Consider the following 72,089-nt stretch of genomic DNA (forward strand, 5'->3'; position numbering starts at 1 on the left):
CTGCTTCTCTTGTAATTATGCGCCCTCTAGGATCCTGTTTTGGGTAGCCCCAGCTGGGGTCCCGTGCTCTTAAATCTAGAACTACTAGGCGGTTGGTTTTGGCGAGTTTGCACGCTTCCCTGGGGACTTCGGCGAACTGCGGTCCTTTCTGCGTCGGCGGGCTGTAGAGGTTTACGAAGAATATACTGCTTTTGCCTGCGCGACGTTTTTACCATTTCGTGACGATTTCTACTGTGACGTGTTTTAGGTCTGTATTCAGTATCTTGCCATGTTTGATGTCTGTTGTTGTTTTGTCAACCAAGAAGGCGATCCCGGCCACGGCGGCCGCATTTCGATGGGGGCGAAATGCGAAAATACCCGTGTACTTGGATTTAGGTGCACGTTAAACAACCCCAGGTGGTCAAAATTTCCGGAGTCCTGCACTACGGCGTGCCTCATAATCAGAAAGTGGCTCTGGCGCGTAAAACCCCATAATTTGATTTTAACCAAGAAGGCCACGCTGCCTTCATTATAGCCTTCAACGACCTCGTACCCTTGCAAGGAGGGCCTTCCTCTGGTCTCCTGGAGTGCGCAAATGTCTGGTGGCGTTCGGTGAATGTTTAAAAACGGTTTGAGCAAGCCTTGTTTCCTGCGATATCCTCTGCAATTCCACTGTCATATATCTAGGTGTTCGTGTTCTGTCTGGCGCGTGCTTTCCATTGCATGTGCTAGTACCTGGAGTATTCGTGCCAATGGTAGGCCCGTTCCACATTTTCCTTAACGTTTCCTATTGTCAACGTCTTCCTTAGAGAACTTTTGACCTCGTTTATCTTTGTTGCTTTTGGGCTATAACTCGTTGCGTCATTTTTGTAGCATTTGGTGGAGTGTTGTCATCGTGACGTAATTGTTCTCGGCTTCCTTCGCGGATACCGGTGTTGTTTGCTGTGCGTGAGGTGCTGCTGCTTCCTCTTTCGATTTCTTAAGTTCTCGGAGAAGGGCACGAACTTCTGCCATTTCTCGTTCCTGCTGTCTTTGATTCTGAGTAGCTCAAGTTCGCGTCTGAGTTTGATTTTCTGCCTGCAATTTGGGGTGTTCATTTGAGTGCAGAACACTCTTGGAGGCTACTCCCGCTGGCCAGCTCACCTGGCTATCACCGCCTTTCGCCTGGATAGGCCTCTTCTTCTGCTTCGTCTTCCCCTGGTTCTGTTGCTCCTGCTGGCGTTGTTACTACTGCTGTATTCCTGCAGGGGGAAGCACCAGGAAAGACTGAGAGCTAAATCTCGATCGGCTTCTTGAGGTTTCTCTGTTGGTGCGGAACCATCGCTTTCTCTGATCTTTCCGAGGTCCTCGTTGGGCGCTTTTGCTCCTCCCTTTGTTGGTGACTCCGGTTGTATGGCGGGCTGTACGCTGTCTTAGCGTTTTCAGATGATTTGGGCACTCCCGCGCGCCCGTTATATGGGCTTCTCCGCACAACCCACACTTGGGCGAGCAGGTATGGTAGTCTTCTGGGTACAGTGTTCCACATTGCCTGCAGACTTTGTATTTCGGTGCAGGGCATACGTCGGACCTGCGTCCTGGTTGCATGCACACGTGACACACTTGACGGGTTGGCCTGTATGGATAGCAGGCCACCTCGCCGCATTAGTACAAGACTAAATGTGCTTTCAGTGTGCCGTCGAACGTCATGGCCACTGCTTCGGATTTGCCCAGCATTCTGTGTGTTGGACGGTGTGACCTAGTCTCCGTACTCGCAGATGATTCATTAGCTCTTCTGTCGACTTGATTGCGTCAATTCCATGAATGACTCCCCTCAGCATGTCCTCAGGTGCTGCTACATAGGTGTTCATTTCATAGTCCTGATCTCCAAGTCTGCCATGGGCAATGTGGCGAATGAGCTCTGCCGTATGCTCACGCGGCCTGCTTACGATTACGATGTTGGATCCATTCTGCAGTCGGAATATGAAGTCTTCATCCTTGCACTGTTGGGTAAGTTCACAGGCTTCCACAATGGCCCTTGAGGCCTGGTGTGTGCTTAGCGTTTTCACCGCTAATCTTTTCTTAGGTCCCATAATAATTTTGATATCGTTCTTGTGTAGCGGCGGCAGCTTGCGCCTCAGCCCCCGCTGCGCTTTCCGTCCATTAGTGTTGTCAGTCACGCCGACTCCGGCACTGAAAGCCTGTCGGGTCGCCTGATCAGTACTGGTGCATTCCAATGCCGCATCACCGCGGGGGATCGATGGACCGTATGGTCCGGTTGCCCGGTCGTCCTCGTCAACTGCATGCGGTGCCTTCCGTTGCGTTCTGCGCTGACGCCTCGAGAGCGTCACCTTCAAATTGCCGTTCTCTTCAGAGGCCGTTGGTTGTTATCTTGTTTCCAGGAGTGGGAAGGGGCGAGTGCCATCTACACTCTGGGAAGTAGAGTCTACCACATGCCAGAAACTTTCTTTCAGCCTGGTATTCATCGGCTGAGGTGCCGGGGGGATGCTCCATGCTCTGGAAGTTATCAATACCATTCATTGGGCTGGTGTCCATAGCGGCGTTAGCGCTAAGTCCTGCCTGTAGGCTTAGCGGCCCATAGATGTCCGGTGTTAGGCTAGGCCTATATGTAGGCTTAGTGGGCAGCGCCTGCCTTGCAACTCCAAAGACTGGTTGGTAGGAGGGCGGGAAATGGGCCTACCATTTTGATTTCGGGGTCCGTGCGGTCCAGCGATTGGTGTCTTCACACTCCGAAACAAATATGGGGTCTCAGACAGTGTTATCTGGTCCAAACGATTAAGATTCATGGAGGCGAGGGGACATACGTCTGATCAGCATGGCGGCCATTTTAGAATCTCCCATAATTCCCCTGGTGGCAAAACGATTGCAGCGCCAGAGTTCTCTCTAGTAATTATTGCGGGAAACTGTTTCTCTCTTACCCTTCTCCCTTCCCCCAGCGTGGGATATCCAACCAAACTCTTGACTGGTTAACATCCTTGCCTTCCTTATATCCCTCTCTCTCTATGGTGTGGATGATTTGTAAGAGCCATTTACAATGATAACGCCTACCAATGGACTAAAGCACGCTGTTTTCGTTGTCTGCGGCAAGGGCACTTGGCAAGGATGTGCTACAGCAAGCCAGCAGACGCAGAAGCTGTGTAGCGGCCAGCGAGTATAAAGACACTGATCGACAGTCCAAACCGTGTCGATCAGCGATGATAGCTGCGGGGCCGACGGTGCACAAGTCTGGACGCTTATTTCCCGAAGGAAAAGAAATGGTTTGGAGCCACCGATACGCCGCACGTTTCGTTGAGGAGACGAGGAACTGCCCATGGAATTTGACATGGGGATCCCCGGTGTAAGTAATTTCGCGCCAAGTTCACGACTGGCACTGCGCACAGTGGCCGAGATTGAAGGCGCCAGGAATGAAGTTGTCTTAGGTGGTACAATAGTTCGTGCTGAGTGAACTCGAAGTGCCGGCTCAGTACGAAAATGGGTCCGCTGCGTGCACGCTTATTGTGCTTGGCTGTCCAGGACCGGGTTTGTGCGGACGTGATCTGATTACCGCACTCGGCAAGATGGGCGTGCCGATGGACAGCCAACAGCACCGATTGATCACATGGTGAATCGACTGCTCGCCGAATACGAGGACCTCCTTTCAGTAGACTTGGGGTTTATCAAAGGTCCTTCCTCCTGCCTGAAGCTGAAGGAGACAGCTGCACCGAAATTCGGTAAGGCTAGGTCCCTTCCTCACGCGTTCCGCGATAGGGTTTCATGCGAAATTGATCGGTTGGTGTCACTTGGTGTCTTATCACCGGTAGAACATGCATACTGGGCGACGCTCGTCATAGTTCTTTTAAGAACGGATGGTACCGTAAGGATATGCGATGATGTTAAAGTTACAGTAAACCCCGCATGTGACGTGGAGCATCATCCAGTTCCAGTCGTTGAGGGCATAGCAGTGCAGCGGTGATGGTGGAGCGCGGGTCTGATAACTACTGGGATGATTCAGAGACCATGTCGGTACACTTAGTACCGACAAGTCCAAGTTTCGACAACATTCGGTCATGCACCTTAAGCTTCGCATAGATCCAGAAGACATTGACCTCATTGAAAATGACGTAGATGCTGTCATGCAAGCCCCATGTCCATGAAATTTTGGCGAGTAGCGTTCGTCCCTAGACGTGCTTACGTACTACTGCACTCTCTGCATAGTATTCGGTAATGGAAGAAGAGCGCGCTGGCAGTGACTGCCCTTCTGGCAGAGGGCATTCAAAAAAGCTAAATATAATTTTAAAAATGTCCAACTTTTGATTCATTTTGACCCTAACAAAGAACTGAAGCTAGAATGTGACGCGTCTTCGTATGACGTGGGTGCAATTCTGTGTCACTCGAAGAAAAACGAGCATAGACAAATTGTATTCTGTTCCAGAACCTTAAAGAAAGCGGTACAACACTACTCGTAGCTGGAGTGAGAAGCGTTAGCACTCATTTTTACAGTATCGCGTCTCCGTGGCTATTCTCTAGGAATGCAATTTAACCTAGTCCCCGACCATCATTTCCCGGTTGGGACTGCTGAGGCCTGATCGCCAGACGCCGCCGGTGGTCACTGCTCATATTTAACGGTGGCACTCTTTCTGGGTGGCTATCAGTACAAGCTACAATACGTGCCAGGGAAACAGCTACTCAAAGCAGATGCCGTCAGCAGGCTTCCCCTATAGACGACGGAACCAGCCGCGGAAGGGGAACTACCCGAATAAGTTTTTTTTGTAAGCCCTAAAAGAGAGTATAGTAATTACCCTCAAATTACAGGAGTTGATCGTGTTAGAAGAACCCAGTGTTAGCTCACGTCACGTGCTACATATGGCATGGGTGGTCTCGAACGGCTAAAGAAATGGAGCGAGAGTTCCTACCGTTTTTCAATCGCAAGCTAGAACTATCGTTGGCCTACCGGCTAGTCTACTCGGCAAGCCGAGTCGTGATACCGTTCAAGATGCAAGGAAGACTATTGCAGCTGATACATGGATCGCAACATGCAGAGATCTTGGTCAATAAAATCACTGGCATAGTCATTGTTCTGATGGCCGGAACTGAACAGGAACATAGAGAAAATGTTAGGGCAATGAAGAAACAGCGTGCAGAACCTACCCATGCCGACGGCAGCCACCCCAATAAGTTGGCTTAAAACAACTGGCAGGTGGTCTCAGATCCACATTGATTTTTCAAGGCCGCCAGCAGGTCAGTTTATTCTCGTGGCGGCAGATGCGGACTAAAAGTTAATTGAAGCGGTTCCCATGAAGCGCGCGATCACAGATTACAGTATTCGCTGTTCACGATGCATGTTCTGCCGTTTCGGTGTGCCGCGCACAATCGTGTCCGATAATGGCACACAATTCGCAAGCCAGGAGTTGGCCTAGTTCGTAGCAAGAAATGATGTGCACCTATACGTAGTGTGCCGTTCTACCCACAATCGCACGGAACAGCCAGCATAAACAGCGCTTCTAACCGTGAAGGACCGGTTGCGAGAAAAAGGCAGCTGAAAGATAAGCTGGTTGGACGAGGACCCTTCAAAGGGAAGGAAAGTCACCCTGCGAGATGCTTCTCGGCAGCCAACTACGTTCCTGCTTGGGCACATGTTTGCCTCCCTGAGGAGCGGATTCATCAACGTGCCCTGAGGACTGGGGCGTCACGCCGGGTAGCAGTGTATACGCGTGGAATTGCGGCCCCGGCCTATAATGGACCCCGGAGCATATGCAGTCTACTTTGGAAGCCAGAATGGTAGCACTGAAGACGTCAGCCGGGGTAGTGTAGCGCCACGTCGACTAAGTCTACCACCGTCATGAAGTTACATCAGAAACTACCTCTCCGTGAGCCACTGCAAACGAGCAGTCAGACTTCCGACCTGACATTATGACCAGTGCTGACTCGTCGCCGCCATGTCCACGTGTAGCCACGGAAGCCGAGCAAGAAACCGCGGTTGAGCAGCCGCCAGCAAGACACCAGAGCGCTGTGCCAGCTGTACCGCCGCAGCAAGTTCCTGTCGTCGAGACGACCGACGCAACGAACAGCACTATCACGCCAAACCTAAGGCGATCTGCCCGAATTCGGAAGGCAGTACAACGGTGTTCATTTAAGAGGAGGTAAATGTTTTTGTTCGTTCTTTGCTCTCTTGCTATGCAAGCTGCGCGCGCACCACCCCTTCTTTCTGGTCGTTGCTCACCACCAACCATTGCGTTTTTTATGTTATACCGCGCTGGGCGTAGCGGTTAACGGCAGAGCCCTGCAGGGGATTAGGCGACACACAACAGCAGGGTCATGCCAGCGGCACTCGTATTTGTACGATATACGTCCTTACCGGAGCAGAAAGCAACGAGAGCATACCGTAGTGCCTCAAGTAAGTAGGTCTCTGCGACCGTTTATACACTTGGCGCGCACTTTCCTGCGCAGCTAGCTAGTGCTCTCGCTTCATTTTCTCTGTTCGTCCTTGTATCCCCTCTCCCTCAGCAGAAGCTAGCAAACCAGACGTACGTCAGCCTACCCTCCCTGCCTTTCTTCTCGTCTCTCTCTTCCACCAGCTAGTGCGCTGAGTGATAGCGCGTCCAGTTCGAATACCCCGCTCGCGCATTTGCCGCGCTGGCAACACGGCAAAACGATTGTTTCACGGTCGGTTGCGCAACGCGTTCGACGGCAATCTCGGAAGTTGTGGAGTGTATATTTACGGCTGGCTGGGTATCGCCAGAATAGCGGCGAAACGGGAGTCCATGCCAGAACTGTTTGTCGCCACCGATACGAAGACTGACGCGAAAGAACGCGAGGAAAATAATGGACGACAAAGGCTCTGAATCAATCGTGCGGAAAACGCCTTACCTTGATGGATTTGCGTAGAGTGGATGTCGTTGTGTCAGTGCATACTTGAGCGGTATAAATAAACGTGTAGACTTGAATCGCCCGGTCATTTGTCTATTAAAAGAAGGAAGGCCAGAAGTCTTGAGCGTACTTCGCGGAACAAGAACAGCTTTAGCCGAACGGCGCCGTATGAGTTGTCGTCGAGCGCTCTCCAGAACGCGAGCAACAGGCGTTGTGCGGAATAGAGGCACTTGCGCAGCAGACGTAAGCAATGCGGAGTGATAGTTGACGGGAGCAAAGCGAAAGCAAGATCCATCGCCATTTGTCGGACAGATGTAAATGCCCACATTGTTGCAACCGCGTGACCTTCCATCCCTTCCGTCACCGTCGGAGGGGTTGGATGGTGACGATTTGGGCGTTCCACACCATTCCGCATCACGGACAATTAAAACTTCTTCACCTTTATTTGTGGTAATGGAGAGTACATTTGCACTACCCCCCCAACCCCCCCCCCCCCAAAGATAAATGAGACGGTGAAATGTAATTTTGGCTAAACCCTAATGGTATTGCAATTATTTAATTATTGACTGGTTTTCAGAACTATCTATAACTGAAACTTCGCTCCACAACATCAGATATGCTGCACCGAGCTTTGTATGAAGATTACCGCGCCTAAATTAGCATTCGGAGGCATCAAACACAGCTTACAAAAATTGCACGTTAGCCTTTGTCGGAAGAAATGCTAGCGTTACTGGACATCCTGGCTCTGCAATTGTGAATCTCTAACCTGCTCGTACAGTCAAGAGTGCTTCAGCTGCGCACGCTTGTTTGTTTTTATTTTGAACTATGCGACAGCGAGCACCGGGCATTGCCTCTTCCGTGGCTTGCCTCGCCCGCTACTGTTCCCTGAAGAACTCTGATTGGGTTCTTGCAGGGCTCTTGTTATATATTTTGCATGCGACCTGGATTTCATTCACTATTCACATAGCTCGTACCTTTGCTCTGGCCGGGCATAGTCGAGTGCTTGCTTGCTCTCACGCGATCGAGGCATTTATTCTGACGACATTGGGAATGTTGGCAACTGTTGCCTCCCCGGCTTCTTCACAGACAACAGATTGTTCAATGAGCAAACGATTCGCTCTTAAGTCTGTGCTTTCTGCTCTCAACGCTATGTATCGTGCTTTCTGTTTTTGTTTTTTGCTCCTATTCGCATTTACTCAGCGCAGAGTAGAGGAATGTTAGACTGAGCACGGTATATTTGTATTTAGCTGTACATAAGAGTCCTCCACCTTTCGTGACCCGATGGAAGAATTTGCGAGATCCGCTGCAGCCCTCTTCATCGCCCGAAGCAGGAATCCCTGATATTTGTCGACGTATTGCGCGTGAAGGCACCGGTAGCAGCGGCCGTACTCCTAAACTACAATAAATCTTAGAATTAGTTGGAACGTAGAACACGCCGCCAAAGGAAATTTCGGAGACATATCCTGAGGGAAGGCTGGCTACTCAAAGGGCACGTGTGGAAGGAACGATTAATGCCAAGCGCGCTGTCGCTTCCGCATCATTAGGCGTACACAGCTTCAAATGTCATGCCAGCCGTCGCCAATTTGTTATTTCGAAGAGGCGGAATGTCTATAGCTTAACAAAAATAAAAACACGTACACTTGACGTGTCGCTGCTGGAACGCCGTGGCCATTTCGGCGCAGCTCGACGTTTGTCGGTTTCCTCGAGTTTACAACCAGAGCGTAACAGAGCGCTGCTCCGCGAACAACTGGTGGTTTACCAGTGAAAGCGGAAAAAGAGAATGGAGCTCGAAATACGCCCGGTGGGATAGCTACTTCCGGTTACGAAACGAATCGATCTACAGACAGCGACGAAAAAAATCACCAGGATTGTATCCCTCAAGTGAAGTTTAAGACCTTTTTTTTGCGTGTGCGTGTGTGTGTGTGCATGCGTGTGTGTGTGCGTGCGTGCGGGCGTGCGTGCGTGCGTGCGTGCGTGCGTGCGTGCGTGCGTGTGTGTGTGTGTGTGTGTGTGTGTGTGTGTGTGTGTGTGTGTGTGTGTGTGTGCGTGCGCGTGCGTGTGTGTGTGCGTGTGTGTGTGCGCGCGCGCTCTCGTATAGTTTTCGTCAGGTGAGCTGGTGGGCCTCGGTCGTCGTTACGATCACAATATTATAGAGAGCTCCTTTTCACTAGTTTAGTATAGGACGGCCTGGTTCCTTGGTCTCTGGAGAACTTTGCGCAACATATATTTGCACATGAAGTAATGTAAGGGAGAGGCGTGGCCAGTGTATAGCAAGATGGCTTATGCGCATTGCAGGAGGCCTTTGGTTGCTACCGCTGGTTCCGTGTTCAGTCATTGGTTCCGCAATGAAAATTACTTAATTATATAAATGTGACGGCCACATGAACTGTAAAAAAAGAACCATACATGTCGTTTTTACAGTTTGAACCTACGAGAAAGCGTCATGCTGTTGTGCATGGCCAATTTTATTTTATAAACTCCAGTGGCACTGCATATACGCGCTGTGAAAAAATGTCCTATAGCGTTTGAACGTTTCTGGTATCCCGTTTTGTGGAACCAGGTGCCGCTTGCGTTGCACCGCGGCCCGTGATTCATTATCTTGCTCTTTCGATACGATCATCCTTTGGTACTAACGCGATAACGTTAAGGACCCCGTGTCTCAGAAAATCCGACGTTGGCGTCCCGCATCGACCGTCTTCTGAGCGAAAAATCATTCCGAATAACGCATACCCAACCACTCAAGCCCTCCATGTAAATAATTGAATTTCTCCATGTAAAATGCGTCAGAAAAATCGTAAAGTGCGCTTTACACACAACCTAGACGCGACAGGATCAGGATGTAATTTGAATACGCTATAAAAATTTCTTCTGTTGTGCGGAAACTCAAACAGAAACCCCTTTTCCAGCGTTTGTACCATTCATAGAGGGGCGTGCCCGGTTGCTCGGAACACCATCTAGCTGGCGCTCGCCCCCACGTATCCGCGGACCACGTAAGAGGCTGCGTTTCTACCTGAAAGCTCGCCTTCGTGCACAGCGTTCGCCGCCAGCATTTCCCGGTAAAGTATTACGGTTACGTAAGCTGCAGTTGCCGGGAAGCGTGAGCAGCAGTCAGTGATCTTTGAGTGCTATCGAGTTCCACTCTTAAAGGCGAAGCTTAAGCATCCTCCAAATTTTCCGATCACGTGGTCGAAAGGCCAATGTAGTCGGTTTTAAGGATTAGGGACTTTTAGAGATCGTGAGCTAAGTCACTAACGAGTACGAGCAGAAGCAGCGCTCTCGAATGACGTTTCTGGAGTGCGCGGACCAGGCGGAGGGTGCAGCCACGATCGCAGCTCGACGGACACCAGTGCCTCCCGCTGCGGCGCCGACAAGCCGCCGGGCATCGGCTTCCGCCGAAGGCTTTCGAAGCCGGCGTTCGAGAGCGAGCATTCTCGGAAGCCGAGCGCCCGTGTCGTGTTCCGGGCGCCTGCCGCCATTATTCTTCCGCGTCGATCAGCTGTTCGCCGGGGCGAGACCGCGATTTCGGCGAACGCCTCCCGGCCCGGTCGCCATTCACCGCGGCGGCGGCGGGCGTTCTTTGCCGCGTAGCTCGGACGGCGCAATGAACCGCTTATTAGTGCCTGTCGGGACAAGGGCGACCCGCGCCCGCCCGCCGCCGACGCGGGTTGTCGCGCGGCGCCGAAGCGCGGGTCGCGCGAGCGCATTGTAAAGAAATAGGACAGCGTCGCCCTTGAAGAAAAAATCTCGCGGTGGACCACGTTGCGAAACGACGATGCACAAAACGAACACGGACACGCACTACGATGCAGGACAAAGTGAAAGTGAGTCGGAGCTATACTGCTGCGAAAGCAGAAGCAAACGGGGTAAAGATAAAGGAAAGTCGAGACAATGGCTCTGCACGGTGAGCAAAACGGCCTGCAGATGTCCTTCTGCGCGTTCGTTGTGCTTATTTTATTTTTGCGCTGGTAATCGCGCAGAGCTGCGGTTTGTTCCGGTGGGGCTCCTAACTTCGACCGCGGTAGCTGGTCGTTTGTTGCTAGGTAGCGACGTCGGATCGATGTGCACGCAAATTCCGAGCAGAAAATGCGTAACTTAGGAATAACAAGCAATAGAGCAGTGCTACATACATATAGTGCCTTGAATGATCGAATACACGTTTTATTTGCTTCGGAGAGGAATTTGGCCTAATACATAGAATGCGAAAAAAAAGAAAGTGCATCGGTAACATGTGTTTTTTAAGACGACGTGTTGAGGAAAGTCATCTTGTCACATGAAAGAACCGATCAATGGAGGTTATCGTTTTTAGTGCAACCTATCGCAACATTTCTGGTAATAAACCCTATTCGAAATCAGTAGGGACGCTGTAGCAGAACGAAGTCATTCAATACGTGGCGTATTTCACCCACAGAATCAGTCAGCCACATTTTACACCTTGCATATTCGTTCACTCGACCTGTCTTTGACGTAGATTTTGTGCGACGTATCTGTTTTTTTTTCGGTCGCATTCACACGAGTTCACACCTTTTGAGTAAAGTGGTAGCCGTTTTTCAAATAATAATAATAATAATAATAATAATAATAATAATAATAATAATAATAATAATAATAATAATAATAATAATAATAATAATAATAATAATAATAATAATAATAATAATAATAATAATAATAATAATAATAATAAAGGTCACGTGGTCACAACGTTTCCTTGTTCCACGGTGGCCGGAAAAAAAGCGATGGACGTGCTTTGGTTATCGTCTGAAATAATCTAAATGCGTTGAAGATAATCCTATTCAACAGAGTGCATTTAAAACGCACAGGATAATTAAATAGCCTAATGATCCACTGCTGCTAATTAATGTCAGGCGTAAACACGTCACCGTCCCGTCATCGTCATCTCACCTTCTTCCTTGGAGTCGTTGGCCAATCAATGCATCTAATTGTGTGGATTTTGGGTACTAAGACATGTTTTTCGGCCTTGTATGCTTCACGCTGTTGAAAATTTTCACAACGTTGAGATCGAGCAGATTCTGTGGCACAGTGCGAAGTCAAACTTTATGAAATATAATTGCGAACGCCTCAGTTTAGACATCTTGCACCCACGGGTTCCGAACACATTCCAATTGAAGAATCCTGGTTAAGGTACATTGCAGGCTAGTTCTTTGTTTAGTTTTTTCTTTAGTTCTTCTTTAGTTCTGTTTCATTTTACGTCCACTTTCACTCCCACTTGCACATTCTATAATGAAGAATCCTGTAGGGCTGGAGTAGACTATCTTACGAAGCTTTTGCTTTTCAAACATCATCCCTGCTTTGAGCAGGGCAGCGCCTACGTTATAGCCGGAATTGGTTATTCATGACAGCAGGATATTTGCAGCGAAAAGAATACGATCGAGGACAAGCAATGCTTACACTATACCGCCCTCGGACACGACGGTGTCACTGCTATAGCAGTAATCTAAACTCAGAAAACATGGAGAATTGCCTTTAATCTTGGCCGTGTAATGTTGTAGGAAGACTGAATGCACCTGTCTAAGTCATCTGTCCCTATTCTCACGTTCTTTTCTCCTACATTTGATTCTGGTTTGTTCATCTTCGCCACCATGCAGCGTTTCGCTTCAGCCTCAGCTGAACCGCACCAGGCGTCCGTGTTGATGCCTCAGAAATAAATAACAATACGTGAATACACACGAAAAAAGAATAAACACGAACAAAAAGAGCAAAAACAAAGCAATGAGCTCGCACGCAAAAGCCGAAGGATTTTTATGCCCTTTGCCATTAAATCCGAGGAGAACAAGCGCGAATTAACTGTAGGTCTATTAGCGTGGAAGCACCGGAATGTTGGGTATCCATATTCATGCAGGAATAGCGCTAAGGACAAATGTAATGTTTGGCCACATAGAAAACGGCGCAACGTGTCTTTTTTCTGTGGCCTCACTTTGTTCTTGCCCTTAGCGCCAAATTTCGGACTCAGTAACAACTAGAGGACCGATTTGCACGTTGCTTTATGTCACTGTTTCGAATGCGTCATTACCGTTGGGGAGACGATATGCTTGATCGATCACATTTCGTTCCCTTTACCCCTTTCCCCAGCACAGAGTAGCCAAACGGTCCTTACACTGACTAACATCCCTGTCTTTCCTTCCGTTTTGTCTCTCTCTCTTTTAGAAAGCAGGGGCGCTATAACGTCGAACTATTCCAATATGTTTTTATTCCAATCTCCTGGCGTCAAATTTGCGTAACCACCGACGCAAGCACCGGGCGGTTACCCGCAGGGTTGTCGAAACAGACCAATGAAATGCTCTCCTCGTTCATAGGAGGTCTGTTTTGTTTGCTTGAAAATCGAATAACATTGCCTCTACTGAGCGGCTTGTCGTATCTAATTGGCTGACAAGAGGCGAGGAGAACGCTCAAGTGGAGAGGGACTCGATGGGGCCGAGCCACTGCAATGAAAATCGATAACCGGACATAGAGGGTGGTGCTGGCGTCTGCGAATGGCCCACTTTCCCTTACTTAGCTTGTGGTGACTGGTCGAAAATCCTGAAAATCCTTAAGCGGAAGCTTAAGAGTGGCACTAAAACGGATCCTCAGCAAAGAACAGTTCGCAGAACGAGGTCGTAAACGTGCCGAAAGTGCTCGAAAACGTTACATGGCCAGGCAAAAACATTTATTATACGCAAATAAACCCATGCTCTCCGGCAGGTGCGAGCAGCCAGTGCCTGGGCGATCGACTGTAGCCATCTCTTATTCCATTCGGAACGGGGCAGCCTGCGGCTATTCAGAAGAACATTCACTTTTGTTCGGCATATTAATGCATCTTTAGTGCATACACGTCACTTTGACGCGGTGAGTTCTCGCGGTTTTGTGACGTCGCGTGACAGGCAGTTGAAGTGGGTGCAGCCCGAAAACTTTTGACCAATAGCCGAGGGCTAATGACAAAAAGGCGTCGAATCAGAAATAACTGTTTTTTTTTTGTCAAACCATGCATAATCAGTGTGTACACATCATATCAGACGGGGACGTATCGCGGTTTTCGTGACGTCGCGTGACAGACAGATGAAGTGGGGGTGGTCCGAAAAAGCTTTTGAGAAGCTTAAGAGTGGCACTAAAACGGATCCTCAGCAAAGAACAGTTCGCAGAACGAGGTCGTAAACGTGCCGAAAGTGCTCGAAAACGTTACATGGCCAGGCAAAAACATTTATTATACGCAAATAAACCCATGCTCTCCGGCAGGTGCGAGCAGCCAGTGCCTGGGCGATCGACTGTAGCCATCTCTTATTCCATTCGGAACGGGGCAGCCTGCGGCTATTCAGAAGAACATTCACTTTTGTTCGGCATATTAATGCATCTTTAGTGCATACACGTCACTTTGACGCGGTGAGTTCTCGCGGTTTTGTGACGTCGCGTGACAGGCAGTTGAAGTGGGTGCAGCCCGAAAACTTTTGACCAATAGCCGAGGGCTAATGACAAAAAGGCGTCGAATCAGAAATAACTGTTTTTTTTTTTCGGTCAAACCATGCATAATCAGTGTGTACACATCATATCAGACGGGGACGTATCGCGGTTTTCGTGACGTCGCGTGACAGACAGATGAAGTGGGGGTGGTCCGAAAAAGCTTTTGACCAATGGCGGGGGGCTGATAGCAGAACTGGAATAGAAAAGTTTGGAATAGTTTTACGTTATTGCGCCCCAGTTTTGCTTCGCCTGACGTATGGTTCCATGCGATGCTTTGCTGGAGCGAAATACATTCTGCAATGCAGTGCTTTGAAAGCAGCTAGGCTTTCTTGCTTTGTTCTCGCTCACCATGAAAATCACGTGGAAGCTTAGCTTAGGTGATTCCTCCCTTAATTCGCTCTGACGGCCTTGAGAAAAAGCGCACACACGAGCGTGGACATAAGAAGGCATGTCTCTCAACAGTGTTCAGTCTTTATTGTGAGGTTCGTCCTAACGTTTGTCAGGGTTCTTGTACACGCTTTTCCTCAATTCAGTCAACAATTCTATCTCGCTACAATGATTGACGCACCCCATAACGGCGAGGGCTTAATGAGAACGAAGGCCAGTACGCAGCGGCGTAGTCGGTACAGCAGGCTGTTAGACGCAGGCATCATCAAACGAGCCCTAAACCTACGTAGGCGCACTGAACACCATACGAAGTGGCTTAAAGGACTAGTGACGCATGAAACGCGTGTAATAAACACTCAAAATTTGGCTCCCAGTGGTGCAACTCTAGAGGAGAGCAATCATGTTTTTATTACTACATCTCTTGTGATCGGGCAAACTTACTTGTGCTCATCTCCCTAACTGATGTGTAGTATTATATGCAGGCTGGTCAGAGCGTACTGTTCATACATGTATATACAGCACCAAGAAAGCTGCTTCGAATGAACACTTAAACACGTGGGCACTGCCTCAGCTGGGAAAAGTTTGTAGCAGCTGTCATCGATAAAACTGACAAAAGAGATGGCCCTTCAATTTGCCAGCGTCCTTGATAACGGCGGCGCGCCCTCATTTTTTCGGACGCGGCCATGAAGCGGCGGCGTCGTTAAGCCGGGACTCAGGCCCATGTCATCGCTCTTGTCATCTGCCAACGTCCCCTGCGCGCTCTGAAGAGACAGGCGCACTCCGCCCCTTTCTTCACATGCCCCTCACCCCGTACACAGAGGGCGATACATAGTGCAAGAAGGGTGCCGTAAAGTCGAGCTGCGACACTGTAGCAAACAGAAAAAGAAAATTTGGCCTGCACAACAATATCGCCGCCTTTAATTTCTTTCGGCGATCGTATTCTCGGCCAGCGTGTGTTGCCAGACGTGGTGCGCTTGAGTGAACAAGTGCGCATACTCCATCGAGAGAACGCCTTCCCCTAATCCTCATTGCGGGCAAATGACGTGATTAAATGTTTCAAGCAGTCAACGGCGCGCGGTACTTGCTGAAACAGGGGCCTTCATCTGTAAACCGACGAGCGCACGTTGAGCAGGAAAGCAAGTGCGATCACAGGTCAGGGTGTCTGTCATTCAAGCTTCCACGACCGCACCAGCACCAGCCTGGCGTTCTTGAAGAATACATATGCGCTCCCTAGCTGCACGACAGCCGCCGTACTGGAGTGCTTTCTCTCACAGCCAAGAAGGAGGACAATATTAATTTGTGGATGCAGTATCGCTATACGGAAGCGCGTCTGTCAAAGCCAAACGAGGGCTTGAGGCAGTACTCTTCAGCTGGAGTCAAGTTGGGCAGGTTATTAGAATTGCGCGCATGGTGCCAAAACAAGAGCCGATAAGGACGCCGACCCCGACACCGCTATTAACTTCGACCCCATGTCTGCGTATTGTTGAATAAGTAAACAGACCGTCTACGCCTTACGTGTACGTGTAATTCGCCCTCTTCTTAATATTAATAAAGCTAACTTATCCGTTAAGCAGTTTCCCGACCTAATTGTGGCGTAATCACTTTTGAATTAGCGCGTATGAGTCTAGTTTGCGTTACTTAGGATAAAGAAAATGTACATGTTGTAATGAAACCATGTACAAGACAGGATCCGCAGCAATTAGCCTTCGCCTTCGTTTTTTTACTTGTTTCTTTTTTCACCTCCTATTCAATTTAAACCTTTCCCCAGCACAGGGTAGTTAGTTTGTACATACACTGGCTAACCTCCCTGTCTTACCTTTCCTTTTGTCTCTCTCTTTCGTTTGAAACACGAATGGTGCAACAATTAGTTGAACAAATGTGCGATGAGGGGAAGCACGCTTGCGAAGTACAAAAATGATTTATTGTGCCCGAAAATTCCCCTTCGACTCCGACAGGTACGCCTCTGACCTTACGAGTTTCGGCACAGGTGGATTGCTGTGAAGGGACAGTCAAATTGAGAAATTTCGCTCCTTCCCTGGCCAATAATTAAGAGTGCGACATAATTTGGGTTCCCAATCTTGCTTCGCTTTGCGTCTTCACGGCATTGCTTATCATCATGCAGCGAAGGCACGGTACAAAGCTACGTGTGCCAAAGACATGAAGCGATTACCAGATGGTCGCGACCCAGTACTTTAGAGGAGCACTCGCATGAAAGTTTTTTTTTCGCGATGAGAAAACGTCCTAGACGTAATAGAAATACTGAAATGTCTCAAGGCGCCCTCGGTAATTTACGCTAATCGCTTTCTACGCACCACTTTCGGTTTACTTTCCCTGCAAGTGCAAGTGTCATGAGGCAGAAGGTGGTCATGTGGGAGAAGAACGTCGTGACGTTTTGACACTCACTCAAGTTCGCTCAGTCGTCTGCTATACTGCTAGTCGTTGTCTAAACCGATATAGCAGCGTAGTAGGTGAGCGAGCGACCTCGCAGTCTCTGTCAATACACTACGCAGACCGCGCTAATAACAGCTTTTTGCGAGCGATGAACGGACATGCCGAGTCGATTTCTTTGCTGGTAAACTTTTGTTCGTCGTAATATGGTATGCCATTTAGTGGTTATGACCCCATGTGATGTTTGGCTTTATGTACGGCCAAGCAATGCGATAAGAGGGTGCTGACCCGAAGTTGACGAACACAAACGTCGTAGGGCTGATGCGTAGCATTAACGTCACACTGAGAAGCAACGTCGTCGCTCTCCTGAACAGTGTCGCACCGTTCCAGAATGCCACTCGTGGAACTTCAATGCTGACGTTTCTCGAGAAAGCAACGTGTCATTTGTTCATGCGATGAGCGCGCTCGAGTGTCGGCTTTCCAACGTCACCGCGAGGCAGAGTACGTGCATTTATTTCTTCCTCGCGCCGAACGTCAGCAGCTGCAAATCGTGCGATGGGGCACCCCTCGTCATAGAAATAACCAAGGAGGGCTATTGGAGGGCAGTGTCTTCGTCGGTCTAGGTGAAGGGCTGAGTTCTACTCGGTGAAGACGAAGAAGAGTTCTGAGTCAAATGCCGTTTGTGAATACAGGGACTCCTAATGGCACTCATTTGAGGTACGCTTAAGAAGCTGCGCACGACTGAAGTTCGCGCGCACATACGCTGTCTCCGGACGGATAGCCTAGTCCTTCTGAGAGCTAACGGTACCTAGCAAAAAAAGAGAAGAGTGTCAGTTTTCCTTTTTTATTTTTGCGTTTGCAGGCGCATCGCATATAAAATCTATAGCCGTCATCGCCATGCCTCATAAATACTAGCACATTGGTTCCCAATACAAAGCACGGATAACCTGCAACCTGCCGTCAAGTATGGAAGCCGAAGAAACAGACAGAGAGTGAATAAGGGCAGCAAGATAACTAGACTTTGCCCGGTTTGCTATCCTGCGTGTGGGAAGAAGGATAGGTTGGCAAAAGAAGAAAGAGGGACAGAGAGATAGAGAGAGAGAGAGTAAATAGGAGTTAGATAAGTCGCGCGCACCAGAAAATGAGCAGGATGTCTGCAGCCGGGCGCTCAAATCTGTCGCCTTCAGGTACTGTAGAATAGAGCTCGTGTGCTTTTCTAGCCCCACGAGGTGTGAGGCCAAGCTCCGGGGCCCAAGAAAGCTACGAGCATGAGTTAGGGTAACAAGCACCGTAGTAGCTTTTGTTTGATGGTGGGACACTGACAACATGACAAATGCAAAACAAAAATGTAAGTGAAACAATTGACGGTGTAGTATACACGTCGGCGGCGTCGCTTCTCCCGAGCGCATTTCCTGCTCACAATACCCGTGAGCCAAACTCTTCGTGATCAGCTGGCGACGACAGCGATTGTGTTCGCGCCGGTGCAGCGCCTGGAGCGTCAACAGAAAAGGCCGTGGTAACAGGGACCTCAAGAGCGTCGGGTGCGCTTTCCCGTTTTGTCGCTAAGCGCCGTGGGCAAGTACGAGCCTTAATTGAAACAGCGGGTACACCAATGTTCCCTTTCGCGCTGCTTTGGCGCGAATGAATTCATCCATGAATGCATGAAACTCTCTGCGGTATGGTATTGAGAATGAAAACAAATAAACACTGAAAGTTACTGGCGCGAACGCGAAATCTGTTTTCACTTCTTGTTTATAATGCGCCTGTTGACGGAAAATGCGCGTATTCGCGGCAGCAGTGTCACACTGGCGGGCTCCGAACGTTTGTTTAAGTGTAGAAACACACACTCCTGGCCACAGTTTCTGCTCACTGACTGTTTGCAAAAATTCAAAGAAACAAAACAAAAACTCAGCGCTCTTCCACTCTGTGAAGAAGGACGACCGGCGAAGCTGTATATGTGGGCTCCTTAATGGTGAAATGCACCTCCGCCGCGGGTCGGCCATCATTGTACTATCTTCGGGATCGGCCGACGTATGGGGAGTGCTTTACGCCTGCTTCACCTCCGCCGCAGCTCCCCCCTGCATCGCATTATCTGCGGGATCGGCCCACGTATGGGGAGATTTGTGTCTACACACGGACACGATCCTGGGGGAACTAGCTTTTTACAGCTTCGCTGTAAGAAAGGACAGTCCGCTTGACGGGCTTCTTGTATCAAGAGCAATATAGTCCAGTGTTCGACGAAAACCCCTCTGATCCCTTGTTCCAACTGAAGCAAGGATCTTGTATCGATGCCTAAATGCCAGAAACAGTTGTTTATTTTACTTGATTTTGTTTTATTTGTCGAGTGTATATTTCTAGGTATCTTACGTTCTTTCCCATCCAGGTGTGTTTTTGTCGAACACTGAACTAAGGCGACCGGTATTTCTAAACCATCGGGCGAGCTTTCCAGCAAGACAAGGTGCCAACGAAAAAGCCGATAGCCCCTGCATAGACCAGCGGGTGCATGCGCACTTGCTGTGCTTGAGCAGGTTGAGTATGTTGAATGCAATGTCGTGAAATTACACAGAGGTCTAAAGTGCTAGTAGCTGTAGTTGCCGTTCCGATGATGGTCCTGATAGGTTGAGCAAAGGTTTGTTGCGGCGAAGCGAAATTAAAAATTACGACATGCATCCTTTAGAGTACGCGAAGCGTCTGAGCAATGAAACGCAAGCAGCACTTTGTGAGTGGAATAGAGGAAACCCGAACCCACTGTCGCACTACCGAACCACAGGAACAGAAAAGTAAACGAAGAAGTGCCGAGCGGTAAGCATGCGAACTCTACCTTCAGAGATTACGCAAGCAAGATCAATTGTGAAAAATGAAGTTTAACGAAAGAAAGGACAAAGTTGCATTGCATAAACAACGTAACTCTAACCTCGTTCCCAAGGTGGGAGTGAAGGTGCAGGTGAGCACAAATTAACGTAGAGGAGGAAGGAGAGCGGAAGGATGAAGTATTGTGAATTATTACGATGAGCTAAACACTTTTGGGTCGACGCAGAGCTGTGTGTCTTGAGAAAGTTTACGTGTTGAGAATATATGCCACAGAAACAGTGCTCCCAGTTGCTACAGAGCGCGGAAATATGCAAGACTACTCGGAACAAATGCACGCGCATGTGATTTGCCATGACATGAAACGACATGTCTCGTGGCTGTGGGCGTCAGCCCGCATTAGGTTTAATTGCTTGCTTCGCCCTTCACTCGGCTATTTACCTTGGGTGCAGGGAGGAGATTTGTTACCATTAGCATTCATGGTCCCGCTATGTCTCTTCAACAAACAGACAGACACAAGATAATTTGGTAGACGTGGGTGTTGGGCTTCCCGCTTTCTTAAGTAATCAATGACAACCACATAATCGTAGCTGCACGCTGGTGCGTGTGATTTATTGGTAAGAATAACCGTGAAGTAATTTTATGTTTGTACTACGCGTATTGGACGGAGTATTGATGGGAAAACATATACCATAAGAGCGCAAATTTAAGCGCTCACTTTTCTTTAGATTGCCGACAATTTGAACAGAAGAAATAACATAAAATTACGAAATGCTTAAAACAATAAATTTAAGTACTGTTCAAAATTGATAGCCGTGTGTTGCGAATTTGCATTCATGCAGACTTTCATCATGCAATATTCTGAGTTTGTGCTTGCATAATGAAGTGCAAAGCTTCTGAGGCTTGCAAGCAGGGGAACCACTGATATTTGCAGCGCCGTATGTGACCCCACGCATGCTTTATCGTGTGCCTTCATCAGTATCGCCCGCCCGTCCTCGGAACACAAGATGACGCTAGCGATCGTATCCTCGAAATACCGTCACACTTACACGTTCAGGACTGTTAATGTACACGTCGTGCACGTCATCGATCCCAAACCTCAGTTGTGGGAAATCACCGCCACTGTTGTCCAGGTGGTACTTCCACTCCCTCATTATGTTGAAAGATTGTCCTCTCGTCTTCCAGAACCCGAGTGGCCATTTATGTGCCCAGCTATCGCTTTCATAGGGAGGCTTCCACGTCACCATTTTGTTCGTCTGGATCGAATACACTGGAGGGCGTGTCAACGTTCCAGCCCGTAGCCGTTGTGCATCGTAATGACGCATCCACGCCCTGTTTCTCCTCGTTGCGCCTGAAGATACGCTATAAGGGTACCACGACCCGTTCCAGAACCACCGTGTTCCATAATGGGGTCTCCAAGTCCCTGTTTTCGCTGTCGAACTCGGATCCATCGCTGCGGGAACTGATGTGCCAGTCGATGACCGCGCCGTTTGGTAGGCCGCCGTGAAGCTGCCGCCGGTGCAGAGCCCCGCCGGCCACTCGCACGCCATACCCCGCGGGCAGTGGCTGCACGTTCTACCAGGCAGGTACACGGGCTTTCCCGCGTGGTTTCCGGCGTCCGCGTAGTTGCACACGTAGAAGTTGGTAGCACCTCCACGCCCGTCGTGCTTCCTGAAACGGACTGCTCCGCAGCCCACGAACTGGGTGCTCGCCCAGATGACCTGCGCGAAGTGTCCCACGGGTCCCACCGCGTTCACGCTGAAGTGACTCAAACCCGACGGCGGGTAGCGGTGATTCTCCTCGAACCACGACCTGACGGCCCTCTCGATGTCGTTGCCGACCCAAGACGAGGAACCATTGGTAGCGCCGTTGCTCTTCCAAAAGGCGGCCAGGTTCTGTCCCGTGCGCGGGAACTTCGCCGTCGACCGGTGACGTCCGGCGTCGTGCCGAATGTTGCACTGCTTGGCGTGCGCCTCCGCGACTTCCGCCAGGCCGTCGTCCCAGCGCAGTTTCCGCATGTCCGAGGCGGGAGGAAAGCGTGGTAGTCTACCGCGGGCAACCATGCTCCGGTACTTGTTGTGGACGTCGACGAATGACTTCTGCTCAGCCGGCGTCAATCCTGAAGACACGATGTCGCATTCGTTGTTGCGTGGAAGACAAGCGGTGTGACCTTCTGTTTTGCTGTACTCTGGGAGGCACCGCTGGAGGGTCAGTCGAAACAAGCAGGCGGACAGTGCAGAGCGGAGCAGCAGACCAACGCGTGGCCAGAACAGCATCGTGACCGGTCTTCTGAAGTCTTTGGCATCGAAACGAGCTTGTGCGGGTGGACGCCTGGCCGTCTCCCTCTGGGGAAGCAAGAGCAAACGAAAAGCGGATGTACGCATCCAGGGAAAACACATGCCTGCTTCGGCAACACCTACGTCAAAATTACATCGCGTTCTTGTTGGCTAATTAAGTGCAACAACTTTCCTGGTGCCTAGCCGTCCAGATTTGTGTCTGCCAGGAAGAGCCTCTAATATGACACCCTTTAAAGTGGGCGTAAGTGCACACACAGTCATTTGTTAGCTTGACCTGGATATTAAAAGTGCTAGACGCCACTATTTACGGATTATCGAACGCATATCTGGATCCTTCGGTTAACAGCAGCATATGCTCAGCGTTCACAACTGCGAGATAATAAAGAGGAGAAAGAAGAAACATTAACGCTCAAATTGTAATAAGCAGTGCAGGACAGGCGACTGAAGGAAGCCGCAGACAAAGCGTCTATTAGTTTAGTTACGTGTGCAAACGAGCCGTATAGTCAGTAATATTGTGCATTGTAGAGCATTGTGCTTGGACAGTTTCTGGGCGCTTGACCAACTAATTATAACCTCTGCAAAATATGGGGAACATGACATTCATGTTTTATTCAACCTGTGTTGCCTTACCTTTCAGTACCTCAAGTAAGCCACTTGACAATGCCTCGGTCAGTTAGGTGCAACAGTGTCTGCTCAGCACTTAAAAAACAAAGAATGAAAGAAAGAAAGAAAGGAAGAAAGAAGGAAAGGAAGAATGAACGAGAGAAAGAAAGAAAGAAAGAAAGAAAGAAAGAGGGAAAGAAACAAACAAACGATTGTATTATCCAGAACGTACATATATACTCCCGTAAGAATCCAATATTGACAAACTCTACTTGGTAAGCTAAAAGAAACACTAAGGTGTATTATCGACAAATCATAAAGTGACTAATAACAAGGGTGTGTCTGTCTTATCGCAAAATCACTACCATATAGGCGTCATTTCTGCTGATTATATGCTTCTTAAGAGTTGAAGAAAAGGAGTCAATCACAAAATGACGAAAATGCGATCTATGCATACCGGGTATTTCTACGAAGTCTTTAAGTACTACTTAAAAATAGCCATTTTGAGAAAAAAGAGAGACGTGTCATCGCGGAGACGCGCCATCAGTGATAGCGGCCATGGGGTGACGGGTGATACGTGGTAATCAATCGCTAACTATAAAAAAAAAAATCATTAAGTCACTTTTTAACTTTTTTTTTTAGCGGGCTCATCGTAATTTGGAAGTTGGAGCGAACTCCCCGTACAAGCCAGATCAACTTTTGGATCGGGAAAAATGCGATTACTTGCGGAACTGCGGTACGACGAAATTCGACCATCATAGCGCGCGAAACCGAAATTGGGATGCGGCAACAAACTCAAAGCCGCGCCCCTCGAGGTGACGTTCTGCTTACGCTATCCATGAGAGAGCAGCCAGCGCGCAGCGGCTCCCTGCGCCTCGCAATCGGGAAGGGGAGGAAAATACCCTAAAGTGTCAATAAATTCCTCGGCTATCTCCATGAACCAGACTTGTACACGTTACATGAAAAACATTACAATTACAATTCATGCGAAAATGTTATCGAATACAGTAATGAATCAATGATCCACCATATTAACTGAGCAATTATTAAACGTTAATCAATTGCATTTATGTACACTTTCCTCCAAACCTTTAGTGACATTGCACAAATACAGTAATTTGAAGGAAACTAGCCTGGCTCCTTCAGATGTAGTAAGTTGCTGGGCTAGTTGGTTCGACATGTCTTGTAAACAGGAGCGCATCTTCAGGAGCCCTCCGCACGTTGCTTGCCTTCACAAATAACGGTTTTTCAACATTAAGTCCGCCATCTTCCCTCGTTTAAGTGGGATGAGATTAGGTCTGATACTGAAAACATGCTCGATGTGAGCGCTGGAGGGAAGGGTGGTGTTGCCACGTGCGAACACAGGACGGGGAATATAGTGAACAAATAGCGGGAACTGCCCAATGACAATGGAAAAAGCGATGTCTAAACCCACTCAACATAAGCGTTCGGGTGGGGTGGTGCCCCTGCCGCCTATAAACGCAAAACCAAAGCGAGATGAAAATCTGAAGCGGACAACAGAGACCGCGCGCCGTAAAAAAGCAAAAAAAAAGAAGAACAAAAAGAAAATGTAGTCGTCTCTCGTTAATTCGAACTCCGCTAATTCGACGTCTCGCTTAATTTTTAGGGCACTTGAAAGCCTCGCCGAGAAATTATACACTGCTATGAATGGAAAATTAATTTGTTTAAACGCGAAAGCATGTCGATTCATTTAATTCGATCCCCACTGCTTCCCAATCATACGCGCACCGGAACACCCAAGCAACTCCCCACACGGTGCTACTACTCCGCGAAGCTGTTTTATTTTCGTTTTTTTTTTGTTAACTACGCTCCTTTTACTCGTGAAGCCGTTTGTTTCTGCTTGTTTAATGGTCTAGCATCATCCGTTTACAATGGTCCCGTATGGAAGTTACACACCGTTTTCCATCGAGGTAAACAAAGGAATTCTTTAAGATGTTAAGAAAGTCGTATTCAGCAGGAAAGATAACATTGTGAAATACGGCGTGTTAGAAAAGTACACTTGCAATGTTCAGAGCAAATGAATAAATTGACTCAGTTTGCCGCTGTTCGTTAATGAGACCATTCGGACAATTCGAGTGCCTGAAGGATCAATTCGACTTCAAGGATCGAATTGACGGTATAAAGCTGCCTGTACAGACCACCGGGTTTGCCTGTCTGAGCATGATCGTTCGCGAGGCTGCTGCTTCGCCAGATTGTAGGCGTTCTACTGTACTTCCTGCGAAATTCTTGCGCTCAAAGATGCGTCACCCATTATAGATTGTCTCGCAAATAAAGTTAATGGTGCAGAGATGACAGGCACACGGCAGCGCGAAGGCTGAGAGAGACGACGAAGAAAAGGAACAAGTAAAGAAGGCTTTCGCAGGGAGGGCCTCTTGTCTCCTCCTCATCACTACAATGGCGCAGTCTAGAAAACGAATTCCCAAGACGGAAGTCACGTGCTCTCGTGGGTCCTTGGTGTTGCGGGCACCTCCGACCGCGCTTCCTCGGTCATGAATCCCACTACTCCAGCACCACCGCAACTACTCACCGCAACATCTGTAGTCGGCGACCAGACCTCCTCGGCGGCTTCAGGGCAGCACTACACCGGTGATTTCGCTCAAGCCATGCTGTCCTTCATGGTATCGCATTCCCTTCCGTTACCGTGTGCTCCGCGTTTCCACCTGACTCTGCGCTTCGGTCCTTCCTGCCTGGTATTCGCACCTTCTCCTGCCATGGATAGCGACTACTTCCAGCCACCAAGAGATGGCGGGTCCCGCTGCCGTGAGCAGGACGACTGTCGGCGGACGCCACCTCTGCGTTCTCAGTTCAGCCAGCAAGCGGAGATCCCGCACTGCGGCCTCTAGCAGCCGTCTGCCGTGGAACTACCGATGTTTCATGACTTAGAGGCTCACGGGGCTCCTTAGGTGCGGTCTTCCTAGACGCAGCCTCCGCAGAAGTCGTCATCCCCGGCAGAGGCACGGGGACGTCAACTTGCATCCGCGCCACGAACCATGCCGGCTCTCCAAAGATTTACGCAGAAATAATGAGAAAACAGCTTAGCTAAAGAAATAGCGTCCTGGCTCGCAGACACGTCATCTTCGTCCTGAAGACCGGCCTACAGAGCGTCATCGACGGCGATGACAGCAGTGTCTACTCGCTTAGCAGTGAGGACTTCTCCGATGACGCCTTCGTGCTTGTGCGGAACCACAAGGCGAAACGGAGACACACCACCGAGCACGCCAACGGTAGGACCAACTCAGAACAGCGCAGTCAGTACGATTCTGTTTGTACCAGAATTCGCTACCGACAACCCGAGGCGTATGAACAGACAGTCTGTATCGGTGCAAATTGAACCGGTGGCGCCAAGTCTGGTCGCAGACGTTAGAGTCAACACACGAAAAAAATGTGCTGGCTATTGACGTCACACATGAGACTGCACTAAGAAATTTGACTAAAGTTACTGAACTAGGTGGGGTCAAGCTCCGCTAGTACATCCCCCTGAACAGTGGTTCCACTACTGATGTCATCTACTACGTGGACGTCTCCATCTCCAGCGCAGACTTGCTGATTTTAGTGAAGCCTGCCGTTGATGGCGTCACCACAACCTATGTGTCGCGTCGGCACGTCCCGCTGTCTAACAATAATTTTCAAGAGCCACACTCTCCCTTCGCACGTAAACATGGGCCACTTTAGGCACCCTGTGCGACCATTCATCCCAAGGTCACTCCAATGCCGCAATCGTATGAAGCTGGGACACGCGAGCGCCGTATGCGAGAACACGGGAGTTTGCTCACGCTGCAGTGAGCCCCACGCTGCAGACTCTTGTGCAACCACGGTTCTCAAATGCACCAATTGCCTTGGATCCCATGATGTTTCCTCGAAGGACTGTCCCAAAATGAAGGAAAACGAAATCTTGAAATATATGGCGATAGACCATTCGTCTATCGGGAAGCTGTTGCGGCCGTTAGAAAGCGACGCTCCCGACGCCGTCGGACTTCAAAGTACGCTGATGCCTCTGTGAAGAGTACGGCCCATCCGACAACACCTCCTCCTCTGCCCCCTAGGCCTGGCGCAATTCGTTCTAAATCTTACAAGGTCATGGTGGTGAACAATACAATTTGGTCCGTACTACTAAAGCAACAGCCAAAGCCAGAACAGCAGCAAAAGTCACAACCGAAGCCGCAGCCGATGCCATGGCCGATGCCACAGCCGATGCCACAGCCAGAGGTGATGCCTCAGCCGGAGCCGGAGCCACGTCATGTGATACAGCTGCGCACCGCTGCAGAGTGCACAGCGCGGGTTCCTGACAAATTGCCCGAAGAAGACCAGCAAGTGATGATGATACTCCGGTCCCTCACGAATACTTTTCGAATGCTCTTGAATAACCTGCACATTCTGCCAGCGCGAAGTACATTGCAGGTACTGGATGCTCTCAGTTCAGTGCTTGGAAGTCTTGAGTAAGCATCATGGCTCAACCGCAGCATTCTATTCGCACTGAAAAGGTTGGGGTTTACCAAAACAATATACTGCCACGTACTGCAACGTACTGCTGACGCCAACCGACTCCTTGGTCTTCACTGGAGACTTCAACGTGCATCAGCAGCTATGGGGAAACACCAAGGTTTGCTTCAGACAGCAGAATGACGGCAGCCTAACGTATCGGCGGAGCACTTGCTTGGACTTGACTGATTTCCAATCGCTCTGCTGCGCGCGCACACAGTGTTCCCTCTATCCCGCTTTCTCTCTTTCTATTCCTCTTTCTCTTCCCCCAGTGTAGGGTAGCAAACCGGACGCTCGTCTGGTAGACCTCCCTGCCTTTCCTCTCTTTGCTATCCCTCTCTTCGGTGTGGGCACTCAATACATTATACATGGTGTAATCGCCATGTCTGGAGTGACGACAAAGGAGGGGTGATTACCTCAAAAGGACTTCCCGGAACCAACAAAGCATGGGACGACTACGAAGGTCACGCCTACCGAACCTAGGTAGAAAGGAATGGAGCTTTAATAACAATTTCAGGCTACACCGGCAACGCAATCTCTGTACCAGCCGCCATTTCAACACCTACAGGCACACGCTGAAACAACGCTATCGGCTCCACCCGACCCACAAACGCGCTGCAGACCACCACTGGTACTTTGCGAGCGGAGCAGCTACGACGACAACCCAGCTAAGCTCGGGAGCAGTACCATCGCGCCGTTGCAGCTGCACCCGACAAGGTTTCGGCAGATGGGCTCGCAGCCTGCCCTCTGTAGACCCCGGATTTGGGCTGTAGTGAGAGAAGTGGTTCTCGTGGGGAATGGAGGAAAGGCTAGCTCTATCTTCTGCAACCCATAAAGGAGCACGGCTGAGCGCCAGCAGGGGGCGAGGGGGGAGATGGGAGTAAAGGAGAAAGAGGGTAGGAGGGACAAAGGTAGAGGGTCGTCCTAACAGCATCAGAGCAGCCCGGCCAGGAGTGCCCAGTGGGTTCGACCGGGTATCGGACTGTGCGTCGGTAATCGACACTGCACCGTCTTCGCTACCAGAGCTCGAGACCCCTTCTGAACCACAGCAGTCGATGACGCGGCCATCGCGTTTATCATCGTTTGTGTACATGGATCTATTCGGGTGACGGCAACTGGTCAATAAACCTACACATGCTACCTAAAGGCATCAATATAGCCGTATTCGAGACCTTCGTAATGTAATGAACAAGAAGAAAGGAAGCCGAGGGGCCCGATTTTTATTAATCGTACAATAAGAAGCCAACAAACAAATACAAGGACAACATAAAGGAATTACTCGTACTTACTAAGTGAATTAAATAAATGATAAACTCATGGAAATGAAAGTGGATAAAAAAAAGAAACAAAGGGCCGCATTTAAGATACGAACCCATGTCTTCGAATTAGGCATGCGATGCTCTTGCCAAATGAGCTACCGCGGCGCCGTTTCCCCATCCACATTTTAGGGTTCAGAACGAGATTCATTTGGGCTAGATGGTGCATACTTGAACTTCAGCTCCTCGGAAACAAGCACAGCTCTGCGTCCACCTCGTCAGCGAGGGTTCGAGGAGCAGTTGCACGAACAAGCACGGCAAGCAGTTTGTAAAGGGCTGCACCGGTGTGGTGTATGAAATACTTTTGAACCGCAGAAAAGCCTGCCAAGCGGGTAGATGCGTGAATGAAACTGCAGCTGAACATGTGCGGTCGCTGAAAGAAGGAAGGGCGCGTCTTTCGGAACATTGCGCAACTTGCACTGCTTGTGATCGGGCGGCAGAACATTCGCCGCGGAAACAATGCCTCTACTGCAAGAAGTGTGAACCACGGTTCCGAGAGATAAAGATTCTTGGCAAAAGCAGAGGTACAAAGGCACGTAAGGTTTTGGAGGCATTCCATATAAAGAAGGGAGGAAAAAACTGTGTTACTGATACTTCTGTGACCCTCTTTAAAAAAGAAATTTCATATCTTGAACGGTTTGGCATATGATGCATTATGGTCCTTGTGCACATGTCTGTGATTTTCCTCATATTTCCTGACTTTTCGGTGAATAAAGATAGACGAAGTTTACGCTTGTCCTGTGTCATTCTCCCTCTCGTGATCGTCTTAGTTGGCCCCTTTTCCTTCCTAGTACAACTTTTTAGGGTATTTATGTTTTATTACTAGAGATAACCCTGGGAACGTTAGCCAAATAGATAACGTACTCGTGGCACTGGCGGCAGAAAGGATGTGCCACATCCGCCTCCTACATTTGGGAGTGTGGTGGCGCTGGATTAATAAAAAAGATCAAGCCCCTCGGTTTCCTTTCTTCTCGTTCATATATATATATATATATATATATATATATATATATATATATATATATATATATATATATATATATATATATATATATATATATATATGGAGTGCAAGTGTGCAATAAAAACATAAGCCCACGCTGTAACCTAAACAAGTGAGGCTCTCTACAACCCTGTCTAATAATATGACGAGTCTATTTAGGGATTTGTACTTCGAGGAAGCAAAGGTGCACATTTTACATTCAACGTGAAAACTACTCGGAACCCACGTGATTTACGGCGTCGTGATTAGAAATACTCCGCCACATAAAGCGGAAAATTACGAAGCAACATCATATAGCGAGTTTTAAAGATTTCGTTTCAAAGTTTGTGGTTTTCAAGCACTAACCTGCAGATACGCTCCGGGGTCCAACGCCGCGAAAGAGCCCGATTTCGCCTCCGTCTGGCAAAACAAACCATCGAATGCCTGCGAGCCGTCACCACGCTCTACATTACGATGGTCGGGGCGTGTTGTCAAGCCTGGAACTAGCTCGTTATCTTGCGCTTATTATTCGTTCTCTTTTTCTTGTCCTCGCGTATATACGCCACTTCGGCTCCTTTCTGAGTAGTTCCGGGGTGCGTTTAATACACGTTGACGTCGCAAGATGCGAGCGGGAAGAGAAATAATGACGGCACGCAAACAAGGGAAGCTTGATTATGCCTACCGAGCCTTCGAACGCAAAAAAAAAAAGGAAAAGGAAAACCCTTAAACAAGGAATGAAAACAGGGCTATCCTAACACCTGCCTTGAGAGCCCGTGCACACTACGCCGCCCTCTCGTAGTAGTCAGCATTGCCATGATACCGCTCTCTTTCAAGGCATCGTGTGCGCGCTGTGTCTCATTTATAGCTCGGAAGGTGGCAAAACGAGGAGCTCTATAAACGTACAACTGCAACTGAGCAGTCGGAAGGTTCTGCTTCGCGTACGCCTTCGGCGTAGGGTGCGTATCGTTCGGGTGGTCCAGGCTTTCTGCCGAACCATTGCCCCTAACCCGCCTGTCCAGTTATTCTTCGAATATCAGCGGCGTATACTCGAGCATCAAACGCGCAACCGATACAGCTGTTTCTTTGAAGTAGTCCCGCGCGCGTCGCGAACGCGTTTGTTTCGCTATCCCCGCGGGCCTGTACGGCAACCACATAGGTCGTGCAAAGCATGATTTGCGCGCTAACGCTATCGCTTCGACATGCCGCGAGCTGTGAGTTGATCGTGTCATATTGTTCTCCCATTAGGCGCAGTTTGTCGCGCGCTATTGTTTCCCGTAAGCGCCAAGGAAATCCCGTGCGGGGCTCATTAATGTCATCAGCAATTAGCAAAAGCGACAGCAGGGTAAAGACGGCAGGTGCTGTAAGCAAATGCACAAAACACGCGAAAGCGCGTCGCCTCTGTTCCATGGGCATTTCCCCTTGCGTACCGCGGACACTCATTCCCACATATACTCAACAGAACAGTTGAACAACACGGGTTCACGTGAGAATTAGCTGTTCAATGTAAACCCAGCTAATACCTCAAGCGCAGAGTGGGAAATGCTGCATATGTGTCTTCTATAGATATGTCTAAAATATCACGCTCTAAAAGATTTCTGCCACACGTGCTGGCATGTGCTCTGGCTGTGTCACGTGCGCTATATAGACGTGTTTTCGAGCTTTCTCTTGTGTACAGTCCGTGTTTAAATAGCCAAGGGCTTTCCCAGTGTCATCGCGTTCTCTGCGTGCTCTCTGCGTTTCCGTGGACAAAACGGGTCATTAAGCTCTTCCGCCGAAGCTGACCACCCATGATGCCCCAAGCTTTCGCAATTGATCGCTCTGGGGTGGGCCCCGTGCAATGTGCGAGAAATCGTAATGCCCAACTAATCGTGCAGCAGCATGCTCGTACAATGATAGCTGTTTTACGTTCTTTGCCGTAACATAAGCTGCGTGCGCACAGCCCAGACCGTGACAACCGCACTGCTTAGGAGGCTATAGATAACACGCTTGCCTTGTGGGTGCCGGATGTTCTTGCTAGAGGCACAGCTCATGACTGGACCATTGCAATGCATCGTCAACCGGCCACTTTCTGCAAGTCTTCCTTCAGGTCCGTGGCCGAGATACTCAGCGTGTGCGGCCGTGAAGGCCATTGTGGGTTCTTTTTTTTTTAGGGAAAGTGAACTGCATGGATATGCGACTGGTGATAAGTTCTTCCAGATTTCTTATTAATGCGCTCCACATTCTTTCTTATCATTGTCATTGTAACGTCTTGGTTTCCTATTGTTCCTCTTCACCGTTAGCCCTACGCTCACTGGCAGGCTAGGCCACAGTAGGTCAGGCCGACATCTCCAACTTTTCCTGATAATAAATATGTTTCCCTCCCTTCCGTTGGCTCCCCTTGGTGTATGGTGTGTAAGGTAGGCAATATCTGTCGAGGCCGATAAAAAGGAAAAATACAGAAAGAGAGAGAGAGATAAATATCAGTAGACTACGGCGATTCTTTCCGGCTCAGAAACCATTTAGCGCAACAACGGCTTCTGTACACCGCTGCTCCGGCTTATCTTCCGCAACTTCTGCACGAAACTCCTTATCACCCGTACACACTATACTCCAACTGTATGAAACGACGACAAATCGACGGCGGCATAACGACGGCACGACAACGGCAATGATCACACAGTCACGTCGATGGCATGACGACGATACTTATTTTCCTTACGAGCATTTAAAATAACGTAGAGTTATCTCTGCAAGATGAACGTAGAAGAAAATAACGGGTGCATGACGCGGCGGCTAATCTGTGTGAGCGTATTGCTGATATCCATACGTCGACCTTCCGCAAAGTGTATCTATATTCTACTCGCTTGCGCCCACTTAGCATAATTAGATATCTTAAAATTTATACTTGTAGGGCATTTCTGAAGCCCACCAGAATGTTCAATCTTCCTGAGTATTGCCAGAGTCCACTACATTTAAGATAATAATAATAATAATAATAATAATAATAATAATAATAATAATAATAATAATAATAATAATAATAATAATAATAATAATAATAATAATAATAATAATAATAATAATAACTGGATATTTGAATTACGAGAGGAGAACCTCGGCGCTGCAAGAAGGCGCTGAACTCAAGTAAAACGAGTTCTTAGGCGAGTTGCTCACTTATTGCAGGCCTAACAGCAGCGCCAAAAAATTACCGACGATTACGTTACTTCCTAATGCGAAATTTGAGCGCAGCAAATAAGCTGTTTCACCTTTTCGATAGATTGAGGCAAAGAAATCGAGCAACACATGTATGCGCTATCACAGAATTTTTTTTTAATTTTTCACACGTATTCCTTTAACAAAGACTCCACTAGGTAAGCTTCTGCTTCGGCGGCACGCACCTCTGGATTCTGACGGCGACGGCGCTGGGCCTCTGCTCTGGCAGCTCGTTTAGCAGCAGCAGCAGCAGCAGCAGCAGACGGAGGACTTCCATCGCTCGTCTCGCTCATGGCTCAGAAAGAACTGGCAGATAATTTCGCAGTGGCGAACGGCAGCGGCAATTTCGGCTCGGGCGGTGCACATATACAGATCCGCCGCCACCGATCTGGCTCTCTGATTGCCACCGCACAGGGCGAACGGCAGCGGCAATTTCGGCTCGGGCGGTGCACATATACAGATCCGCCGCCACCGATCTGGCTCTCTGATTGCCACCGCACAGGGGTTGCATTGGAGGAGGAGCGAAGAAAGGAATTAAGTTCGAGCCGGCGCTTTGACAACCGGAGACTCGCAGGAAGAGGGGGGAGGGGGGCGGCGTGTACACCCAGCGGCAAACGATGGGGGCAGAAGCGCGCGCAGCAAGCGGACAACACGATAAAGGGAGGAGGGAAGAGATAGCAGCGACTGACTGATGCCGCTGACGCCGATAGTGAGTCAACCCCAGCTGCGGAGTTGGTTTCAGGGACAACGCCGCCGATGCCGACACAAACAATATGATACCCTCGCTTCCGCAGCGCTAAGAACCAGGTCTAGCCGTGGGAAGGTGGTCACGTATTCGTCGACGTGCCGGGGCCTACGTGAAATAACCGGCGCGTCGGCAACTGAAGAGCACCCTATCCGCCACACAAGAACAGGGGGGGGGACCCTTTCCTCCTCTTTCTGCATGGCGGCGACGGTGTTCTATGCAGTCACGTTATCTTGACTCTCTAGCGGCGTCAGCGGCATCCAGCGGTATCAGTCGGTCGCTGCTAGCGCTGGGGGGATGAAAGGGGGGCGGAGCTGGTTACGAGGCCGACGACAGCGCCGACGACGACGCGAAACCCAGGAACGGACGCCAAAGAGCTGCGCTCTAAAAAACACACACAAAAGAAAGGAACACTGCCAGGCACACTGTCCGTGTCTGTCAGTGTTCCCTTCTTTTGTTTGTGTTTTCGTCGTTGCTGTTATGCCTGCAAAGTGCTGAATTCGCTTCTCCAATTTCTCGACGAAGACGAGCTAATGGTGCAATCTTCTCTGACACCCCGCGTCCCGTAATCCTAAACCCTTTTATCCCTTTTACCCCATTAAGAACCCCGCACGGCCTGCCTTTCCCCCCACACCTGGCGGCTCTCCCGAACTTCTCGTAAAGTGTACGAATTCTGTCTCGTTGTAACAGTTTACAAATGTTTCATCAAGGTGTGCTAAAAATATGGTACTATAACATAAAGCCGTGCGCGTCATTTCTGTTCCATTTCTTTCTTTGCCCTCCGCCGTTGGTCAAACATTTTTGGGGTCCCGCGCACTTCGTCTTTATGTAACTAGACGTCCAGAAAGCTGCGAACACTCCCAATCTCAAGGTGACGTGTGCACAGTGAAAGTAAAAAAAAAACGCACAGTTTACAAATCTACGCCATTGTCACCAGCAGCCTTGCGCGATCGGAGAAGATGTTACCGGGCCACACGTAGTGCGCTTCTCGCGCTTGTCACAAATCCGCGGAAACTGACAACGTCAAAGTAATGTATACGCATCAAAGATGCGTTAATAGGGCGAGCAAATATGAACTTTATTTAAGAGCACCCGGAGAGTTGGTCCCGTCTGAAACGAACAGAACATGGTCGTCCACTGATCGCTCCGGCACTGTGTGCTCGGAGCTACTGGCGAGAATTGACCTGCTGGCGTATAACAATTTTTTTTTTTGCGTGGTAGTGTAACGTTGTCGAGCTATTTCGGCACGTATGCGAGGTCGCTCTACGAACTCTTCTTCGTTGCAGATCCGCTTTAGTGGTATTTATAACTTTCGAGTTGCGTGCCACCGCGATTTCCGGCCAGCCACCGCAAGCTAAGCAAGGGGAAGCGGGCCAATCGCAGACGCCGGCACTACTTTCCCTATTTAGTTATCTGCTTTCACTGTGCTTGCTTGGCTCCATCGAAACACTCTCCTCTTTTGCGCGCTCCCCACCTCTCGTCAGCCAATTAAATAAGGAAAAAGCTGCCTTTTTATGCCATGCTCTTCGCCATGAAAAAAAAAATAATCTACTTTAAACGAGCAGAGCGTTTAATTGGACACTTGGGGTTGATTGGACATTTGGTTTGATTAAACAACTTTGCGGGTGACCGCTCCTGCTTGCGTCAATGGTCACGTGAATTTTACATCAGGATATTGGAATAAAATCAGAATGGAGTACCTACGTTTTAGCGGCCATTTATTCTGTTCGCGAAAATGCTTTTAGGAATGAATGAATTCTGGTATTTTACGTGCTATAACCAGGATTTGATTATGAGGCACGCCGTAGTGGGGGACTCCGGATTAATTATAACCACCAGAGGATCGTTGACATGCCCACAATGTGCGGGACACGGGCCTTTCTGCATCTAAATGCGGCCGCCGCGGCCGGTATTTGATCTCGAGACCTCATGCTTAGCAGTGTAACACCGTTAGCCGCTAAGCTGCCGAGGCGGGTAACGATCTTGAGTTATTGAAGGATGCGGTGGCACAAGGTTGTAACACGTGAACGCAAGGAAAAAAAATGTAATGATACCTATGCCGTCCTTGTTGCCTCCGAAAATGGGCGCCGCCCGCCGCCAGGTTTAGGAAGTTATGTTTTCTGCAAACTTACCTGAAAGTGGCGAAATCAGCAACAGCAACGTCGCTGAAGAAATCATATCTACAATGCGCGTTACCTTCACTATCTGCTGTTCCTAGCTTGCCGCTAAATAAAGAACGTGTATGCATCCTACAAAAGGCGTGTGCGCAAGGTAAAGTTCGGACACGCGTGCTACATGCCCTCCCCTGTCATGACGTTCCCAGGGTGGCGGGTAGCTTTTTTCTCTCATGAACTCGTTTCTTAGCGGGGACGGACGTCAGCGGCCCGATGATGATGGTGATTTATTGGCAGCCCCTTTGAATCTGGGCGCTGACTAATGGTCACCTAGCCTGCTTAAGCTAATCAGGTATGCTATACATGCTTTTCAGTGTAGCATTTTGTCTATATGTCTCCCAAACCTTTTTTCTGTTACAAAAAACTTCTACATCTACTTTGTGCCGTTACGTATGCCTGTAACAGATCGGGTCCGATCAATCTCTTCCTTGCTTTTTCCCCACCAATACTCTAAACGTCTCTTGCTTTTCTTGACTGATTACCGCGGTTAATGCTTCCGTCGACTTTACAGCACAGCGCTTCTGGAAAGTGTACGTTACGCACAGGTCTCGCTGCGCGAATACCTTCGCATTATATTACGATGTACAGAGTTGTCTTACGATTTCCGCTGCAGCTCATCCTGTTGTGAATACTTACTCAGGTATAAATTTCATCTTTGATAACTAGCTCGAGCCTCAGGCAACAAGGCACTGCCCTTTGTGCTATCGTACAGATTTTCCTTTGTAATTCCTTTCTTCCCGTTCTGGTAATATCCATGGCGTCTTTTTTTTTTCACCCTTTGAATCCAATTTACTGTATCTCTCACGTTCTTTCTGATGACTCCTGGTTGTCTATTTACGCTTCAAATTACCCTGAATTTGGTTGCCAAATTTCTTGACCTCTTCCTCGATTCTGTGTCTGCGCTTTTGAGGCGCAGATATTTGTGTACTTTAGCTGCCAATTTATTTTCATGCATGTTCCTGAGTCTTTCATCAAAACAACTTTTACTCTGCGCTTCTCCGACTTCAAAAGAGGCCCAACCCATGTCACCCTGCACTGCCTTATTTGTGGTTTTAGCGTGGATTCCCAAATTCTACTGATCTACATTCATCTGGTACTAGTGACATGTAGTGGAGGCGCCATGTGCGCCCGCCCGATGAACCCTCAGACTATCCAGAAAGCGCTTCGTAACGCCACGTCTTTCTGCCAGACCATCACCGATCAGGCAGTTTGAAAGAAAAGGTACCCCGAGTAAAGGTCGACGCCCCACCCCTGTGTCACCCGTTTCCTGAAGTGCATATTGTAAGTGTGAATTCCGGTGAGTGCATTCCTTTGCCCTTAACTCGCTTGAACGAAGGGCTTCGTCGAAGGATGTCGATTCCCAATGAAATAACAACTGAAACACTGCAGAATTTGTTTGGGTGTGGTGGGGTGGCCGGCCGAACCATGGATGGCACGAAGACACCGTGGAGTCGGCGGCTGCCACATTTACTGGTACGTCCTCTCCCACAAGCACAAATTGAAACTCTAACAGGAGGAAAGCCGATTCGGCGGCAGCAGCAGCGGCAGGGAAACACCGAATCTAAGCCTGTGCTCTGCTTTTTGCAGTCGGGACCGTCGACCTTGGCATATCGTCACATCGAGGCGCATGCGGAAGAGCTTCCGCACCGCCCTGGCCTGCGCACAAGAAGCTGAAGTTTGGACTGCCTACACGCATCTGTGGTGCTCGTCATCAGCATCTCGAGTATAAAGGCGGCTCGTCCTGGCGTAGCGGCATTCGGCGGCAGCAGCAGCGGCAGGGAAACACCGAATCTAAGCCTGTGCTCTGCTTTTTGCAGTCGGGACCGTCGACCTTGGCATATCGTCACATCGAGGCGCATGCGGAAGAGCTTCCGCACCGCCCTGGCCTGCGCACAAGAAGCTGAAGTTTGGACTGCCTACACGCATCTGTGGCGCTCGTCATCAGCATCTCGAGTATAAAGGCGGCTCGTCCTGGCGTAGCGGCATTCGGCGGCAGCAGCAGCGGCAGGGAAACACCGAATCTAAGCCTGTGCTCTGCTTTTTGCAGGTTGGTACCTTTCTGTACGGCTGTCTTCTGAGTATATACTATTGCTGCTGCTGCCGCTGCCATTAGACTACTACCAGTGCTTATGTGTTACATGTCTGCCTCTATGCCCTTCCTTCTTGTTGTATTTTTGTAGAAATGTATTAAGTTGCATACGTAGCAATGACAACGAAAGAAATTTGTTGCTTTTCCTGCGGGGCCGAGTTTGAACCTACTGAGGCAGTGATAGTATGCGCAGACTGCGAGCACCGATTTCACGTGGGAGATTGCTCTGGCCTCACAGAAAAGCAGTACAAGAGCAAATCAGCGTCTGCTAGACAAAAATGGTCGTGTCTCACCTGTAAGGGCTCGAAGAACGCGAAAGAGGGCCAAAAAGTTGCAACCAGTGACGATGAGATTACGGAAATCAGATCCCTGTTGCTTAGCATTAACCGAAAGCTTGACGAACTTATGCCCCTTAAAGAAACAGTATCCAAAATTGAAGAATCAGTTCAAATGATGTCTGAGAAATACGACGAAGTTCTTGAACGGGTGGCCACACAAGAGCGGGAAACAAAGGAACTTCGGAAAAGAGTTGACATGCTAGAACAAGAATCCAAAGACACAGCTGGTGAGACTGTTCAAGTACAACTGGAGCTACATGAACTGGAATGGAGGAATCGAAGGCAAAATTTAGAATTTCATGGAATTCCTGTCTCTGAGCAAGAAAATCTTCTAAACAAAGTGAACAGTGTTGCTAACATGATGGAGGTTCCCGAACTTACGGAACTAGACGTTAGTGCCATACATCGCCTTCCAGCAAGGCCTGGCAAGATCCCCGGAGTGATCGTTAGGTTCACAAGGCAAATGGCTCGAGATCAGTGGTTTGTGCACAGACATAAATTGAAGGAAAGTAACTCCAGTATCTTTGTACTAGAAAACTTGACCAGTCACAACAGGCGCTTACTTGGTATGGTGAAAGAATGGGCCAAAGAAAAAGGGTACCGTTACGCGTGGCACCGAAATGGCAAGGTATTTCTGAGGCGGGCAGATGGCGACCGAGCACTTGTGATACGAAATGCACAGGACCTTCCCGCTTAGTTTGTGCTTTGATGATTGCACATTGCTTTGTTAAATGTCCAGTATGACACAACACAGATATTTTCTTCCGCAAGAATTAGATGCAGCTGGTATAACTGAACATAGCAATTCCTTGAAATGCCTGCACTTGAATGCGCGCTCGCTCTGCACTAAACTAACAGATATCGTGGATTTCATCTCCAGTTTTTCCTTTTTGTTCGACGCCGTCATGGTCACTGAGACGTGGTTCAAAGATGACCGCGACGAACTTACCTTGGCTCCTTATCACTGTTATTTTTTAAATCGTCCAAATCGTCGAGGGGGCGGTGTTATGTTGCTATTGAAAGATGCAATGAATTGCGAATTGCTTCCATCGTTCTGTAGTGTATGTGACGACTTCGAAATACTTACGGCACGTGCTGGCAAATACGTGTTCTCTGTTTGTTATAGGCCCCCAAATGGCAGCCTTCCTAGCTTTTTCTGTTTCTATGAGCAGTTTCTCCGTTTTGTTTCCGAGAATAACTTGTTCTTGATATCTGGTGGTGATTTTAACATAGATCTGTCTGTAAATTCCACGTACCAGAAAGAAATGATCACTATAATAACGTCATATGGTTTTGAAAATCTGATTGCTTCGCCAACCCGAATTACAGACAGCAGTGAAACTCTACTCGACTTATTCATAACAAATATGCAAAACGACAGCATAACCGCCGGTGTGCTATCATACGACATAAGCGACCACCTTCCAATATTTATTATGATACCTAAACATAGTTTTCGAGAAAGGAGGGATGTGAGATGCTTCACTTATCAGCCAATCACAGCAGCCAACCTTGAAGCTTTTAGAACTCAGATGTTAACCTGTGACTTGGAAGTTATCGGTCAAATCGAGAACGCTGAAGAGGCATATACAAAGTTCATAGATATAATTTCTGGTATATACAAGTACCACTTTCCTGAAAAAAGAATTACCTCAGGCAAAAAAATTCGTAAACCTTGGATAACGCCTGAACTGCTTGCAAAAATACATCGCAAAAACGAATTGTATCATAAATTTATTCAAAATAAGGACCCAGATACACTGAAACAATTCAAAACTTATCGAAATAAACTGAACAAAGAAATAAAACTAAGCAGAGTGCGACACATTCAGTCTGAATTTGAGTGCTCTGCACCAAAACCTGACTTCTTATGGAAAAGGTTAAATACTGTCCTTAATCGTAATAAATCGCATTCTCGTATAGAAAAACTGAGCATAAATGGCAATGAGATATCTGGCATCCCTCTCGCCACTATGTTTAATGATCACTTTGTTAGCAACAATCAAAACAGTTCATCTAGGACATTGCTTAAGTTGAAGCCTGTAGCTAGCCCCTTCTCATTATTTCTTGAGCCTGTCTCTGAACATGAAGTTTTCTCTGCTTTCACGTCACTGCGAAATAGTTCCTCGTGTGATTATGAAGGCATGCAAATTAGACCGATAAAGTACGTGTTAGATATTGTCACACCGTACCTTACATATATTATTAATTTATGTCTATCCAGTGCAACTTTTCCGAAAAGAATGCAAATCGCTAAAGTGAGTGTTTTATTTAAAAAGGGAGACAGAAATGATATCCAAAATTATAGGCCTATATCCATATTGCCCATCTTTTCTAAGGGCCTGGAAAAAATCTTACATCGCCAATTTAATAATTTTTTCGAGAAGAACAATATAATATCACCTGCCCAATTCGGCTTCAGAAAGCTTAAGTCCACCGAATATGCACTGTTGGAACAAAAGGAATTCATCTTATCCCAGTTCGAAGAAAGAAGGCTTGTGCTTGGCGTCTATGTGGATTTTAGCAAAGCATTTGATAATATTCACCATTTAACATTGATTGAAAAACTTCATAGCTATGGCATTCGAGGTCATTCTTTAGCACTAATTAAATCTTACCTAGCAAGCAGACAGCAATTTGTTCAGATAGATATGCATTGTTCAAGTATGAAGCCTATTTCAAAAGGAGTTCCGCAGGGAAGTGTCTTGGGGCCCCTTCTTTTTAACGCCTATATCAATGATGTAACTAATATTTACCTAAACGCGAAATATGTCCTGTATGCTGATGACGCCAGTATATTTGTTTCAGGAACAAACTGCACAGATATAGAATATGAAACGAACCTCATGCTCTCTAAGCTGAGGGACTGGTCAATAATGAACCAATTAGAAATAAATACAAACAAAACCAAAGCTGTGCTCTTTAGGCCTAAAAATAAGCCAGTGAATTCAAATATTAACATTATGTACGGAGAAAAAACGATAGAAATGGTTACTAGTATGAGAACTCTCGGCGTAACGTTTTCGAGTAATATGCTCTGGGACGAACACATTGACGCAGTCACAATCCAGTTATCTAGGGTCATTGGCATGACGTGGAAATGTAAATCACTATTGCCGTTTAAAGTTAAACTTCTCATTTATAACTCACTTTTTTATTCGTACCTCTATTATTGCTTATTGGTATGGGGTACAACTACCTTTGTTAATTTGCATAAACTACTTGTCTTGCAAAAGAAGTTTGTTCGGCTACTCTTCAATGTCCCCTACAACTCCCATACTATAAACTTATTTCAGGAAGCCAACATAATTTCTGTGTTAAAGTTATACCAGTACAAGTTAACAACTGCATTTAGGCGGGAAGCAAAACTGAACTGCTCCTTTCTACGAGAACTTTCTAACCTTGAACTTAATGACAAATTTTATGTTACCCGTCATAAAGAGATATGGCGGGTGGTCACACCCAGAACAAATTACTTAAGGGAAAAGCTGTCACACACAATGCCAAAGCTTCTAAATAAATATAATAATCTAGGCGTTGATATCACCCAAATAACGGCCCAACAACTGAGAGACTTGTATATGCATGATTTTTAAATTACTGGTTCAGTGTACATCCTCTCGGCTAGTATGTATATAAAGTGTGTATATATGCTTCTGTATATGTGTGTGTGTGTAGGTGTGCATACGAGTGTGTATGCATATACGGGTATATGAATGCATGTGTATGTGTATATATATGTGTGTATATAATGTTCAGCGGCGTATTCTTGTCTCATTTGTATTCGCCACGAGAACCACACAAGCTACTCTAAGTATTTTTGGTTTTGTCACCAGTGGCTCTGTATGGATATGGGTGTGCATGTGTAAATGCGAGTATGTGGGTTCATGAGAGTATATATGAGTATGTGTATATGTATGTATACATATGTATATGTGTATGTGTATATATGTATGTATGATGCATATGTGCTTGCATGTATGCTGTTGCCGAATATTCTGTAGAGGGGGCTGCGGGCCTCGTCAAGCTGCTTACTGTAGCAGCTTTTACTTGCAGCCTCCTCCATCAAGTAGATGGAAATAAAGCTATTCTATTCTATTCTATTCTATTATATGTGTGATTACACGAGCTCGATTTAAAGCTAGTTTCTAAACGTGATGCAGTTATAAATGTGCAATTTAAAGCCTCATTTAAGCCAATGGCAGTAGTGCAGGCGAAGCTTGAAGCACGACAGAGCATTCTAGTTATTCTTACCCTCTTCTTACTCGAATGTATGCTGGTAGGCTGTGATAATGCATCGCACTTAGAGCCGTGGCTCCTCGTTTTCCGCCTACCCACAAACACCGCGGGCTCTTCCATGTCGGATTCCTTCATGGATTTGGCCATATCGCTGGTGACTGAATGTGCATCAACGCTGGCGTTGTTGTGCAGAATGAGAAGTCGCCGTCACAGTTACTCTGATGTTCGACGAGAAGTGCTGTTTCTGTGACGGAAACCACCTGGCTGATCACTCCAACTATTCTGTTTGTGCTTAAGGAATACAGGGTCTTTCAGCTAACTTGTACCAAACATTAGCAACATCAGGTACAGGCTACGTAAATGTTACCAACGCAGGAAAACAAGAACAACAACAGAACCGTGTCCGTTAGACAGTGTTGTAATATCTCTTACAGTGTACGATGACCATAAATGTAATGCTAAGGCATGTAAGTGCCCACTGTTGCTATATATTTGTTCGGGAATTATGACTTACCTAGACTTACACTGTTGCTTCTAATTCCTCACCGAAACAACGACAAATTCCTTACTACCTGTGCTTAAAGCTTAATTTGTTCTGTCAACAATCGTGAAGGGCACGAACAAAGTCAGCGACATGTCGCTTTGACACAAAAACGTTATAGGCCAGTCAACGGTGCTGGCTTGGTCGCACAGAATTGACAGCACCTTGGCGGCCGTTAAGATGGGGGATGCCGAAGGCCATTCTCCTGCCCGCCTCTTCAGGATCTTCGCTTGACTAGGTAATTGTTCAACCCATCAAGGGAGGCGCCACGTCAGCGAATACGAAATAACCTGAGCCGCTGGAGAACAAAGCTTTGTTCTTTGCTTCGGCGAAAGTGAGGTCACTTTCTAAACACCTTTGTGACTACACTGTGCTTGTGGAAACCAGTTACCTCCTGGCCAACTATGTGTTTATACGCGAAAAAAAGAATACTTAATTTAGATTTCTCGCTTGAATTCTTGGTATCACTGAGATATTGCATGTCCGCACTGCCGAATGTGTTTTGTTTTGCAAAGAGAATTGAAAAATAAAAGAAATATTTTCTGGTCCGCGATAAACAAAGTTTGCTTCGTTGTCAAACAACGCAGATTCAACCATATTAAATGATTTGCGTAATTGGTATGCAGTACCACACAAGCAGGCAGAATTAGGCGGTGGCCAGCACGTAGGCAAGGCAGATCATTTGTAAGAATACACAGCATCGCGAAGCCCCGGATCGTTGTTTTGCGGTAACAAAGTATCTAAGTAAAATGTCAGTTAGCTTAGAGTTACCCTTAAAAGGAAAAAAGCGTACGATAAGTACGCTCTACAAATACCAGCCTAATGGGCCAAAATTCGTTGAATAACAAATAAACTTGCAAAGAGGAAGGACCGCGCGCTGGCGCGCTCGCACGCACGCGCGCACACAGAAATTGTGGGCCTTATGTTAACAGAGAAAGGGAATAAACGTTTATTAGAACTCCGATTATTCGGGCCTTGCAGTGCTGCCAACTGCAGAAAACATTCCCTAGCTCTGGGGATTTTAAGCCTTGTTTAGGAAAATATGAAACGATGTTTAAATCTGGCAAATTTTCGCACTATACACTCTAAGAAAAAAAGGACTAAAAGGGGTAGGGAGGTTAGTCCTTTTGGGGACTAACTGATTTGCCACAACCATTAGTCCTTTTGGGGACGAACTGACATGGGATGAACTGTTACTCCCCATGCGCTTACTCCTTCGGGGACTAACAGTTGCCCCTGCCCGATGGTCCTCAAGGGAGTAACTGTAATTCGTTCCGATGCTCCGCAAAGGTGTAATTAATTAAAATAGGCATTTATACCCTAATACAAAAATTAATGAGCTGAAAAAAAAAACGTGCCAGACAGCAGGATTCGAACTCACGTCCTCTCGCTCACAAGTCAAGTACTCTAACCACTTCACCGCGCCACTTGCTTGTCAAGACGGGCTATTTCGACAAGGTTAACCATGGGAACGCAAGTGCGGCAATATAAAAGTGACTGTATTTTGTGCAAGCTATGCAGCCAGAGTCTAACGTTGAGTGTACTTGCAACCATAAGCGACTGCGAAAAGAAATCAGCCCGAGTATTTTTAGGGTGATTTAAACTGAGGCACTACGCCATGTATACGTGTAGCGAGCTCAAACGGGGCACCGAAGACGACAGAGAAGGGCAATTTCTCTGTCGCTTAGCGCGTGCCGTTTGACCTACACATCGCTTCAGTTCGCAACCTCCTTGGAACGGAAGGAACTTAGGTACTATAGACCAAGAAAATCTAGCCGTCTATCAGTGACTTGCGCGTTTAATGTGTATCGCTCAAATATGGGGTGCGCACGAAGGGCATGCCTCTTCACATTCCAGTTGTAAGTTTCACGTAATTTTCTCACGAAGAGGCAAGGTGCTGCTTTGCATGTAGTTCAATAGACAATGCACGAACTTCGAACCATTCACGATTTATAGACAATACCGTTTTCGCCGCATCGCTCCATGACACGGACGAAAAGAGCGAAGTGCCTGGGGAGTAACTGTTGCCGTTCGTCCTCCCATTGCTCTCTTTCCGAGCAGGGACTAAACACTTACTCTCCGAAATTTGCACACGGCCCGCACATTCATGCAGTTAGTCCTTTGAGGGACGAAAGCGCCCTTTTTAGGACTAACGGCGCAGTTACTCCCGTTTTCCCCGGGATTTTCTTAGAGTGTAGGATATTGAAACGGAGAAACTGCTCACGTGACCGCGCGTTTTAATTTCAGTCACCTCAAACTAGCTTCGCATTAGCATGCGAAGTATGACTTGATCGTGCAGCAGCGCAGTACATCTCGCCAAGTAAATGGCGGGGTGTGGATGCCCCGTATCATTTGATGACGTTCTGCTACTGCATCTTTGCGGTTCAGATCTCTAGCTCTGCTGTCGACGTCTGCGCGTTCTGAATGAAATATTTATCTGTAAATGACGAACTAAACGAATGCGGGAGCATTCCACAAAGCAGCATGGGCACATCTTTGCGTAAGCGGACACATAAACCTAATACCAAGCACGACAATGCGGTCGTGGCGCTGAGCAGCCTACTATGTACGCGTAAACTAATATTTACGGCCAACCGCCCATTGCCAGAGCAACCTTGGACAGAGTCCTAGCGGTGATGTGTTTGGACAAATTTTGCTTTGGAAGAAAGATATATATTAGAAGCGCATTTTTGTTCGTTGCTGCAAATTACGTATAAGTGAGTCTAGGTGGTGGTGCCACGTCAGCAAATGGCAAGAAAAAAAAAAAGACGCACTATTCACATCTTTTACATTGTTGTCGTGAAGTGGCGCACTGTTTTGACACTGTTACATTCCGTAAGGCAGGTCTGGCATAAATTTTACTTACAATTCGAATAAGGTTCCGTGTAATCTTGGCATGTTGCTGTATGCGCTAGGTGCAAAGCGATCTTCAAAGTATAGATGCGCTAACGCCGTCTGTCGATGGCTTCAAGCAAGAGGTCGTGATTTCAGGTTGAGTCCGGTAACTTCATTAAATAAAGTTTTAAGACAAAAATAACGTACAGCGCGAAGGACAAGGACAGCGACAGACGAAATACACTGCTGTCGCTGTCCTTGTCCTTCGCGCTGTACGTTATTTTTGATCATGAATTACCAATTAGCCCAAGCAACCACCCTAGTTCACTTCATTTTAAGACAAGCTTAGAAATTAACTTAAACAATATCGTTTGCAGTCATTTGCACAATGCTAACAATAATAATTACTGAAATAATATTCACGAGCTGAAGAACCACACCACATTTCATACAAATCTGGGGAAATCTACGGAAATTTGCCACCCGAGTTTGGGGAAGATTAGCATCAGAGTATGGCCGCACTGAGGCCGTGACTACACGGTCTTCGTCGTCAAGTATTTCTTTGACTACGGTGGCTAAGAATTTCTGACCTCTCGTCTCGACAGACCGTCGGGCTGCGATCCATCCTTCCCAAGAGTTTAGCTGGAGGATCGGTGTGGGCATCTTGAGTATGGCTTTTCCATTTGTATATTGTGCGGCTGGAAATTCCCAGAAAGTTAGAGGAAGACGTCGATATACGGAATAGAAGATAAACGGGCTTAGCTGACCTTCTATGTTGGAGAACAATATACTAAAGCAGCGCGCACGCACATAATGTGCAAAAAGCAGACAGCCGGCGAGTCTATTGGAAATACAGGATGGGCGTCGAAGGACGGGAACGCTGTCGAGAAATTTAAAGGATTATGGTGGTGGAGGAGGGGGAGAGTCAGCTGATGGAAGGCATAGTTAAATGGAGATCCCCGAAGAAAAAGCTTTCGCCCTGCTGCGACATTGGTGATGATGGTACTTGCGGTGATGATGATGGTAATTAACAGACTGACTTCGGCACAAGTTCGCAGACGTCTGCTTCTGGCATGCGCGGAGGAAAACTGTGCTCTCCATCTTAGCGAACTTGTTTCGTTACAAGAACACGGCTGCACAGGACGCCATTTCAGTGAAGCGCTATTATTCGCGGAACGAACGGCGCCGCGAGCCGGCTCGATGATGTTCTATCACTAGGCGCCCTCCGCAGTGGCAACTACACACTAAAGAAAGCTGCACCCTTAAGAGTGTTTTCTCGTGCATATAACTCACCTTCTCACACCCATAGTAAGCTGACTAATGCACTGATTTTAAAGGGTGTTTTCTTTCTTTTTCCTTGTTTTTTCTTGGAATGGCGCTTTGTTCTAAACGTACGCTTCGCCGAAATGCACGTTAAGTTTTATTTTTACAGCGATATCTTTGATTCTATCACTGTCCTAGGGCGTCAACAGAAGCAATCGTGTACACTTTTCCGAGAGGTTTATGAAAAAAACAAGACAAAGAAAGAAACGTCGAGCACCGAGCAAGGTAGATTCACAAGACCAACTCTGGGCCGTCCAGCGAGCCATGGAGGCCGTACGGGAGCAGCAGCTCTCAGTGGCCATCTAGACGGCCCCAGGGCCGGGCCTCCCAATCGCCGGATTCCAAATAAAGTTATGCCATCACACAGACACCTAGTTTCAAACTGTGGGCCTTATAATCACGTCGGAAGTGTTACTTCCTTCTTTTTTTTTTCTTTTTGTCCCCCTAGACAAAACCTTTAAAATGTATTCCTAGGTGATACTTCCCCACCATTCTTCCGACGCAACAACCCTTAATAACACAGCACCTAAGAGTGCAGTAGCGCCTCTAGCTGCTCTGATAGGCTGATACCACTTTCCTCGATGCAGTTCAGTTCATCTATCAATCAGCGCTAAGGTGGAACAATTTAAGCGACGCTAGCAGGGAGATTTGAAAGGCAGGAGAGAGAGGAGACGAGAAAGTAGTTGTCGACTGTAGTGCACCGCTTCCCCCTCTCTTATCGATATTAGATTACTTCGCATGCTCCTGCGAATTCCACCCGATACTGCATGTAACAGCGCAAGACGTGTAGCGCATAATATTGCGCCGGCCCCGAAGTTATGTCAGAAGGAACATGCGCCTGCAGAACCATGTTTGGCCGATGCGCCAAGATTCGCTGACGATTGTCAGCTGATCTATAAAACAGCACTGGCCTGAAGCAACTTAACTGAAGCCAGTGGCAAAAAGGGAAAGACACGGTGAGAAATAAAATAATGGTGTTCTGCTAACGAATGCACCGATTTTCAAAATTTTTCAGAGAAGGTAAGGATGCCAGAAGAGAGTTTCGACATCCAGTCCATCCTCGAGGGTGGAATTTTCTTCAGCGAGCAGAAAAGTCGGTCGTTATTCTTGGTGCTTGCAATTTGCCAGTTAAAATGGTGCCGAGTATGCGCGTAAGAGAAGGGAACTTTAGTATAGCCGTCTGCAGCCTGTTTGAAATGATATCGCTGCTACAAAGAAATACCATACAAAACGACTTTTATTTACGCGCATATATAAAAAGCAGGAAGAGCTTGAAAAGAAGCCTTCTGCCATCAGAAACGGTCTTATAACATCAGTTCGCGGAAGAAATAGGCGTTCCACCGCAATACGCGGCGCAACAGTGACCACTTGCGTGGGCAATGTTCACAGCCGCGCCGCGGTCACTGGGCTCGTGTTTGGAGTGACCGCTATGCAGCCCTCTCACGAGAGTAGTGTCGCGCGGACCAGCGCCACCAGCACGGACGAAGACATCGCCAACGTCAAAGTCTGGCGGGACGAGACGGTGACGTCGCCGCGGCCCCTCCTTGGGCCTTCGGGAGCTCCCATGTCCTCGACCGGCTTTTGGGCGGTCAGCTGGTCGGCGCGGCACAAGCCCAGCTCGGCGACGCAGGTCGTGTATTTGGGGCAGGACGAGCACGTGGGGCCCGGTACGTAGACGGCCGTGCCCGGATGGTTGCCCGGCTCGTCGTAGTTGCAGGCGTACAGGTTCCTCGTCACGCCGTCGCTGGACTCGACTAGCGCGAAGCCGCAGCCGACGTACTGACTCCGGGACCAGACGAGCTGAACCGATGAGGACAGCCACCGTAAGTACTTACTGGCCACGCGCCACAATAGTTTCTAAATCGGCATTACTAAAAGACGTACAGTGCCTTATACTCCTCCATTTACAGACAGTAGTTCTCCGACGAACACTTTCAAAATTCATGTCGTCCTGGACGCCTGGTGCGGCAGGTTCGAGTAGGAGGCACCGCTCGTCTTTCGTGTGGTGTTCGTTATAACGTACCGGAGCCTTCTTTCACGATTTTACTGACCTAAGTGGTGTCTACGGTGCGAAATCCAGAAGTTTAGCTCAATCTAATATTATCGTTAGTGTCCCTCCAAACAATCAATCCAACTGACCCGTGACCACGACGTCCCTATGACGGGTTGAACTTGAAAAGCTTTAATACTGTATGCCTCCCGCTTTAGAACTGTACAGTTTTCGGAAGTTGCTAGGTTGATTCTGCTTCCCTTAAAACGCCATGTGATGCTCACATATCAATTAACAATATAAACTGCACACTAAAGCGATGCTGTAAAAAAAAAAAATGTACCAGATCGCCACTGGAGATGGTGCCGGAATTTCAATGTGTCGAAGTCACCATCTTCTATAACCGCATTTTCTGGCTCATCGAGATTCGCTCTAGCAAAGAACGCGGCGTTTTTGCTATTACAGACATGTATGCTTTACTAACGCGGCCTCGCTTCCAATATTCCTCTCCAACGCCCCTTTGACGAAACACTAAACCTGCCCGTCTAACAAGGGCGCTGACTCCCACCTGGGTAAAATGTTCGCAGGAGGTTTCGTCGCCGCCACTGGCGTTCCTGTACGACTCAATGATGCCTTTGGAGCAGCCGGCATGTTCGCTGAACCAGCCGGCGACGCAGGCTTCGAATCCCGTGTCGTTGGCGGTGTCCGGCAGCTTCTGGAGGCACAGGTTCTGGCCCTGCTCGATGAAGTTGCGTGCCTGCACGACCTCACTCTGCGGCGCGCACTGTTCCACGTACGACTGCGCCACTTCCGCCAGGTCTGCACACGTGCCGTGGCCAACAATAGGCCTGAGTGATTCTCTCAACCTCGGCACAAACAGCATCTTTGAGCGACAGACATTTCTCACCTAAGTTTAGACTTGGGATGTAAAACCTCAATTAGAAAGTTATCAATGCAATCGGTTGGTCGGTCACAGTGATCCCTGAAGGTCACCGTTGAATCCGCATCCCTTGATTTATAGCGCAAATAGTTACAGGCAGATGAACGTAATATGTGTGCCACGCTGAGATGGATGCCCAAAAATTATGGTTTAGCGCGGGACATCTTACGCGAAGCTCATTGTAGCGTTTTTAATATGCAAGGTGACATTTTAGTTGTGTATAGTTCACCAATTTAATGACTAATTAACAGTTGCAGTTCTGATAATCTTTACTGAAATAACAGTACAATATTCTTTTTTTTTTTTTAGGAATGTGCTCTCGATGGTAAGAAATAAATCCGAATGAAGTGCTCAAATTTTTTTCTAATGTGGAAAGGTGTTCGGGGTTCGCGGGGGTAAACACACCCGGACATTTACGATACGAACGATGCAGTGACAGTCAGGTAAAGCACGGCGAGGCTTTCACTGAGAGCACATAAGACACGGAGACACTTCACGCAAACTGCGCTCGGCGACCAGCGAGGCGAACACAATACCTCACTGTGAGGCGCGCGTACACACGGCATCGCTCACCCGGGTCCCACGTCGTCTCGCACATGTCCGCCGCGGGTTGGAAGCCGTGCAGTTCCCCCTTGGCGACGAGGCTGCGGTACTCGTTGTGCGCCCTGACCACGTCCGCCTGCTGGTCGGCGTCGAAGCCCCGCGCGCGCACGGAGCACGGCACCACGAACTCGGCCGGAGGACGCAGCCAGCTGACCGCCGCCAGGTCGGCCCGGCCGGCGGCGGCTCGTCTCGCGGCGGCGCCGTGGGGCTCCTGGGCGGCCGCGACCAGCAGCAGGAGCAGCCCTTGTTCTCGAAGGCAGCGTCCCATGGCGTCCTCTTCGTCCCGCTCGCGAGAACGGCGCGTGCACGCGTGCAGTGGCGATGACGCTGGTGCTTTCTACCTAATTTGAAGCGCACGAGCCTCTCGTAGCTCGGTGGGGGTGCAACTTCGACGGAGCCTGTTCGAACACATGTAGAAGGCTACGATGCCTCGATGAGACAATCCCTCGATTTATTTGAATGAAATTAGTGGCATGTGATATATATATATATATATATATATATATATATATATATATATATATATATATATATATATATATATATATATATATATATGTGTGTGTGTGTGTGTGTGTGTATATATACGAGAGAGAGAGCATGACACAACTACTCTCTGCGGTTGTTAGTTCGCGCAGTTTAAGTTTACTTTTTTTTAATGCACCAACTCGCCCAATAACACGCTCTTCTAAACTAGAAGGCAGGAGTTGACTGCAGCAGCCTCGTTATTCCATTAGGAGAAGCACATGCACCTACCTCCAGTAACGCCGCACTACCCGTCGTAAAGGCCCCATTCAAGCTTCCGTCGTGCAAAGTGTGCTTTCAGACACACGTATGCACTCGCCTTCCACCGGTCGCCTGCTGACGTGCGGCACGCGCCGTTGAGCTGATACGGAAAAAACCGGGCTAGCTGATGCAGCGTGCGGTGTGATCTCCAAAACACGAGAGGCTAATTATTCCGCGAAGTGCTCGTCCTTCGCTTGCAAGTCCACGCAAACAAACAACCTTCTGCGCTGAACACGCCGAATATATATATAAACGGAAAAGAATAACAGAAGATGTACGTGCGACAGAAGTGGCTTCAGTAATCACGTCAACGTATATTAGATCTGCGCGACATAAGTTATGTTCACCGTTTGTTGTAAGCAACGAGTGTGCAATGGAAAGAGAAGTACGTATATACTCGTACTCTCATTGTATGCAGTTACAAATGCGCGCATGTGATATATGGGATCGCGTACCGTTTGAAAACATTTTCCATTGTTCGAAAACGGACCAAACACACACACGATCGCGAAGCGCATACAGAGACGTCTGCGGCTTAAGACGGGAACGGAGGAAAGCTGGACACCGTCGTTCAAAGAAATAACAATGTTCTTTCTACGAGAGGCATTACTGCCGCTCGCAATACGCCTATGAGGCGCGCGTTTATAATCGCGGAGGTAAATGACACGAAGCAGTGTGTTGTAAGGCGAACTTGCGAGACGCCATCCGCTCAACAACGCGCAATTAACAGCAGAAGGCTGGGTGTAAGTTTCAGTTTCGAAGAAGTGCGCATATTGCTGCTGCTGTCCGGATGGACCTTTAGGGGAGCAATAGCCTGTCAGCGTGCTCTCGTCGATTCATGGCAGCGCGCAGAGGTGCAGTGGCCGCTGGACGTCGAAGGCAACTGTTGGACTTTCTTGGCCCGATAGCTCCCACAACGACTGCCGCTTAGCACGACTCAGCCTCTCCTAACGCAGCCGCTAGCAGACACCGCACGAGTGCGCTGAAGTCAAGATGGCGGAGGCGCCCATCGTTGTCGGCCGTTGCACAAAGCCTTATGAATATCCTCTGTGGATCTGTCGATCAATGTAACGCGGTTTGCTGGCTCGCAAAGCTGCGGACTGGCAGATTTTATCCGCCACCCTCTTGGTAGAAATAGTCGGAAATAACATAAGTATTTTATTTATCCATGACTGATTGATGGCTCCGTTGTTTCTATGATCGATCGAATGGTTAATTTATGTAATTGGATTATCATCCCCAATCCACACTTGGCTACGATAAAATGTCATAGTGTCAGGTTCCGGGTTTATCAGACGAAGTGTTGTTCGCCCTTCATCATGCCCCGATATCATAGTAAAAGAAACCATTAAGAAATCAGTAATGTTAAAATTGGGACATCGTTCGAACCGGTGATTTTGTGATCAGCGAGAGAACGTTCAAGCCAGGAGTTGCCGCTCGGCCGTGCCATGCAATTTTTTTTTTTTTTTGCCTCCGTGCCTCTGGAAGAGCATCACCGTTCGATAACGTAGACGGCTGTTTAAGGAGGCCCTCGGACATCGGCCTCCGAGCAACGCTCTTGCACGTCTCCCAGTCGAAAGTGCGTTCGTGAAGCGCAGATTAACACCGTCCTCTCGACGGCGCGCACCAATTCCTTCTTGATAGCACAGGCATACATTACTTGCCCGCGTATTTCGGCTCTGCAGCACCACAGCGAGAGCTTTCAGGCTCGCTAATAGCGCCCTCATAATGAGCGCACTTAGCCGCTGAGAGTCCACCTAATTAGCGTGGCCGGCCGGATGAGATCCAGAGAGAGTGGCTCGTTAGACGAACGAAGTGAATAAGCCAAAAATTAGAAGTACAGAAGGACGCAGAAGAGGAGGATATAGGCTTTCTGTTTTATTTTTATTATTTTTGCGAGCGAGCGTGTGTGTTAACGTAGAGAGTGCAGTACAGATGAGCTTAGCTTGGGGAGTGAGTCAAAAGCAGCACGGCGCAATTAGAGATTGAACCCTGGATATCACTGCGCACAACTAGCAAAAAGCGAGAGACGGGCGGGGGCGGGGCCGGAGGCTTTATTGACTAAGCTTCCGCGACCGCCATCGCGTTTACATACGCCCCGGGGGTCTTATCTTTATTCCGTGCTTTGTAGTGGATATCATTCGCAAGCTGTAGCCGACGTATAAAGGAAAGCAATAGAGCGCCGTGCCAAAGGAAAGATAACAAAACCGTTGGAACGGAGAGAGAGAGTACCTTTTTTTATTTATTTTTTTAACCGGGAATGGGAAGCTGAGATGCACTGTTGCCTGGCTTCTAAAAGGCTGGGTTCGCGAGCGCCGAAAGACCACAAAGATGGCTCTTGTTACGCAGGGTTGGTCGCGTTAGAGCCGACGGAGGGTTTCCAGCCTGGTTAGTCCTCTTCGCTCATGCGCTGGAACAGAGGAAAGCTGTTAGCGGTCGTCTCGAGCAGACTAGAGCGTTTTTGCTCGTAACTAAAGCTACATTGCTGTCATTGACTTTCAGGGGCGAGCGAAAGAATAAGAAGAAAACAAAAGGCGACTAGCTACAGGCTCGCTTCTGAAGCTTCAGAGCCACCAGAGGGAAGTAGTAGAAAGAATAGCTTGAATTAGGCGGTTTTCGCAAACTTTGGGTCGCCGTGGGTAAGCCTACTGCGCGCGTTTCATCTATACGAAAACAGTGAAATTTGTATTATTCCTGCCGCTTTTCCTCTCAAGGGAGTGAGTAGCGCTCTGCGTCGCGTGTAGGTACGTTGGCTTTTATAGCGCGCTCAACTTCACGTGGCTGTAGCTATTGCTATCGCTGTTCTCGATCGGCCATAGGTTAGGTGTAGTGTCCCTCGAGAGTTCCCGGCCTAACATTGCTTTCTCTTAGAGCATCCAAGTTTGTAAAACTTGTTTTTCAGGGCGAATTGGCTCGGGTGCCTCCATTGCGTAGTCACAGAGAAACGGACGCAAAGTCACGTGGACGCGTGTTTTTTAACGCCCATTGTTCCATGAAACAAGGCGAATTACTTGTTCGAGAGAGAGCGAGAGAAAGACTATAACGAGAGCTTGCGAAGCTAGCCTAGCCGAACTCCCAGCAGACCGAATCACATTAGTAGGAGGAGAGTTTAAAAGGCGGAAGAACTAGTAATGCGAAGAGAACGAGAAACATAAGGCAAGAGAAGTCGAATACGAAAAGTACTAAATACGCTCATCGACACTCGCGCTCGCGCGTACAGAGACAAGTATACATCGTCAGGAATTAAGAGGTTAACGAACAGAATAAACACTACCACACTATAGAAGAATAACGCCTGGTTCACGAAAAAAAAAAGTAACTCAAAGGCAGTTTTGACACGCGCCAGGCAGCCCCAGCGCTCCCAGGAGATCTGAAAACAATCTAATTCAAGAAGCGCACCGCGATGGTGGATTAAAGAGCTCCTTAAGTCAGTCCTCGAAGTGGAATGCGAGCAAATACTACTTACGCAAACAAACGCTCTCGAACATATGTTTGTTACAGTGGAATTTGAATAACCTATCGCATAATTTTAGATGAAAAGTGATCAGTGAAAGATAAATCCAGCTACCTGTAGTACTGAGGCTTAGGGTAGTTCTTACAAAATATACGCAAATGCGCGACAGAGACGAGGTCGTGAAGACGCACGCGGTGGTGTCCTCGCCTTTATCTCGCCTTAACACCTCTACTGACACTGAGGTGGATCCGATTCAAGCGCGCACAATCAAGCCTACTAAATCTGCCTGACACGCAGAACTCACAATAGGAGATATTCAGAATGAGTAGTGTTCTGGCAACACTCGTCGCGTCCGTACTGAATGGCGGATCTGTAAGGCGGCTCCGTGTTGAAAGGCTCAGCGATCGTTGCCATGCGGCTATACTCGGGCTTCCAAATGCGACAGTCGCCTTCAGTGTCGTGCGAACACCAGACTGTGCTGCCACGAATAAGCGAAGTTTGTCTGTGTATTCGACATGTGTGTGGACAGCCTATTTCTAAAGCGTTATATGCTAAAATTCGCGACATTGGTCTTTATTAAGCGAACGAATATGGAGGGCCAACGAATAATTAACTCTAAACGTAAAATTCTTTTTACTTCGCGAGACTAGGTAGCAACAAACAAAATGCGCAGTGTATCTCTCTGGTTTCTTCATCTTTATTAGCTGCGATAGATGAGAAAACTGGCGACTGTTTACAAAAGAGCTGACGGGTACAAAAATTTAGCCAATAAAATCAATAAGGACTATAGAGAGATCTACAAAAGGGTACTTAAACAAGTCATTATACCTAGAAGAAAAATACGAAAGAGTTAAGAAATAAAGACAGACAAGATGCTAGCATTAAATTCGCCTTCTATATGAAAACCGAGCATCTATTCTGTACTCAGGCTCAAATCTGGGGCGCTATAACGTAAAACTGTTCCAAACTTTTCTATTCCAATTTTGCGATCAGCCTTCCGCGATTGGTCAAAACCTTTTTGGACCACCCCCCTTTCACCTGTCTGTCACGCGATGTCACGAAAACCGCGATAGCTCCCCATCTGATAGAACGTGTACACACGGATTATGCATGATTTGACCGAACAAAAGAAAAATATTTATTTCTGATTCGACGCCTCTTCGCTATTAGCCCTCGGCCATTGGTCAAAAGTTTTCGAACTGTGCCCACTTCACCTGCCTCTCACGCGACGTCACAAAACCGCAAAAACTCACCGCGTCAAAGTGACGTCTACGCGATAAAGATGCATTAATATGCCGAACAAAACTGAATTTTCTTCTGAATAGCCGCAGGCTGCACCGTTCCGAAAGGAATAAAAGATGGCTGCCACCGATCGCTCAGGCACTGGCTACTCGCACCTGTCGAAGAGCATGGGTTTATTTGCGTGTAATAAAACTTTCTACGTGGCCGTGTAATATTTTTGAGCACTTTCGGCCCGTTTACAACCTCGTTCTGCCAACTCTCCTTTGCTGAGGATCCGTTTTAGCGTCATTCTTATGCTTGATTAGCATGCCGCCGCGATTGTCTACGAGCCACCGCAAGCTAAGTAAGGGAAAGTGGACCAATAGCAGACGCCGGCACCACCCTCTTCATCCGGTTATCGATTTTCAGTGCAGTGGCTCGGCCCTATCGAATCCCTCTCCACTTGAGCGTGCGCCTCGCCTCTTGTCAGCCAATTAGATACGACAAGCCGCTCAGTGTAGGCAATGTTATTCGTTTTTCAAGCAAACAAAAGTGACCTCCTATGAACGAGGAGAGCGTTTGATTAGTCTGTTCAGAGAACCCGGCGGGTGACCGCCGATGCTTGCGTCGGCGGTTACGCAAATTTGACGTCAGGAGGTTGAAATAAAAACACATCGTCCCCTAAGGTTTTTCAAACCAGGTATGGCGGAGCAGCAACAATGTCCTTCTGGCGATTGTCGTGCCACCGCTAGCTCTTAATCATGTAGCCACGGCGTTCAGTTTTGTGACGTCATACATTGTGCTGGTTCTGGCTGCAGACAGGCTTTTAGTTTTGCCGCCATGTATAGAAGGCGCTGAGAGTTATAGCTAATGGAATAATACTTGGAAGGTGAAAAGCTTACGTGAATCATACGGCCGATGGCCTTGAAAAAAAAACGCGTCGTGAAGTCAAATGGTACAAAAACTATCATTATCAGCAATTACTCATCGCCCCCCCCCCGCCCCCATAAGGAAGCAAAAAATGCAATGGCTGATCGCTTTATAAGCCCTAAGCAAAGTGAAGCGTACAGCGAATACATTCATTGGAATCATGCACGCTTACAACGTACGGAAACGCGGAGTCTACTCGAGCGGTAAAAAAAAAAAAAAAAACGCGTGACCTTCTGAAACATGCAATGGATCATACCCCATGAGGCTGAGGCTACAAGCGCTGAGTAAAGTGAAGCGAACAGTACGTACATGCATTGAAATCGCCCATACAACACACAGAGCAGCATACGTTTCAATCCCCTGCTGAGAAAATGCAACATAAAGTTGAAGAGAAACATCGTTGGCGCGAGTCTGTCCCCGCCATACGGGCGCGCGAAGCCGCGGCTAAGTGTCGGAAACGTACCGAAGAAGGCTAACTGCGAAAGCAGAAACTCGACAATCCGAGATGGCGCATTACCAAATCTGCAGCAGGCTTTCTCCTTCACGTGTTACAGGAGTGTAACATGCTGCCAAACTTTTAATAAAAGAGAGCGCAGAATCTGCCGAAGTCTCGGAGAAAGCGTAGCCAGATCATCCAACACGGAAACACGTTGGCCATGCTCGAACGGAGGCGCATGTACCAATAACATGCAGAGCGTAACATCACTAAGAGGCGGGAGCTGCTGCCGTCAGATTCAACGCAGGCAAGGAAACCAAGAATAGAGAAATGATTGACAAACTATAACGGCGCAATTTGCGGTACTAACAACCAGATTTCCGGAGTGACTTGGCAAATATTATCGTTTAAGGCAATTAGCTGAGGAGAACAAGAGGAGGCGCCTGCTCTTCTTGCCTGTACATTGCGCCTTTGTTCACAAACAAGTAAATTTTTCCATAGCCTTGCGCTAACAAAGGTGTATCGAGTCGTGTCGAAGCACTTTATCGACTTCACGAGAGAAACATAGCGCCGTCCCTCTGTGTGAAAAAGTGAGCGCTTTCACTGTAGCAGTCATCAGTGATTCATGTGACCGATACCTTGTTGAAAAACGCACGTTTGCGTCAGCGCTAGAGGAGAGAGGCTTAGAACCACATGGTTACAAAAGGGTCGCTCCCGAATCGCCACTCAGTGTCATTGAAGCGTAGTGAGCATTCATGCACAGCTTCAGTCGAGGCGTAGCGCTGCCATCCACCATTTTGAATCGTGATGGATTGTCAGGTGGAGGAATTTTATGGAATACGATAGAATTAGGGCGTGTTCCCATTCATTCCGTCAAGGAAAGGAGGCATCTATAGCTCTGGCGACCTGGAAGACAGCTTCCTTCTTTTTGGCGCGCTCGATATAGAAACCCTCAAAAAGCTTGCTTGTTACCTGACCTCAGTTCTTTGGCCCAAGGGTAAGCACAACACTTATTGCGCATGATATTTTCGTGTGCGATAGCACCATAAATCGACCGTAGCCACCTTGTAGGTATCCGTCCCGACGAAAAATATGGGCCGATCGCGAAGATAGTACAGCTTGAAATATGTGGGCCAATCCCGAAGGTAGTGCAATCTAGCACAGCGTTTCAAAGTGCTAGCTGACATGAGGAAAGAAAGCAAGGAACTGGCACGGGATGCATGCTCCCGACGTTTCACAGCGCAACTTTGGCAAGAGAGAATCGTGCGTGCGATCGTGGCCTAATGTAAGAGCATCGGGTTGCTGCCCTAGAGGACGGAAGTTGGGTTCCGTTATCGATCACGCATTTCTTTATAGCATTATAGGTGAACGTCACCCACATTGATATAAACGAAAACGCGAGTAGTTTTCAGCGTATGCGAGCGGCGTCACAGTGAGTCCGAAATCGGAAGTTTAGAGGAGATATGGAAACGTAAATTTTATAAATGAGGGTCCAAGGACGCGCGCAGCTGTCGAGTCGTCGCAATCTAATTATGCTGTCGCACACTTCGAGAGTTCGCGGTGCTAAGTTCTGCCGCAGTGTCTTTTTCTTCTGAATTGTCGTGCTTTGTACCGAGTAGCGTACCCAAATTCAATACCGTCTCGACAAGGAGGAAATCGCACTCCGACGAATGCGGTTGACACTTTCCCAACCCGGAGGCGTTTACCGCGGCTCAGAGCTAAACGGCGAAGAAACCGGCGACGCCCTCAGGGTGCTTATTATTATTTTTCTCAAAGGTGCTCGCATCGGTCGTACCGCATGCAGTGTGGGAGAAGGATTTGCGAAAATATTGCGCATCGAGTCACGCTCCTTCACGTGCCCGATCTGCAAACTGCGGGTTCTGAGATTCCATTTCGTAAGGCACACGAAGAAACGCAGTGTACGTACAGCGCTGTTGTGTATGCGTGCATGAAACGAGCTACCTTATGCTTCTACCGTTCTTAGCCGGCGGCGTTCAATATGGGGGATTCAGCGTAGCCGGCGACCCGGAGCGCCCCCTCTCGCTTGTCGCTTAGGCGCCAAATGCGTCACGCCCGCGGTGATTTCCAAGACTGTTGAATACTGCTTGGTGTTTTGCCTTTCTATCCCATTCTTGAGCGCGCACACATCTCGGTGCGATTGATTATTTCGTTATGCAGGTTCCCGCTCGAAAAGATGAGGCATTTCCCGCTTCCTGGAAAAATACTTGCGCCGACAGACAGCTGGGACACAAGTGCTGTCGCCACAGGAGATATGCAAAACCTGCAAGTGGGCTTCTCTACCTACCCAAGTAATCAGTGCGGTGAACCTCCAGCTATAATCGCAATTAAGGTGTTAACATGCGTGCTGCTGGCGTCATTCCTGCATCCCTAAGTTCTTCGCACCCTCCCCCTCCAAGCCATCGAAATTCATGTTTTCGCATAAAGGGCCCTGAAACAATTTTTGAACGTAGTAAGAAAACGTTGTCGACATGCTCACCCCTTCACTGGCGCGATACGAAGGACTCGACCTAATTTTTTTTTGCTTTATTTCATTTTCATAATGCTCTAATACATGCAAAAGGAAATATGAAAACGTTTCTTCAAGAAGTAAGTAAAATGCAGTGGGCGAACAATATTGTTGAGCTGCCAGTTAAAGGTAAATATATGACCCAAGACTGGTGTTTGGTACTTGCTCACGAAAGCCAGGAGCGCATTGTTTTTGGAGCTATACTAACAATAAATGGGAACAATGAAAGTTGTACTCTTCAAACCCACAAACACTTTGCACTGTGAACATTTAAATCCTGGAGTATCATGAAGAAGCAAAGAAGAATTACTTTCCTGCCGTAGCTAGGCAATCTACCACAATTCCTTGAGAATTTTTTTATATACATATTTAGGCATTTTTATTTCGATAATTTAGTTTTGTTGAATGATATCCCGTTTTTGTCACATAGATGTACTTGTCCTGTTTGTCGCACGCCGTGCATAGCCATCAGTAACGTCAGTAAGGTCAGTTGCCGTCAGTAACAAGGATCAATATATGAAACTTTGTGTTCAGATTCTTCGAAGAAGTGAGAGCTTCGTCTGTGTATGTTTATTAGGCGATGGAGCACATCCACTAACAGAGTCAGCCTAAGGACATTTCGACTGCCTACTGCCTGCTTTGACAGTTTAGGATCTACACTGGGATCAGTTGCACCATCACCACTAGAATGACGCTCTAAGTCGCTAGGGAAGAATATAATTTTGGTGATGCGCCTCGCTGTACTCTCGATATGCCGCACAACCTTCTGACGGCAATGTGCATGTCAGCTGCCCAAGGTATTTTTTCTTATTTCGCATAAAATTATTATTCGAAATGTGCCTTTTTGCCGTAATAGCTGTGCAGAAACCCGCAATGTGGAGAGAAGTAATTAATAAAGGGAAAATTAGACATCCACCCAATCATAGCAATTGCTGCAATAGAAACCCGTACGGGTTCCTGGAAGAAAAGCCTCACAGTTGAAGAAAAATTCGTCCTGGTTCGAGACTCGAACCCGGGACCACCGCCTCCCCGGGGCAGCCGCTCTACCATCTGAGCTAACCACGCGGTTAGGAGCGGGCATTGCTCCATGGCGCCCGCTTGCCGTTTCTCCCGGGTAACTTCTAGCGGGCTACTGGAAATGAACGGAGAGAAAACCACTGATCGGTCTGATAACTATACGTCTAAAATTGCTTGTGCTTGAAGGATTCGATTTCTTTTTTTTTTCTTGCACCAGGAGGTTCGTTAGGAGACGTAATAGAGATTCCATTCTATGATTAGTCAGAAAAGTGTTTCAGGGCCCTTATAAACAGTGCTGCTAGATGGAACACCGCCATATTGTTAGAGCAAGTCACATGTGTGGGGAAGCATGCTTACGGAATTTTGCACATGGGCAGCAAGCTCGCTGATTGCCGGCCTTGGCGTCTTTATTCCGGTGGAGGTGAGAGAGAAAGAAGGACGAAAAAAAAGGAAAAAGTCAGGGAGGTTAGCCAGAACTGAAAATTCGGTTTGGTGCCTTACACAGGGGGAAAGGAGAAGGTAAGCGGGACTAGAAAGATATGAACGTAGAGAAAGAGAGACAGCGCGGGCACGTGATTACAGCTGGTCACAATCACCGCTTGCTATCCCATCACAGTATCACGTAATAAACGAGAAGAAAGGGGGTTAACCGACGAGCCCGATTTTTATTAGTCATATCATAAGAAGCCAACGAACACTGACACCAACGACAACACAGGGGAATTACCGCGCTTAATAAATGAAATAAAGAAACGATAAATTAATGGAAATGAAAGTGGATTAAAAAACAACTTGCTGCAAGTGGAGAACGATCCCACAAGCTTCGTAATTTACTCTTTGTTGTCCTTGGTGCCAGTGTTTGTTCGGTTCTTATCACAGGATCACGTGTACCACATGAAACACCAATTCAAGCTACATTCGCTTGTGCAGGTCTGTGGTTCTTAATAACTGTACCAATGCCTTCGTTGCTCCTTGCTGCAATGAGGTCGGCATTTCAAAATACTTTGCTCTGATAATGGTCTTTTAATAAAGCGAGATAGTGTCTCTAGACTGTAGCGAGGAGCCAGACCGAATGTGTTGAAGGGTCTCCTCGTCACCACAATCAATGCACGTAGCGTGGTTGGCTAATCCAATGCGAAAAGCAGAAGACTTTGTGGAGACCACTACTTGCCATCACCGACTAACCAGGGGGATCTTGCTTCGGCACAGTCCATTTGGGATGCTAAGGCTTAGTGAGGAGTCCAGGTGGTACAGCCAATTATTTGGGAACTTGGGGCATTTCACATGCAGAACGTGATGTCTCGTGCAAGCGCTCGAAGTCTTCTAGCGGCATCTAAGTTTGTGTATGGTATAGATTCCACTTCGCTGCCTTGAAGAGCTGACCGAGCAGTATTATCAGTGCGCTCACTGCTTATGGCGTCACAGTGATATCAAAGTCTCTGAAGTGTGACGTGGTACCCTTTCTCGGCCATGGTATGAATGAGATCTCTTATCATGAACACAAGTTGTTTCTGTGGTCCGCGCCACTGGGGCGACTGCAGCGCTGCCTTAAAGTCACTGAATATCGACGATATGAAGTGAGGCACAAAGACCTGCAAGTTCCGCAGCCGTCGATGTCGCCGGGTAAAACGACTCGAAAGTGAAGGTTGTGGCCCTTGCTGGGAAAACCATGCAGGGCGGCTGAGTCATCCGTATATGTACTACGCGGTCGTGGAGTACCTCTCGCGCAAAATGAGCAGAAGTAATTGTTCTAGATCTGGATACGACATCTCACACTTCCTTTTTCTCGTTCCTGATATGGTGAGGCCGTTTAGGGCGAAATGCAAAAAAAAGAAAAAAAAAACTCTGGGTAATGTTTTGAGATCGTCTTAAACAACCCAAAATAATTAAATTATTGGCCTTTACGTGCCAGAACCACGATCTGATTATCTGATAATGAGGCACGCAGTAGTGAGAAAGCGGGTGGAGGGGGTCAAAATTATTCCGGACTCCCGACTTGTATACAGTGTGTCTCATTCCGTGGTTTGTTTTGGTACCTAAAATGATCACTTATTTAAGTTTTATTTGAGAGTGGTGAAGTGAGCAAACGGAGCTTGTGTTCATACCGAAGGCCACATGATCGACGATAACGAGAAAGCAAGTACTTTAAAAAAAAAAATAAACCTTCAGAATTGAGGAGCCGCATCGAGGACCCGATATGCAATCCCCGCAGCGGGGCAAACGTGGGCGGAACAGCACGATATCGTGACACAGTGTTCCGAAACGCACAGCTCTTCGTTGTTGTTGTTCTTTTTCTCACAGACGTGCCATGAGGTAGACCGCGAATCAGGCGCTCTAATTTAGTGCAGAACCAATTGCCAGTGGCACCAACTGATCAGTACGAAAGCGGGGCGACTGGAGCACGACTGTAAATCTTTGGGCCGAACAGAACGAGCGACGCTCAGACATGATGATGCGGAGACTCTGGGGCTGAACACACTCAAAGGGCTGCTAAAGAGAAACGCTGAGGGCGTGTTCAAACTATCGCAGACAGTCTAGTTAGGGAGTTAAGGAACGAACCAAGAGAGCTTCAAGCCCAAGTAAGGGAACGCGTCTGGAACCGCCCGGAAGACGCATGAAGGACGCCTCTACGACGTGACACACCTCACGGCGACAAGAAAAAGAAAAGCACACATTATCTCTGCATTTTAACTATTTGCGTCCCCGAATCTTTGAAAAACGCAAAGTAATTTACACTAAGCGCGTCGGAAAGCGCGACTACGTTTCCTTGTGTACAGACGAACTTCCCGTCGAGTTTCCAAGCTTCCTGCTCAGTCGCCACCTTGTTTGGACAGCAACACAGGCTGCATCGTTTCTAACTTCGATGCTTTCATAGCGAAGCAGTCTTCAATGATGGCTTCGTCAATACTAAAACGAGATTTAAGATGACCGCTGTCCCTTTAGCTGTCCACTCTGCCGTCTACGGCAAATACTGAAACAGAGCCTAAATCATTTGTCCTTGATACTTTCAAAAGTATACTTTCGTACATTTCACGGAAGGGGCTTGAATGTTAACAGAAAATGAAGGTTCAAGTTCCATTTACTTAATTTCGCGTCGGGAGCTTTGTACCGGTGTCTTTGTGTGACGTTAAGGATGGGAAAGTATTTCTACTTGGTTGGGCTGTTGTACAAGCGGAAAAGTTTTCGATACTTGCTAACTCCATTCTTTGACTACCATAGCATACAGTGGAGTATATCTTTACGGATAAATGTTTGGTTAGGCCTGATGCAGACGCTGTCAAAATCCATGACGTCACGCCGAGCTGTGCGGGAAAAACAGGGCGGCGCCACGCGCGTCTATCGTTCTAGCACCTCATCTTGCCCACCAAGCTTTCTCTCACGGCAAGAGCGGCTTTGTTGGTATTGAATGAGGGTAATTTGCCCAACGATTTCTTCTCTTTTGGCTCCACTTACTCTGTGGGAGTCCAGAACAATCGTCACTCCTCGTGTGGTTGACGCACATCTTTGCGCATTTCGCGAAATCAGACCATGCAGTTGACCTATACCGGAATGCGTCATGACTTGGCACCGGGTCCTATAGCACCATCCGCTACGGGTCGATGAGCGCAGTAGGCTTCGGCGATGACCTTCGCTGTAGGAGAAGGTATCAATCGTCGCATGAAAGCATCACTGCACTTTTAGGGAAACAAATATGTCAATGTCAGTGAGCCAGTGAGAGAATAAGCGCAGTGGTGTGATCTAATTTGCTGCTAGGAGGTCTTCGGAGGAACCACCGAAGTTTCAGAATCGAGCTCCCGAACAATCAGTGGCCTTTCTGGTCGTGGCCCCATTGTTCTGCCCCTTCAGCTCTGGCGAGTACGTCAGATGCAATGCCTAGCTGTATATACAATTTCTGGGAAATAGGTTGCATGTAGTTCTTCGTTATCTTCAAATATGAAACGGCTCCAGGGTTCAATCTCAAATTGCAAGAACTCAAATCTCAAAAGATGCAAGAACGATGACAGGAAGCGCTGACTTGAAACGGTAGAGTTTTGCGCTCCTGGTTATATACAAGGGGTAATCATTTTTAAGGTCTCCGGAATGTTTACTATTACCTGTCGCAGATACCATAATCTTAATCCTTGAGCTGGATTATTCAGAGAGGCGTACATTACTTCCACAAGAACTCGAAACACACATTCAACCAATTAATAAAAAAATCACTATTTAACTTCTTAATTACTTCACTGCACATATTGAAATTTACGAAATGAAGCTGGTGAGACTGGAAGGTGTATCCACTTGGAATAACTTTCCAGAATGACACTAGTTGATTGAATAACTGATTGTCTGATTTTCCGATTTTCGTACTATGATAGTCAATAATATTTAAATAATTTTAGCTCTCAGTTGCAAACCCGAAGCAAATAGTAATACCTCGAGTGCCCCTCAAGAGAATTCTGTCCTGCAAGCTGAAAATTTAGTATGGCTCAAGGACGAAGACAAAGAAAGGGACGCGCTGACATGAGCACATAGGCACGTGCCAGTATATCACTAGGATCTACATGTACATCTAACAAGTTATTGTTTATTCGCGAGAACACGTTAAATATGAAACAAATATGATCATGTCATTGTTGATAGGCCAGTCGCCCTCAAAGAAAACAAAAATGTCTTCACAGCTTTGTGAATGCAAAGAGAGTATAAGAGAACTCCAACGGCCTGCAATGAAGTTTGGGATTTCGCGTACGCAAAGTACCTGGGTACGCAATTTCTTAAGTTCCCTAATGTTTCGCTACGCATATGTGCTTCAAAGAGAAGGGGGAAAGAAAAGATGAAGGCAAGAGTGCCAACCAGAAGAAGACCTAGTTGGCTACCCTACGCTGAGGGAAGGAAAAATAGTAATAGAAAGAAGAGAGAAAGACAGGGAAGGGAAGATGATGTCGAATGCGCACACGCTCTCGGACGGTGCCTCACAGTCAAATGCGTTCCCAGAGGCCAATCGCCCTAAAGAAGCACAAACGTGCACGCTTTCGCTGCCTCGTGGTCTGACGAGCGATGGGTAAAGTACTTGAGGAATACAACGGCTGCAGCGTACAGTGGTCGATCGCCCAGTCGTCGCAATCCGTGAAAGTGTCTTCCCTTTTGGGGTGAAAATCGAGAACAGTGCCACAACAAATGTTCGACGTTGTCTTCGCGTTCCACTGTGGCAAATATAAATAAAAGCTACCTTGCAGCGTTTGTTGTGCAGAGCGGAATGCGAGCGCATTCTGGATGCTACGCTCGAGCAGCTTTCTCTGCGTGATGATTTCTATTGATTTCGCAACGGGCAGGCAACCAAGTGTCCATGGAAGTGAATAGGGGATAACGTCTCTTGAAGTACAATACAAGTATTCCCGTTTTCAGATTCCGACGTTCTGTATCGGCGTACATGCTTGATTTACTCGGCTCCGAGGAAGCGACGATACATCCTCGTCCGTTAAAGCATGGATGAACCGATTCCAATGGCTGTGCGATTGAGGCAAATGCTTCTTATCACTGAAATGGGCACCAAGAAAAGTGTCATTTATTTTCGTTGCGTATTATTTCGCGTCAATATCCGTTGACCTCGTGTGGGGCACAACATGGACATCACTCTTGGCGCACTTTTGGCGCGTCCGTTTGGTGTCACGCAGTGTACAAGATATATAATCAAAACTACGGTAACGCGGTGCTGCCGCTGATTAAATGTGGAGATTAACGGAGTACACTTCATGCAGCCTGGGTTGCATCGTGGACCTTGCGCAGAGTGAAACGGACGCACTGACGCAGTCTACAACGTTGATCGGAAATACTTTCCAATTGGGAAAGAAATGATGTGACTGCCGCTTGAGCATATGCTTCCCTGTCTTTTCGTGCAGCGTGGTTTCCCTAGGGCAATGAAGCGCTTGCATTTGAGAATAAGTCCGACTCCTCAGGGATTTTCCAGTGATGGTATTAGTTTCAGTTGAGATAAGCGCCGTCATTAAGGACTGCAGTATACGGATCCCCCGTTCTGCGCGGTGAGACCAAACACGCTCTTTGATGAATAAACAGTTAGCCTCGATAGAGTGTCTTGCTCATCAAGCCATAATAGTTGGGAAAAGCCCTTGCCACACCGTAAGTCATCCAAATCTTCTGTAAGTTACAGTTGTTTTCAATGTAAATGTGTCGGCAAATCTGTGGGATATCTTAAAGGAATGAGTCAGGATTCGTCTCTTAGAAGCGTCTTTACGACCATAGACAGCTGGAAATACGCTATATTAAGGCGAAAATCCTATGTCCGGCGTTAGGCACCGAAAATTCATAGGTAGTCGAACCCTCGACCTTTGGTGGGAGTCGAACCCACCACCTGTGGTACTACTAAAGGCGAATTTAAGACCCGCGAACTTTAGTGTGAGTTGCACCCACGACCTTTGGTGCTAATAGAGCGAATTTAATTAAGACCCACAACCTTTGGTGGGAGTCGAATCCGCGACCTGTAGTGTTAATTAGGGCGCATTAGGACTTCAATTTTTTTATAAGAAAGCGTGAAGCTGAGGCGAAGAATCATCAGCACGGCCTGTGGTGTTAACCCACGACTTTTGGTGGAAGTCGAACGCACTTGAAGATATGGGCGAAGCGGCTATATCTCCATGTCGGGGTCCAAATGATACTGGAAGGTCGAGAGTCGAACCAGCGACCTCAGATGGGAGTATAAACCTCGACCTTTGGTGGGAGTCGAACCTACGACCTTTATTAAGGCACTCAAACCGATCGAACCACCAACCATAGGTTGGAGTCGAACCCACGACCTGCAGGGTTAAATAAGGTAAAGTTAAATAGGGCGCAGTTAATTAAGATAAAGTTAGTAAGGCACTCGTACCTATGACTTTTGTGGGAGTAGAGCCCACTTGTAGATGTGGGTGAACCAGCCACATCTCCAAGTTGGATTCCAATCGACATCATGCAGGTCGAGAATCGAACCCTCTACTTTGGTGGGAGTCGAACCCTCGACCTCTGGTTGGAGTCTAACTCATGATCATTGTTGTTAATTAAGGCGGAGTTGATTAAGACACTCGAACCCACGACCCAACAGAAAGATATGGGCGAACCGGCCATATCTCGAAGTTGGATTCGAATTGACATCTTCAAGGTCAAGAGTAGAATCCACGACCTTTGGTGGGAGAAGACAAGTAATAGGAAGTAACAATGCATTAGAATGAAAATGTCAAGTAATGTATTGACTGTCTCATGAGCGGCCAGACTTTTGCCTTCATTCTATTTAGCGTATGCTGAGGTGACTGTCAACTTTCTGCATCGGATGCCATGCTCTTCTTGGAAGTTCATTTCTTGATACACTGACTCAGACCACGTGCTTCGACAAAATGAGTGAAATCACGTACGAAATTGTATGCGCAATTCTCATAGAAGGTTTTAGATTTTGCGCACGCAAATACGGCTTTAAATACCCAAAGGAACCTTTGCACACCGCAAGCGCGACACCCTGCTTGCGTATTTTTTCACAGCTATGGGGTTCTTTTGTGCATATTTTCGCGTTTTTTCGAACGTCTTTACGTACGACCTGTTGTCCGTGTCCCCTGACGTTGAGTACTCAACGTCCGACGACGTTCGGTGCGCAAAAATTAAAACTCCCTAATGCGTCTTCTACCTCGTTGCCCGTCGCTGTCGTGCGCGTATACCGACTCAAACTTTAGCACCCCTTCACGTGTTGCCGCTACTTACGGGCGCAGGCATGGGGCTTCTGCTACCAGGAGTCATGCTGCGTGACACTCAACGATGATGATAACAGTCACATACATACATACATACATACATACATACATACATACATACATACATACATACATACATACATACATACATACATACATACATACATACATACATACATACATACATACATACATACATACATACATACATGCATAAGCGTAAAAAATTGACAGTCACAATTTCACTTTAAGGAGCTCAACATACAAAACCACAAGAACATTCAAAGACAACCGAATTCCCAGCCATGTACAGACGGTAGCCGGCACTCGCATTCCCTCGCATTCCTTGAACGACCTCATACTGTCAGCCGTTGCACGCTAGCGCTTCATTGCCTTTCGCCATGACTCGTTCATCTACGATCACTCGCGGCCACGCGACTTGGTGTCGGCCGGCAGGTGTGGAGAAGCATCGAAAACAGCAAGCTTCTCCCTCCTTTGTCACGTTTGTATCGCACTCTGTAACACTGCGTGTCAGTTCACTGGGCGTTTGACCAGTGCTGCTTAGGGCGGGAGTTGAGGGCACTTGCCTGTTTCCGGGCGTCCGACGTAACGACGCATTCGAAAGCGACAGGTCAGAAGGTCGGGTGCGCTAGATGGTGTGCTTCATTGCACTCGCGGAAAAGACAAAACAAAAAATGTAAAAGAAAATAAAAAGTGGAAAAGCGGAAGACCCGAAGGAGCCAAGTGAGGGGCGCTGGTGAAGCGGAAGAATGTTAGATGGTTGGGCGGGGTGTGAGGAGAGCGGTGGGGGGGGGGTGGGGGGGGGCCGCTGATCGGAGCTACGAGGTAAGGCCCCTATACTATGAGGTGCCGCCGAAAAGAGAAAAACGACCGAAAACGAGGTGCTATGCGCACTCGGGAGCTGGGCGATTGAGATGGAGACGTCGGTGGGGCGTCGCGTCGCCCTTTCCCGCGCGCCACGTTCCGGCAAATCGACGCTGGGTCGATTTCCGGAACTGCAGCGGCGATTCCGGCCGACGCAGAGCGAGTGACTCGCACGCGCTCCGGAAACGTCGAGAGATCCAAAAGATCGACACGCGCAGGTTGGGAGCACTCTTCGCCTTTCGCCCACCTTTCTCGGCACCCCCCTCCCCCTTTTTTTTTTGTTGCGCGTGGGCGTGTTACAGGGCGGTGTTCTGCGATATCATTTTCTTTGTCTTTTTCTTCTTTTTTTTCTTCTATCGCGTTCTTTTTCGGTCCTTCGGTTTCTTCGTTTTAGTCGGGGACCGTATAAACGGAACCAGCTTAACGGCCTCTAAGGAATCAGATTTGACGTAAGGCGACCGTCAGCACCTTCGTGAGTTAAGCGTCTCGGGAAACGCTTTGACCCGAGGTCGGAGCATTAAGCTGTCCATTTGGAAGGTGCCTGCCGCACGGGAGGAACGTACGCAATGATTCACATTTGATGCCATCGCGCGCGTTTAGCTAAAAGAGAGAGAGAGAGAGAGAGAGAACGAAGGCGGTACAAGCTCGCAGTACACGGTATTTCATTTGTTTATAGGGCTGGGCGATGCATCGATTGACCTTGCGCATAATTAATTAGGCCTTCATTCACGGTAATTGTAATCGGCTGTTGTCAACAAAGAACAAAAATCAGGCGGACTAGTGCACCGACGTCCCCGTTTCGCTTGCTCAATAGCGAGAAATAGAAAGATGGATTGAGCTACGGCGTTCCGATCAGACGGGGTCTGTGAGTAAATGTGTCTCCTCCTCCTCAGGACAAAAACCTCCCATTCGCGTAGCACTACGAGCCAACGTCTTCGCCTTCAGCTAGATTTGTGATTTATTTATTTATGTCGTTATTATTTTTTTTTTTTTTGCCTCTTAGGCGCTAGTTATGGGGCGTTACATGAGGAGGTGTGAGTTTCGATATGCTTGATGTGGTCCTCTCAGGGAAAGTGTCGTTCACGCGCAACTGCCAATTCATAGCATAGTTTCATCTGTCTTCAAAGTTTGTGCATCTGATTCATCTGTTTTGATTTATTTACCTCAGCCCTGCGTAAAGCAAGATATCCTATTAATGGAATAATTAATCAGTTAAAAGGTATTTATTTATTTATTTATTTTATCCATTTACTTATATTCATACTTTCAAGGCGTGTAGGCCATGCAGCAAGAAGTGGTATAATAGAAGAAGAAAACTGTAGAACCATAACACGCAAGATTTAGCCGTTTGCGCGGTAAACAGCTATATTGAAGCTGTTCTAACACAGTCTAATATACTTCGTGCCCTAATTTTATATACTACGTGTTCTAATTTACTCTAACATTCTAATGATGTGTTTTAAATACTATAATGGCTGCAAGGGAAGCAGAAAGGTGGTCCAAGTCCGTACACGTACGGGAAGAAAAAGAAAATGGAATAGAAATGCACGTTTGTACAACAAGACGACGCAGCGACTTTGTGTACCTGATCAGTCCTGGGCCAAAGGTGCAAGAAGAAAGTGCAAGTAGTCGTCGTTTTAGCACCGGGTTGTAGTTATAGATGTTGCTCGTAAGGCAAAAACGACAGTGCGCCCGACGTGATGAAAGATCAGTTAAGTTAATTGTTTGCCTCAAGAATGTAACACTGCCGTGGCGGGAATTATTAGATAGAATACAGCGAGCTGCTCGGCATTGAAGTGGCTTCAAGTACAAGTGTTAGTGATGCTTGAGAAGGATGCTAGAAAACAAGCCTATCGTAACGTTGAGCGAGCAAGTGCGGATACTTCTCGACTTAACAATGTGTGAGTTTAGAGCAAATTGAAGACGTCTGCTCCATCTAAGTACCAAACGCAACTAGGAAGTGATCCCATTTGGTGTGCTTTGGGTATCTTTCTTTAGTGAAACAATCAAACTGTTGAAACCAGAGGCGCTATAACGTAAAGATATTCCAAACATTTCTATTCCAATGCTGCAATCATCCCTCTGCGATTGGTCAAAAACTTTTTTGGACCACCCCCACTTCGCCTGTCTGTCACACGACGTTTGCGTTGCCGGGTAAAGTTTTCGAGCACTTTCGGTACGTTTACGACCTCGTTCTTCCAACTCTTCTTTGCTGAGGATCCGTTTTAGCGTCATTCTTAAGCTTCCGCTGCATGCCACCTCCATTTTCGACCGACCACTAAGTAAGGGAAAGCGGACCAATCGCAGACGCCGGCACAACTCTCTTCATCCCGTTATTGATTTTCAGTGCACTGGCTCGGTCCCATCGAATGCCTATCCACTGGAGCGTACTCCTCGCTTCTTGCCAGCCAATTAGATAAGATAAGTCGCTCAGTGTAGGAATTTTTGAAGCAAGGAAAAGTGACCTCCTGTGAACAAGGATGGCGTTTGATTGGTCTGTTCAGACAACCCTGCGGGTGACTGCCCGATGCTTGCGTCGGCGGTTACGCAAATTTGA

The 72,089-nt window shown here is 47.8% G+C and overlaps 1 protein-coding gene across 1 annotated transcript; it reads right to left on the minus strand.

Annotated features, from left to right (window-relative positions):
* Window positions 1-20,441: 20,441 nt before the first annotated feature.
* On the minus strand, window positions 20,442-50,871 carry LOC142576316 (uncharacterized). The gene is made up of 3 exons (XM_075686395.1): window positions 50,535-50,871; window positions 49,590-49,840; window positions 20,442-22,202 (listed from the first exon to the last, which is right to left on the minus strand). The coding sequence occupies exons 1-3, from the start codon at window positions 50,830-50,832 to the stop codon at window positions 20,871-20,873; spliced, it is 1,881 nt and encodes a 626-aa protein (XP_075542510.1). The 5' UTR covers window positions 50,833-50,871; the 3' UTR covers window positions 20,442-20,870.
* Window positions 50,872-72,089: the final 21,218 nt, after the last annotated feature.

Source organism: Dermacentor variabilis, chromosome 3 (assembly GCF_050947875.1).
Source record: "Dermacentor variabilis isolate Ectoservices chromosome 3, ASM5094787v1, whole genome shotgun sequence".
In the NCBI taxonomy this organism is placed as follows: domain Eukaryota; kingdom Metazoa; phylum Arthropoda; class Arachnida; order Ixodida; family Ixodidae; genus Dermacentor; species Dermacentor variabilis.

Bases quoted from the DNA above. Each gene is read 5' to 3' on its own strand.
- LOC142576316 (XM_075686395.1), bottom strand. From the start codon at position 50,832: ATGGGACGCTGCCTTCGAGAACAAGGGCTGCTCCTGCTGCTGGTCGCG. The intron at 49,841-50,534 runs GTGAGCGATGCC...GCACGTGTGCAG, and splicing joins CGAGACGACGTGGGACCCGG to ACCTGGCGGAAGTGGCGCAG. The intron at 22,203-49,589 runs GTGGGAGTCAGC...TTGCTTCCCCAG, and splicing joins CCTGCGAACATTTTACCCAG to AGGGAGACGGCCAGGCGTCC.